This window comes from Dermacentor variabilis, chromosome 8 (genome assembly GCF_050947875.1).
Source record: "Dermacentor variabilis isolate Ectoservices chromosome 8, ASM5094787v1, whole genome shotgun sequence".
In the NCBI taxonomy this organism is placed as follows: domain Eukaryota; kingdom Metazoa; phylum Arthropoda; class Arachnida; order Ixodida; family Ixodidae; genus Dermacentor; species Dermacentor variabilis.
Genome location: NC_134575.1, coordinates 62520695 through 62588056, shown reverse-complemented (window position 1 = coordinate 62588056; position 67362 = coordinate 62520695). Strand labels below are relative to the sequence as shown.

The window sequence follows — 67362 nt, the reverse complement described above, 5'->3', positions numbered from 1 at the left end:
TAGAGCTAGGTAAACGATAGAATATGTTTTATTAGAACGTAAATATGTCTGCCAAGTGGTCAGTTTAAGCTCCTCTGGCCTCATTGAAGCCCTTTGATTCAGCTATAGCTGGGGTATGGTAAACATGCGAGCAGTAAAACTTAGTAATGAGTGACTGGAAATTTTGTGGGCAGAAAACTAGAGAAATCAAAAAGAAGAAAGGCGTACAAAAACAAAGTTCCCCAACAGCGGTAAAGAAAATGTGATGCTGGGAATTCTGAGGTTTCTTTTTTTAATATAGGTAGGACTCTAGGAAAAATTATGAGAGCTTGGTGGTGCAACCCACCGCCCCATGTCAAAGGGTACGCTCTTAGCATCCACCCATCCATCCAGTCATTCTCTCGTTCGCCCTGGACGCGCTCAAAATGAAAATCAATCTAGAAAACGCGGCAAGTTTGTCCATAATCCTATTTTGTCGAAACCCCCTGGGACTAAGCGACAGTCCTTTACACAGTCATTTGCTACAAAGAAACCTGTTTCTAGAAAACAATGCATTCAGTTCAAATTGGTCAACGTGGACCAGTGTCGTATATTACGTAAATAGCGTAAACCGCGCACCGACGATAATGATCAATCGGAGGAGAAGCGTTCATCAATAGCGCCATTCTGTTGGACTTTATCATGTCTCCTATGCTCGGTATGACGATTTCCTTGACATTTATCAACTTGCATTTCTTTTGCTTGGCATTCTCGTTAGAAGTGTTTTTCTTTTGCTAGTTGCGGATTTTTTCTCCTTTTGTCCTATCGGCTTCAGAAGACCGAGCAGGTGCTCTCGACTCTTCACATGCTTCCTGTTTACAAGTGAACATCATTTATTGAAGCAATGTTTAGTGTTTAGCAAGGTGGAGCAAGTTCTCCGACTTCTGGCTCGACCGTCCGCTTCCATACGATACGGGAAAATCGGTAACAACCGTGAAAAGCAGGATGTTCATTGTCGAGCTGGCAGGGAGGTGGCCTTTTCTTTACACCGATGCGTTACTTGATCTGGGCACCCAATGGGGCATGACCATGCTGATATTCAACACGAGAATTCGCGCTCCATTTGAAGTCACGTAATTCTATACTAAGGGAAACTTTTCTTGACAATAGAACACCAAGCTACACGAGCGAAACGACTCCTTGGTCTCAACCATAACTTTACTGTTCGCTCTACTCAATATCATCATCATCAACAACAACAACATCATCATCATCATCATCAGCCTGGTTGCGCCCACTCCAGGGCAAAAGGCATCTCCCACACTTCTCCAACTATCCCGGTTATGTACTAATCGTGCCCATGTTGTCCCTGCAAACTTCTTAATCTAATCCGCCCACCTAACTTTCCGCCGCTCCCGGCTACACTTCCCTTCCCTTGGAGTCCAGTCTGTAACCCTTAATGGCCATCGGTTATCTTCCCTCGTCATTACATGTCCTGCCCATGCCCAAATCGTTTTCCTGATTTCAACTAAGATGTCATGAACTCGCGTTTGTTCCCTCACCGAATCTGCTCTTTTCTTATCCCTTGACGTTACACCTATTATTCTTCTTTCCATAGCTCGTTGCGTCGTCCTCAATTGAAGTAGAACCATTTTCGTAAGCCTCCGGGTTTCTGCGCCATACGTGTGTACTGGTAAGACACAGCTGTTATGTACTTTTCTTTTGATGCATAATAGCAACCTGCTCTTCATGATGCCAGAATGCCTGCCAAACGCACTCCAGCCCATTCTTATTCTTCTCATTATTTCATACTCATGATCCATATCCGCGCTCACTACCTGTCCTAAGTAGATGTATTCCCTTACCACTTCCAGTGCCTCGCTACCTATCGTAAACTGCAGTTATCTTCCGAGACTGGTAAACATTACTTTAGTTTTCTGCAGATTAATTTTTAGACCCACCCTTCTGCTTTGTCTCTCCAGAACGGCGAGCCTGCATTGCAGTTTGTCCCCTGAGTTACTAAGCAAGGCAATATCATCAGCGAATCGCAAGTTACTAAGGTATTCTCCATTAACTCTTATCCCCAATTCTTCCCAATCCAGGTCTCTGAATACCTACTGTAAACAAGCTGTGAATAGCATTTGAGAGATCGTATCTCCCTGCCTGACGCCTTTATTTATAGGAATTTCGTTGCTTTCTTTATGGAGGAATACAGTGGCTGTGGAGCCGCTACAGATATATTTCAGTATTTTTACGTACGGCTCGTCTACACCCTGATTTTGTAATGCCTCCATAACTGCTGAGGTTTCAACTGAATCAAACGCTTTCTCGTAATCAATGAAAGCTATATATAAGGGTTGGTTCTATTCCTCACATTTCTCTATCACCTGATTGATAGTGTGAATATGGTCTATTGTTGAGTAACCTTTACGGAATCCTGCCTGGTACTTAGACGGAACTTAGCACTTAGTACTTAGCACCTTAGACGGAAGTCTAAGGTGCTCCTGATTCTATTTGCAATTACCATAGTAAATACTTTGTAGGCAACGGACAGTAAGCTGATCGGTCTATAATTTTTCAGGTCTTTGGCGTACCCTTTCCTATAGATTAGGATTATGTTAGCGTTCTTCATGATTCCGGTATGCTCGAAGTCATGAGGCATTGCGTATACTGAGTGGCCAGTTTTTCTAGAACAATCTTCTCACCATCCTTCAACAAATCTGCTCTTACCTGATCCTCCGCAGCTGCCTTTTCATAGCTCCCAAGGCTTTCTTTGCTTGTTCCGGCGTTACTTGTGGGATTTCAAATTCCTCTAGAGTATTCTCTCTTTCATTATCGCCGTGGGTGCCACTAGTACTATAAAAATCTCTATAAAACTCCTCAGCCACTTGAACCATCTCATCCATATTAGTAATGATATTCCCGGCTTTGTCTCTTAAGGCATACGTCTGATTCTTGCCAATTCCTAGTTTCTTCTTCACTGCTTTTAGGCTTCCTCCGTTCGTGAGAGCATGTTCAATTCTATCCATATTATAATTCTTTATGTCAGCTGTGTTACGCTTGTTGTTCAACTTAGTAAGTTCTACTGTTTTATTCTAGCTGTAGTGTTGGAATTTTTCATACATTGGCGTTTTTTCATGAGATGTTTCGTCTCCTGCGATAGCTTACTGGCATCCTGTCTAACGGAGTTACTACCGACTTCTATTGCACACTCCTCAATGATGCCCACAAGATTGTCGTTCATATCTTCAATACTAAGACCCTCTTCCTGAATTAAAGTCGAATACCTGTTCTGTAGCTTGATCCGGAATTCCTCTATTTTCCCTCTTACCGCTAACTCATTGATCGGCGTCTTATGTACCAATTTCTTCCGTTTCCTCCTCTATTCTAGGCTAATTCGAGTTCTTACCATCCTATGGTCACTGCAGCGCACCTTGCCGAGCACGTCCACATCTTGTATGATGCCAGGGTCAACGCAGAGTATAAAGTCTATTTCATTCCTAGTCTCGCCATTAGGGCTCCTCCACATCCACTTTCGGCTATCCCGCTTGCGCAAGAAGGTATTAATTATCCGCATATTATTCTGTTCTGCAAACTCTACTAATAACTCTCCCCTGCTATTCCTAGAGTCTGTGCAATATTCTCCCCCTGTCTTGTCTCCAGCCTGTTTCTTGCCTACCCTGGCTTTGAAGTCGCCCAAAAGTATAGGATGTTTTGTTTTGACTTTACCCATCACTGATTCCACGTCTTCATACAAGCTTTCGTTTTCCTGGTCATCATGTCTGGATGTAGGGGCGAAGACCTGTACGACCTTCAATTTGTACCTCTTATTAAGTTTCACGACAAGGCCTGCCACCCTCTCGTTAATGCTATAGAATTCATGTATGTTACCAGCTATATCCTTATTAATTAGGAATCTGACTCCAAGTTCTCGTTTCTCCGCTAAGCTCCGGTAGCACAGGACTTGCCGGTTTTTTAGCTCTGTATAAGCTTCAGTCGTCCTCCTAACTTCACTGAGTCCTATTATAAGCCATTCACTGCCCTCTGATTCCTCCAATAGCACTGCAAGACTCTCCTCACTAGATAGCGTTCCAGCGTTGAACGTTGCCAGGTTCAGATTCGAATGGCGGCCTGTCTGGAATCAGGGATTCTTAGCACCCTCTGCTGCGTCGCAGGTTTGACCGCCACCGTAGTCAGCTGCTTCGCAGCTGCTGGGGACTGGGGGCCGTGGTAATATATATAGATACCAGATAGATACCAACAGATAGATAGTCAATATACATATCAGTAAACTTAATAATTTAGAATACTTGTTTTGTTTGTTTTTATTTTTTACTTTCTTGTCCTCCAAACATTTTTCGTGCTCTTGTCCCGCACAGTTTAAAATAGCGTATATCTTGCGTTCTCGTACGTCTAATGCTGAGGGTTCTCCATTTCGTCAGCCGAGGAGCAATTACGCAACTGTCTGCAAGCAGTGGTTGTCTCATCGCTAGCATTGACTTCCTTGCTATCCGTGTGCCGGAGAAGGCAAAGCCACCCAGGATTGTTCGCAGTCGCTGCTTACTGCTCCGTAAGCTCACCGTTCTCAGTGCTCGGAATGTCGTCAGGGGAACTAGAAAGGCTTGAGGTAAAGAATACGATGAAACATACCCATTTCTAGCGCTGCAACACGTTAAGAACTGCTTTGCAATGTTAGGCGCATGACTACTACTCGCACAACGAGGCACTGTCAGTTCGAAAGACCCCAGAGATATCTTTCGCTACTCATACATAGAAATTAGGAATGTCAGTTTCCGCAATATTTAAATGAGTCGCATTTCAAAAAAAGAACATAAATAAAGAAATCCCCGTTCGTTTTTGCACGAAGTATGACGATCTCACCATATGTACCTCCAGCGAACGCGAGGACTGCACATCTAGATTAAAACTTCTTTCGTGGCGAGTTGGTGCACACTTTATTTGACAAATATAACAGGGCTAACACGTGCAACCACGAAGGGACGAGCACGAAACACAAGGGCTGACTGTCAACTAAATTTTATTGACGGACGACGGACACCTTATATACGGCAAACGGCAGAGGGAAAGTGGAAAAAAGCGATACACTCAGGAAACCACCCACCGATGAACGTAAGTGCTGGCAATGAACAGAAACAGAAACGGGAAAAGAAAAACGGAAAAACACAAGAGATACTAAAAGACAACAAATTCAGTGTTCCGTCGCTTCAAAAAATTCTAGTTCTGCAGCAAATAGCGATACTGAGGGGATGCTTACCCACTTGCTGCCATATTTATTTACGTGGAACGCTTCCAAAGTTACGTGCGCCTTCTTATCAGTATTCTTACCGAAAATCTTTGTCTCTGCCAACCGAGCCTCGCATCTTCTGCATTTAATCACGGGCGCGAACGAATGTGCGTACTCGTCCTATAAATCACTTAAATTTCGGACATGGTCTCCAAAGCACTCATTGATGCAGCAGCCAAAGGTTTGGACGACATAAATCATTCCATAGTTCAAGGGAATAGCATAGACAACTCATGTAGAATACTTTACGAACGGCTTGTCGTGTTTTTTCTGACAACCTCTCTTCTTTAGAGCTGCCAATGCGCGCGAACAACTGTGCCAGCTTGTTAGGTGCATTAAAATCAACGGACACCCCGTGCCTGTGGCTCACTTCCTTGCGGTTCTGCGAAGTGTTGTGCCGGTACGGCACAACCAAAGGATGGTCGGTCTTCCGACGGTCATCTTGTGTTCTTTGTGTTCCTAGTTTTAGCTTTTGAAGGAGAGTCTCAGAAACAGCAATCAAGACCGACAAAGAGAACCCAGACGCCAAAAAACGGCTGGCCTGATTCTCAAAACTTTTCCTCATTAGGTGCAGGCACGATTTTTGAAGAGAAGATTCCAAACAGTGCGACGCTATAGCTCTTTTCGAAGTTTTAGAATGCGCTGAGTCATATGGCAACAAATCATTTTTTTGCTCGAGGGAAGTAGACCAAGCAAATTTGCCCGTCAAACAAGGTTAGTTTCAGGTCTAAAAGCTGTAGAACAGCTGCGTCAGGTAGTTCATGGGTAAAATTGAGCCCAAGTCCGTAGTTGTCAAATGCGTTTAAAACTTCACCTTCTCTAGAGAGGTAGTGAAGGCCGTCTGCATTAATTAAAATCACTAAACATTTATTACCGCACCTAAAACCTTTAAGACAAACCCCTTAAAAATGACCTTTCTAAAAGGTCATCCATTTTTGAAATACGTCACAAAGTATTGTGGCCATACACGACCCAATGCAGACACCGTTGCGCTGCGAAGAGGCAGGTTGTCAAAAACAATAAAAGTAGATCTGAGGTAAAAACGGCAATAAAGAGATAAACTTATCTAATTACAAGCTTGTTGAATTCTGGAAAGACACATCGCCGTTTGCTTCTTTCCATTCTTTAACAGGCATCAAAACTGATCTTGAGGCAAAGAATAAGACAAGTTCAGTACAACTACAGAGAAACCAAAGCCAATGTTATCTGTGCTCTCAAATAGGAGGAGGAGGAGGAAAAACACTTATTGAGAAAAAAAGAAAGGAAAAGCAGGTGTCTTTCTGCTTGTGTGGGGATACGCCCTTAGTCTAGCACTCCATGGGCTCTTACCGTCTCGCGGGCCCACCCCACCAATTTCTGCTGGTTACGAGGGTCCTAACTAGTCAGCGCGGCCTCCTACTTCTCGGGTGTGGGTTTGGGTATTTGCGTGGCTGCCTTCATTTTGGGGCACACCCATTGGGTGTGATATAGGGAAGCGTAGTCGTTACAAAGGGGACATTTCTGAGTATATTGTAGGGTGTATTGCGTGTAGTCTGCTTAAATGAGGCTGTGAGTTCGTTTGTAAGTGTCACTATGCTACAGCGTCTTCGCGTGAGAGGGTCTTGTGTCCAGCACAATGCGTTTGTGGGCTAGTTGGTGCGAATCCATAATTACTTTGTTTGGCGCAAAACAACGAACACAAAAAAGACGTCAGGACAGGGCGCTACTTTCAACCGACATCATTTTACTGCGTCACTCCTTTATAGAGAGGAGAATCTAAAAGAAGATGCGTAGTGAGCGCCAATTGCAGGAACCACCAACATCCTATCACCAGAGCACACTCATGCGACAGAATAAAGGAAAAATATTCAGCGCTGTACAAGGTTAACGAAGGCACTGTAGTGCGCCGCAACCCCAAGGACTGCACGAAGAAGGCTTCGGATAAATGTCGGACGGTGGTATGACGGCTCTTTTTCAAAATTGTCGTCGTATCACGAAACATAGCTTTGCACTTGCATATTTTACAATGTTGAGCTCAATGGGAACCTGTACCTGTCGTTATGGATCGCTCATGTTCTCTAAGGCTCTCGTTAACACAGGGCAGTCAGGCCGCTGTTCTGGTTAGAAAAATGTTTAGGCGGTAACCTCGCAAGAGGGGAAAGCCTCTCCTCCATGCTTCATGAGAGATGGCTTAACTTTTTATTCCGAAGCATACTTTGCCTCATTCCTAGAACACTTCTTCCAGACATAAGCATTAAAAAGCGATTCCTGACCGACAGTGAAATAGAACTGCCTGCCTTCGAGTGCAGCAGTTCATACTTCTAATCACTAGGCCACGATCGCCCGCAAACTTCTGTTATGACAAAGCCGAATTGGTCTTTGAGACGTTTCGCCCAAGCGTCACGTGCCAGTCCGTTGTGTTATTCCACGTGGCAGGTAAGGCTTCGAAATCCTGTGTTAGACCCTGCTGAGCAGCGCCGCTCACGAGAGCAAAGGAAACAATATCGCCAGGCAGTGTGTTTGCGTGTGAGTGTTGACTACGAGAGTACGGACGATGAGATTTTGTTTACCATGTTTTTGTATGCCGCAAACATGTCGTTTAGTGCTACAGCAGCTTCCAAATACACCAAGCACTGATATACACCCGTGGAATTTTGCATATTTCCGGGCAGGTACTAAAATAAGATAATAGTAAAGAAGAAACAAGCGAACATCACTGCTGTTGTTGGCAGAGTCAAGTGAGTCGCACTTGTTTGCTTTCGCATACTGCTTAATGTGAAAGCATTATAGGCTCCCTTGCGCGAAAACCCTACGGCTTCATGGGTGGCGTGACCGAGGCATGGTACCAAAAATGGCAGACGGCGCAAAGAGTATAACACGTCAGAAAGGCTCAAATTCACGTCACATTTCTTACGAAATTTTCGGTAAATAAAGAAAATAATGGCTTCAAAAATAAAATGTCTTACATTTCGGTCTCGCTGGGAATGGAGCCCGGGTCTTTCAGGTGGGACACGAGCACGTTTCCCTAGCACCACGACGGCTCCGCGGTTCCGGATGACTAATTGCACGCGTCACTTCACAGCCATCAAGCTGACTGAAATTGTGGTATATTGCATGAGTAATTGGGCACGTGACGGTGTAGCCAATGTGTAGCATCTAGCTCCGCGTGCTGATATTGTAAAATAACTGCGCTCCCTCCCACGCATTGCATGCTAGCTCTTGATTTCAGCGGTACTGTGTCTACTACGATCTAGACGCCACATCGGGAGTGTATAAAGTGAGCTGGTCTACGACTAACGTATAAGCAAACAGACACACCAAATCAACAAAAAGAACTTTAACGCATGTCGAAATCACCAATCGAAAAGATTCCACCAAAGTGACTATAATGCTTTCGCATTCCAACAAGTAGGCAGTCAAACATGTATGTGCCGAATTTTTTTCTAGCGTTTCAGTATGCCATATATTTATGCCTGTGACACAGTCAGCCGAGGTGACTTTCGCGTGTGGCTGCGGTCCATCATTAAGGGAGACTCTGGGACTCTTAACCTCCGCTGGGTGCTCTAGCAACAAAACTAGCGGAATCAAGATGCCACAAAGAAGGTCCGCTTTCTTTTTTTTTAGAAAGGACCGCCAAATAATGTGTTGTAGCCGGTGGCAGAGTCACGGAGACGATCCAAGAGCATGTACCGCACTGATTTATTTCAGTGACAGCGAACTATATATATAGGCTGTTTGCCTATGACGTAAGATAAAAAGAACGAAACATGTTTGACACGTGTGGCACAGCACTTCATATCACTTCTCCCTTTCTTTTAAAACTGCAGTCTTTGCACGGGTCTTCGTTGTCGGGTAGACCTCCGTAAGACCGGCGGACTTGGGGGACAGAGTCTGTTCGGCTGTGAGGGACGTTGGAGGTGTTGTCGAAGGAACAGGCGCAGCGCCAGTTGCTTCTGGAGTGGCCAGGCTGCACCGGCCTTCTGGCGTGGACGTGGGCCGATTCTTGTTTTCCTGGCTGGGTTGAAGCGAGTCGGGAGCCTCCGCTTTTGGGGTCACGGGTGACAAAGGCACACGACGGAAAATTTGGTCGAAGTGACGTCTGGCTAGGCCATCTGGAGTGTCGACCGTTACAAGGCGTGAACCCTCTGTGCTCTTGACGATGCCTGGATGCCAACGCTTCCCTTGGCCAAAGTTGCGCACCCACACCTGGTCGCCGGACTGGAATCTGGGAGGAGGCTGCGAGTAACTTCGGGGCAGAGACGGGACGCAAGTATACAAGCGCGAACGAATTTGGTAGTTCAGCAGCATCTCTGAAGGAAACTTGCGGCACGGTAGTGGGGTACGTCGATAGCCTAGGAGCACTCACGCTAGTTTTGTTTCGAGCGTGTGGCACAGCACTTCGTATCATCATGCACCAATGCTAAAGCGCTCAACTGGTCGCAACTTACTACTACAGAAATGTTGCCAACTAAATGCGCGCTTTCAAGCAAGCACGAGAAAACACAATGTGCGTCGCACGCGCAAATCAGCCCACGCTTAATGCGTCTCTCAAAGCCTGTCAAAGCACAGCTTCAGCAATATTCTCGTTCTCATAAGAACAACACTGCCAGAATAATAAACGGTAAGCTTTAACATTCCTACTTACTTAATTCTGCAGTCAGCGGTTATTCATGGCTGCCTGTATTTCTTTTATACCATCTACCCGGGAAACTAGAACTTAACACGCGGCTACAAGCAACCGAATGATTTGGCCTTGTTTTGGCATATGAACCGTCACCGTCAAACCATCGCGAAACAAAGGTGACGCAAGGAACGGTATTGCCAATATCTGGGACATCGCGCGCATTTCACGATGCTGGCGACCTGATACATAGTGAGGCCGCTCTTTGCCTGGAGAAGGAGTAGCGTTCGCATCTGTCGGCAAACTTGAAGTTGAGAGCCCTAATGAGTTACACCGTCCGTAGCATTCACATTTATCTCTCTTTCTTCCCTACGTCTGTGCTGTCATTTCCAGCTTTCCCCCTTTCATTATGAATACCCGCTTCCAACGTGCGCCGTGACTGGCTGAGTTCTTCAAACAGCGCCAGTTTCTTTTGATTATGTGAGAGAGAGAAAGAGAAAGAAGAAACTTTATTATAAAGTGAAAGGATTTATGTGGTTGGAGCCCTCAGTCCAGGGCGCCAATGGCTGTCGCTACCACTCGTGCTCGTCGTATCCGGGCCAGCCAGACCTGAGGCTCGGAGCGACGGAGGATCGTCTCCCACTGCGCATATATTGGTTGGGGGGATGGTAGAAGAGGGATATCCTTAGGTGGTTTTCAGCACTCAGTCGTGACGTGGAATGTCGTCGGTGGTGCATCGCAGCCAGGGCAGGTCGTGGGATATAAGCTTTGGGAGAGCTTGTTGAGAAGCAGGCTCGGATATTAGTTGGTTTGAAACCGTCTCAGGGATACGGCTTCATTCCGGGAGAAGGATTTGAGTGGAGGGTGATATCGCAAGCGCCCTAGTCTGTAAAAGTCTAGAGTATCACAGCATGTGTTGGGAAAATTCAGGGAGGCTTGATATGGGTAGCTCAGCTCACTACCAGCTTCCTGGCAGGTTGGCTCTCGGGCAGCCGCATGAGCGTGGTCATTGCCTGACAGTTAGGCATGAACAGGTGTCCAAATCAGCCTGATGCCTGTTATTGAGGGATCTGTAATGGCGGGGAGCTGACGTGTGCTGGTAAGAGCGCGATTGGCTTCCTGTGGTATATGACCCCTGAGGTAGGCTCGGCATGCGTCTTGGGAGTCTGTAATGATGATGGGGTCGTGTTTTGGTGATGTTTTCATCTGATTGACGATGTGGTTGATGGCGTTTGCTATGGTCAACGTCTCCCCTGTGACCGTAGCCTCGGTTTGAACGCTACACGAGGTGACAATATTATGCTCATCGTCCGCCACCACCGACACTTGTCGTTCTTTGTTTGTGATCGCAAGAGCATAGTGGGCAGTGTCGTTATAAAAGACGGTGCCTTGCGGCTTGGCGTTGAGGAGTTTCCGGAGGTGTCTAACACGTGCATCCCGGTGACCATTATGATGCTCAGGATGCATATTGCGCGGTTTGGGCGCTATTGTGAGTAAGGTTCGGATGTTTGATGGTGCCGGGACCTCGCGTAGAGGGTAAATGGTGTGGGTAGCCCAGCCGTGAGAACAAATGCCTGCCTGTGGGGCTCAGTTTCAATCGCTCGAGTTGCGCCATTCTGTGTGCTTCGATGTGTTGCTCGATGGTATTGTGTACCCCGAGAGCAAGTAGTCGTTCCGTAGAAGCATATACAGGAACTACGAGTGCTTGTTTAACGGCTCTTCTAATAATTATGTTTACGCGGTTCATCTGGGAGAGCGTCAGGTTGTGGTATGGGAGGTGATAGGTTAGCCGGCTGATAACGCATCGTCATCATCATTTATTTTTCCTTAAGGACCCCTGTCGGGGTATTACATAAGGGGGGGTTACAGAAGATAAGGATAGAAACAAAGATATGGTTACAATGTCTTACAAGACTCAGCCTGTGAACTGGCATTAAAACAAACAAACAAACAACAACAAAAAAAGCCAAGGGGCACACTGAATAGAATGCAAAAGCAAATCAGCAGAACAGTCACAATGTGAGACGGCAACCGCAAAAGAATGAAGGCACAGTACGGTCATTATAAGGTTAGGGTTTAAGGTGATCAGTAAGCAGCTGCTTGAAGATAATGGGGTTGCGCTCATTGACAACTCTATCTGGTAAATTGATCCAGTCTATAAAGGTGCTAGGCGAAAACAATTGATTAAAGGAAAATGTTGAACCATGCAAGCGCTGCATGCTGCAGGTGTTAAAAAGGCGACGAGATGTACGGGTTGGTGAGATTAGAAGCCTTCCATGCAGTTCGGGGAAGTTATAATAAAGTCGCTGGAAAAGGCACAGTTTCGCAATTTTCCGACTCAATACCAATGGTTAGAGTCCTAGAGATAATTTAATCGCACTGACACTTTCTTCACGGCTGTACCTGGAAGTGATGAATCTAGCGGCACGATTTTGTATTGATTTTGTATCCTGTACCTCTCTTGCAATTTTTAAAAATCACCTTCAGCATCATTTACTGCGATAACTTAACTACGATCTAGCGGTGTACCTCTGACATTTATCTCACATGTCATTTGTTGTATTTCATCCATGCTTTTTTCCGACTTTCTGTTATAACGTGCTTTTTCGTGTTTGATTGTAAATGACATGTGTAATGATGTATTTGATCTTTAGATGTTGTTTATCATACGCTAATTTGCTGACTATTGATATCACCATCAATGTTGTTATTATTAACCGAGGGTCCCACTACAGTTCTTTCACTTTGGGACTCTCGTCTGTATATTTCTCATGTAATTACTTCTTTTTTTTGGAACGAATAAATCTGAATCTGAATCTGACTCTAACATATTAAGTAAGCTTGGTGCGGGCTCCAAATAGCTGAGGCATATTCAAGTTTACTTCGAATAAAAGTTTCATAAGCTAGTTTTCTTGTGGATAAGGGGCACAGCGCAAGGGTATGTCTGACGTAACCAAGTGATTTATTAGTGTCGGTAGCCAATTTCGTTATATGGTCGGAACAGGTGAACTTGCTATTAATAGTAACACCGAGATAACGATACGACACAACGGTGGATAGGGCTGTCGAGTTTAAAAAGTACGCGTGATTCTTGTTAGAATGTTTACGGAATACCTGCATAACTTTACATTAGGAGATGGTAAGTTTCATTAAAGAGTTGATACACCAGGTTTCTAATGAATGTAAGTCTTTTTGGAGCGTTGCATGGTCGGCTGGGTATTTAATGCGACGGTAGATTACGCAGTCATCTGCAAAAAGTCGGATATTGGATGATATGCCGTTGGGAAGGTCGTTTATGAAGATGGAAAAGAGAAGGGGACCGAGGACGGACCCCTGTGGTACTCCGGAGATGCCGCTAGCAGTGGCTGAGCAATGATTTCCGATAACCATGTATTGGAATCGATTAGTAAGAAAGCAACGGATCGATGACAGTGCGAGAGGGTCGAGACCGACGCATGAAATTTTGGCCAAAAGCCGCTGATGGGGAACACAGTCAAATGCTTTGGTGAAGTCTAGATATATGACGTCAGGTTGAAGTGATGAGTCTAAATTCAGGTGAAGTTCAGTAATAAATTCAAAAAGCTGCGTATCGCATGACAAACCAGGCCGGAAACCGTGCTGATTGTGAAAATATCAGGAATGATCAGCGAGATGACATGCTATTTGCGAATATATCATATTGTCAAGTGGTGGGGACGTTGAAGAACACAGTAGCAAATACTGTGAAAGACAAACTAACTTTTATTGGGCGAACCTGTGCCCACAAAATCAGGCTGCACTTATAGCACAACGATAGCGGCGAACACGGTCGGCGATCGTCGAAAATCTGATCAGCGGGTCAAGTGCGTCGGCTTTTATACAGCAGTCATCGAATGTTCCAGACTAATCATTGCGACCCGCATGCCTTCCACAAAGTTCTACAACATTCGAGTCACGCGATGAAATCAGATAACACAAGGTTCGGCGACAACAGACAGCGGATCGAAGCGTCGATAACTTTCCAGAAACTTCGGATACATGCAGACGCGTCCCGCGCTGTGCGATAACATTTGTTAGGCGGCGAAACGTGGTCGCCCGTTAAATATTAGTACACGTTTCTATACCACCCTCTTAAAAAGCATCGACCCGATGCTGCAAACAAACGAAAGTAATAAAAGAAAAGCACTCCTAGCAAAGAAAACAACAAAATAAGGAAGTTCGTCAGCGTCCGTAAAAGGGTTTAAGACGCACCACGTGGACCACTTCAGATCGTGCGCGGCGTCGCTGTGAATGCGAAATGCCGTCTGGCACGACCTCATAGTCCAGTGCGCCAATACGTCGGATGACCTTGTAGGGCCCGAAATATCGTCGCAGAAGTTTTTCACTGAATCCTCGTCGGCGTATCGGGGTCCACACCCAAACACGGTCGCCGGGCTGGTACTCGACGAAGCGTTGTCGGAGGTTGTAGTGTCGGCTGTCGGTCCTCTGCTGGTTCTTGATCCGCAGGCGGGCAAGCTGTGGGGCTTCTTCGGCGCGCTGGATGTAGGTAGCGACGTGAAGGTTCTCCTCGTCAGTGACATGTGGCAGCATGGCGTCGAGCGTCGTCGTCGGGTTCCTGCCGTAAACCAGTTTAAACGGCGTGATCTGCGTTGTTTCTTGCACCGCCGTGTTGTAAGCGAATGTTACGTACGGCAGGATGACATCCCAGGTCTTGTGTTCGACGTCGACGTACATCGCTAGCATGTCGGCGAGGGTCTTGGGTCGCTGACAGTCTCGGCAGGTTCTGACATAACGGGCGACGTCGGCGGTCATGCGCGGCCAATAATACTTTTCTTGTATCCTCGATAGTGTCCGGAAAATCCGAGGTTTCCAGTGGTCGGATCGTCATGTAGGGCATGCAATACTTCTGGACGAAGTCCTGACGGGACAACAAGAAGGTAATTGGCGCGGGCTGGTGAGAGGTTCTTCGTCGCGAGTAGGTTGTTTTGAAGCGAGAAGGAAGATAATGCGCGCTCAAATGCCCTGGGGACAACGTCGGTGTGCCCTTCCAAATATTCGACGAGACCTTTTAGCTCCGGGTCTGCCCGTTGCTGTTCAGCGACGTCTTCCGCGCTTATAATTCCGAGGAAGGCGTCGTCATTCTCGTCATCTTGCGGCGGTGGGTCAATGGGTGCCCGTAATATGCAATCGGCATCGGAGTGTTTTCGTCCGGACTTGTAGGTTACAGTGATGTCGTATTCTTGTAGTCTGAGGCTCCACCGCGCCAGTCGTCCTGAAGGATCCTTTATATTCGCTAGCCAACACAACGCGTGATGGTCACTGGCGACTTTGAATGGCCTGCCGTAAAGATAAGGGCGAAATTTAGCTGTAGCCCAAACGATGGCGAGGCATTCCTTTTCGGTCGTAGAATAATTGCCTTCCGCTTTGACAGCGACCGGCTAGCGTAAGCTATCACCTGTTCGACTCCGTTTCTTCTCTGGACTAGAACGGAACCGAGGCCTAGGCTACTGGCGTCAGCATGGATTTCTCTATCGGCGTACTCGTCGAAGTGCGCAAGTACCGGCGGCGACTGCATGCGTCGTTTGAGTTCTTCAAATGCGTCGTCCTGCGGCGTTTCCAACTTGAAGTCAACATCACATTTAGTTAGACGTGTCAAAGGCTCGGCGATGCGTGAAAAATTGACAAAGCACCTGTAGTAGGCACACATGCGAAGGAATCTACGCACTGCTTTCTTGTTGATGGGTTGCGGGAACTGTGCGATGGCAGCTGTCTTTTGCGGGTCTGGACGGACACGAAATTTGCTGATTACGTGGCCTAGGAACAGAAGCTCATCGTAAGCGAAGCGGCATTTTTCGGGCTTCAGAGTAAGCCCTGACGACTTGATGGCCTCTAGTACTGTCGCAAGCCGCCTGAGGTGATCGTCAAAATTTCCAGCGAAGACGATGACGTCACCCAAATAAACGAGACAGGTCTGCCACTTCAATCCTGCTAACACCGTGTCCATGACGCGCTGGAACGTTGCAGGCGCCGAGCACAGTCCGAAGGGTATAACCTTGAACTCGTAGAGGCCGTCTGCGGTGATGAAGGCCGTCTTTTCGCGATCTCTTTCGTCGACTTCTATTTGCCAATAGCCAGACTTGAGGTCCATCGACGAGAAGTATTTAGCGTTGCAGAGCCGATCCAATTCGTCGTCTATTCGTGGGAGGGCGTATACGTCCTTCTTTGTGATCTTGTTCAGACGACGATAATCGACGCAAAAACGTAGGGTTCCGCCCTTCTTCTTTACCAGCACAACACGGGATGCCCACGGCCTTTTCGACGGCTGAATGATGTCGCTGCGCAGCATTTCGTCGACTTGTTCTCTTATAGCTGCACATTCTCGCGGCGAAACTCGGTAAGGGCTCTGGCGGAGTGGTCGAGCGCACTTCTCGGTGATTATGCGTTGCTTGGCGACTAGTGTTTGTCGAATCGTCGATGTCGTCGAAAAGCAGCCTTTGTATCGTCTGAGCAGACTTCTGAGCTGCTGTTGCTTTTTCACGGGGAGACGTGGATTAATGTCGTAGTCTGGTTCGGGAACCATCGTCGTCCAAGTAGATGCGGCGGAATCCGAGAGGACAAACGCATTACTGTTTTCCAGAATTTCCTCGATGTACGCGATTGTTGTGCCCTTGTTGATGTGCTTGAACTCTTGGCTGAAGTTTGTCAGCAACACTTCCGTTTTCCCTCCATGCAGTCGAGCGATCCCTCTTGCGACGCAAATTTCACGGTCTAGCATTAGGCCTTGCTCGCCTTCGATGACGCCTTCTACGTCAGCGGGTGTTTCGGTGCCGACTGAAATAACAATGCTGGAGCGAGGCGGGATGCTCACTTGATCTTCGAGCCCACTCAAGGCCTAGTGACTACGAGGGCTCTCCGGCGGCATCGCTTTATCTTCCGACAGCGTTATTGACTTCGACTTCAGGTTGATGATTGCGCCGTGTTGATCCAGGAAATCCATACTAAGAATGACGTCTCGTGAACACTGTTGTAGGATAACGACGATGGCAGGGTAAGTCCGGTCATGAATGGTTATTCTTGCCGTGCGGATTCCAGTCGGCGTGATGAGGTGTCCTCCAGCGGTCCGAATTTGAGGGCCTTCCCATGCGGTCTTAACTTTCTTCCAATGGGCGGCGATGTGCCCGCTCATGACGGAGTAATCAGCCCCTGTGTCGACTAAGGCAGTGACTGCGTGGCCGTCGAGAAGTACGTCGAGGTCGGTGGTTCTTTGTCTGGCGTTGCAGTTGGGTCCTAGCATCGGATCACGGCTGCGTCGTGTTGAACTGAAGCTGGAACGTCGCGTCGTCAAGTCGTCTTTCGTCGGTGTAGTCTTGGCTTCCTGACTTCGTCGGGACGGCGGCGTGTCGTCATTAGGTCGTCGAGATGGTTTCTTCGTCATCTTCGTCGGCGGCGGAGGATCTTCGTCAGTTCGGCGAACAGCAACCACACCTCCATCGGTTGCTGCTTTTAGTTTTCCGGATATGGGCTTACGGACTGGCCCCGGGCTGGGCCAGTGTATGGTCGGCGCTGCGGCGACGGGTAGCGGCCTGTTGACGGAGAACGGGACGGTCGTCGAGGGCTCCATTGAGTAGCGGCGAGGTAGTCTGCGATGTCACGTGGACGTTCTCCAAGCTGCGGACGCGGCGCGTTGACGGCGAACCCTCTCAGTCCCAAGTCGCGGTATGGGCATCGGCGATACACATGGCCGGCTTCTCCGCAGTGATAGCAGAGTGGGCGGTGGTCGAGGGCTCGCCAAATGTCCGTCTTCCTCGCGTACGTGCGCTGGGCGACGGGTGGGCGTGTTGGCGGCGGCGGCGGCGCACGACGGAATTGCGGCGTTAGAGGGCCCTGGCGTGGTCGCGGAGGGGTGCCTTGACGGCGTGCGATGGCAGCGTAGGTCATCGCTCCTGGCTGGGGCTGGGGTAACTGAGGTTGCACCTCAGGAACTCTAAGCGATCGCATAACCTCATCTTTCACGATGTCGGCGATCGCGGCCACTTGAGGCTGCGACGAAGGCAGGACCTTGCGCAGTTCTTCGAGCACAATGGCGCTGATGGTCTCTTGAAGGTCGTCGGAACCCAGTCCTTGGATGGCGTACTGCGGTGTGAGCCCCTGGCGGTTATATTGCCGGGTGCGCATCTCCAGAGTTTTCTCGATCGTCGATGCCTCTGTAGAAAACTCAGCTACGGTCTTCGGCGGGTTACGAATAAGTCAGGCGAAAAGCTCTTGCTTGACGCCCCGCATCAGGAAGCGGACTTTTTTCTCCTCCGACATTTCCGGGTCGGCGTGCCGGAAAAGACGGGCCATCTCCTTCGTGAAGATCGCGATCGTCTCGTTTGACAGCTGCACTCAGGTTTCTAGTAGAGCTTGTGCTCGCTCTTTTCGGACGACGTTTGTAAATGTTTGCAGGAAGCCGCTTCGGAAGAGGTCCCACGTCGTCAAGGTGGCTTCTCGATTCTCGAACCACGTCCTCGCGGCGTCCTCCAATGCGAAATAGACATGTCGTAGCTTGTCCTCGCTCGCCCAGCTGTTAAACGTAGCGACCCTCTCATGCGTTTCCAGCCAGCTTTCCGGGTCCTCAAACGTGGAACCGCGGAACGTCGGTGGTTCCCTGGGCTGCTGTAGCACCTTGGGGGACGCTGCGGCTGCCATTGGGGTTGCCTTAGTCACAATCTTCTTGGTCTTCTGCGGTAGAAGTCCGTGCTCCGGGGGCAGCTGTTGAAGACGGCGGCTTGCTCGATGCTCAGGGACTACGTTGGTGTTCTTTGCTGTCCGGGCTTCGATCACGGCTTGTCGGGGGCGTCCGGTACATGAACGAAAAGCACCTCCACCAGATGTAACGTGGTGATGACGTTGAAGAACACAGTAGCAAATACTGTGAAAGGCAAAACTAACTTTTATTGGGCGAACCTGTGCCCACAAAAACAGGCCACACTTATAGCACAACGATAGCGGCGAACACGGTCGGCGATCGTCGAAAATCTAATCAGCGGGTCAAGTGCGTCGGCTTTTATACAGCAGTCATCGAACGTTCCAGACTAATCGTTGCGACCCACATGCCTTCCAGAAAGTTCTACAACGTTCGAGTCACGCGATGAAATCAGATAACACGAGGTTCGGCGACAACAAACAGCGGATAGAAGCGTCGTTAACTTTCCAGAAACTTTGGATACATGCAGACGCGTCCCGCGCTGTGCGATTACATTTCTTAGGCGGCGAAACTTGATCGCCCGTTAAATATAAGTACACGTGTCAATATGTTCTAGGAGTTTCCAGGGAATACTCATTAGGGAATTGGGACGATAGTTGGAAGGATCAGAGTGGCTGCCTGACTTATACACCGGTACCACTTTATTAATCTTCCTGTCATTTGGAAGTGAACTATCAGTAATGGAATGGGTAAAAATTATTTGTATATTAGACTGGAAATTGCTTTCGTACCTTTAGTATCTTAGCCGTGATGTTATCTGACCCGGGGGCACCAGAAATCTTTAGGTTATCAATAAGTTTCATAATGCCTTTAGAATTAATTGTAATGGGAAACATGAGGGAAAAATTGTGGCTGGGCAAAGAAAAGTCCTTCAGTGCAGGCTTACGAGTGAAAACAGAAGAAAAATATGAGTTTATTGCGTCTGACCGCTGATCAAGCGGCACGTTTGAACCGTTAGGATAAGTCAAGGAAATGTTATTGGAGCTATTGTTTCGTTTCAGAATATTCCAAAATTTTTTGGGGTTGACACGTATGATGTTAGACAAATCTTGGTGGAAGAACTTATTTTTGGATTGTCTCAAAGTGCTAGTGTATTTGCGCAGGCATTTGAAGTACTTGTCCCACTTTGAACAAGATTTAGAGCGTTTGGCATCACGAAACAGACGTTTTTTCCTTGTCGACAGCCTCCGAAGTGTGTTACAAAACCAGGGTTTCCTTAAATCACCGCGAATGCGAACAAGAGGTACATATCTCTCAACAAGCCATAATAATTTATTCTTAAATAACAACCAGTTTTCATCTACTGTACGAGAAGGAGCAGTCTTACGAAAAAAATTTGAAAAAGTGTTCAGTTCAATGTTAATTTTGCAAAAATCTGCTTTGTTGTAGTCCCTAATGTATTTGGTCGAGGGCTGTCTGAAAGGAACTGGGATGCAGAGATTAAATAGCAGTAATTTGTGGTCGCTTAGACCAGCAACGGATGATAGCGATTTTATTATTTTGGGGTTAGAAACAAGGACAAGATCTGGAATGTTCTCCCCACGGGTTGCAATATAAACCATCTGAGTAAAGTTGAATGTAAGGATTGTGTCAAGAAAATCTTTGGATTGCCGGTTGTGTGCCTCTAGATTCGCCCAGTTAAGGTCCGGAAAATTAAAATCGCTACAGAGAATAAATTCGCAGACAGGAAGCGTGAGTAACGATTTGCAAGTACAGAATTTATATCATGGTTGAAAGAAACATCACAGTCACGAGCGCGATAACAAGCAATAATCACAGTCATACTTGACCGAAGTGATATATTTACACACAAAATTTCATGTTGACAGTTCAATTTGGGGACATATGAAGGAACACTTTCTTTCACAAAAATCAAAATGCCGCCCCCCCTGTGCCCCAACCTGTGAAGCCTGTGGACAGCGTATGTTTGGCTATCATTTAGTAGCTCGTGGTCAGCAATATTTTGATGCAGCCAAGATTCCGTAAGTATAGCAAGGTCAGTATTGTTGTCTTTCAAGATAGATTCTAGGGCGTCTTCCCTAGGCAGGTAATTACGCATGTTTGCGAGCAAGACCGACGTATTCTGATAAACAGGGACAGTAATCGAGGCGAGGCCGGTCTGGGGGGGGGGGGGAGAAGTGGGACGCGCATGCCTGGAGAGACGCAGTGGCCGCTATGCCCTCAGTTCAACTATACAATCAGATTCAACATTGTACGTGAATCGCTTGCCATCAAGCAACAGCTTGTCAAAGCGAAGTTTAAATAATGTGCCGCTCTGTTGTCCATGAAGATAAAGCTTCCTTCGCGCCTGCCGAACTCTGGCTGAGTAGTCCTCGCGAATCGAAAAATTCGTGCTCTTGAGCTTAGAAGCCACTGCAAGAATTCTTGATTTATCTTTAAATCTTGCATATTTTGCAATAATAGGCCTAGTTTTGTCTTGCTGGTAACGACCAAGTCGGTGTGCACGCTCCAAGTCGTCTGTACTAACGGATAAACCGAGTTGCTCGGAGCTGAATGATACTATATTTGTCTGAGACTTCAGCCAAGTCTCACCCTTTGTGTCTTGAATTCCACAAAAAAGTAAGTTTGAACGACGAAGGCGATTTTCTGCATCATCGCATTTTTTGGTAAGAACTTTTATTTCAGTGGAAAGTTTTGCAAGGCTGCCATTCATGTCCGCCTTTAAACCTATTTCGTTTGACTGAGTCGACTGGACAATCTTCTCCAGGGCATCAACGCGAGCCGAAAGGCTGGTCACGAGGGTCTCGATGCTATTCTGCGATGCTCGGATTAGAGAAAGTTCGGACAGAACAGAGCTTTGTGATGTTTCTATGCGAGATATCGCCTTTGTAATAGTTTCAATGGACGGCGGTGAAACGTCATTTGGTCCTGGGTTTAATTCTACATCGCCCGACAGCCACAGGAGCAGAGTAATTGTGTTAGCATGGATATATAGAGATAACATTTCACACAACAGCCCACAACAAGTTCCAATAACAAAAGGCGGGCACGACACCGCAAGAAAACAGCGATTTCCAGAGCGGACACAAGCCGCGTTCGGAAGGTAACTGACCTGCGTCAAGCAGGGGATTTTTGTGACCACTGTCGTTGCGGTGGCATGCCCCAACTGGCCCCAGTCCGGCGGTGCAATATGTAGTCGATGCGGCTGTCCCTCGTGCATAGTTGCTCGATGTTGCCAGATGAAAAACCGGACTGTGCCAAGGAACGGCCTGTGTGAGGTGACTTGCGAAGAATCATTCAGGGCCATGGGTAGCATCTGGGCGGGTGCGCTTTGGTGATAAACCAGAAACGTGTTGCTGCCGTGGAAGCTCAGCTGAAGCGACAATACCAACCACAGCACGAGAACCTGCGTCAAGAAGGGGATTTTTGCGACCACTGACGTTGCGGTGGCGTGCCCGCGCCTTGACCAACCGCAGCATATCGGCTTCCTTGAGTCCTGAGCGCCGGTTACCAATACGCCGCATCATACCGATGATTTGCTCGCACTGTCGACCAAGGAGATCTACCGTGAAGTGAGCTTTGGCATTGGATTGTAGGTGATAACCAAGGTTTCGGAGCCTTTGTGCAGTGGGAATTTGTATGCCTTGTATTTTCACTTCAATCACTGGAGTTGGCGTTTCATAGCTGCTTCGGGGTCGGATTAGTAATAGTTCTGATTTATGTGGTGCACATTCGAGATGTCCCGTCGCGAGGTACGCCTGCACTATATCCACCGTTCAATCGTCACTTACAGCGCATACATAGACGGAGGACAAAAAAAACGACGTAGATAAGCGCTGACGAAACAACTCCTGTTGCCACCTCTGTTTCAGGGTGCTGTCAATAAGTACATTCAGCTGACGCCGTTTCTTGGCCTTGACTTGACGGCTCAGGGGCCCTCGATCCACTTGAATTCTTAAAGATTGACGGTAAATCCTTGCCTGCCTCATCCATTCGGAGCGCATGATTTTACACACTCTTTTTCCATGCCCAGTAGACGGAAGAACTCAACCGAAGGCCGTAAGAACCTCGGAGGGTAGCTGGCCAGTCCGGCTATGAATGCAGTAAGTCAGGATGCGCGCCTGCCAAAGGGCAAAGGTTGTCAAGGTGACAAAGACAGAAGGGTGAAGACATACAGTGTTAGCGATGCCCGACGAACTAGAAATATACTGAAGCAAGGATTGAGTACGGGCTAGTTTGTATTCCATGGTTCAATCGTCACTTACAGCGCATACATAGACGGAGAACGAAAAAGAACGACGTAGACAAGCGCTGACGAAACAACTCCTGTTGCCACCTCTGTTCCTCAAACCTTGCTCAAACCTTGCTTTACTATATCCACCGCCATCTGTACGCGGTCCTGAATGACTCCATCCAAGCCGGTGCACGTCCAGATAGTCAAATCGTCAGCATATATCGCGTGGTATATCCTCTCAACCTTCTCCAGTAACTGGGGTAGCCTGGCCATAGCTATGCTCAATAGCGTCGGCGAGAGCACCGACCCCTGAGATGTCCCATCTCCGGTAACTTTAATGTCTTATGACCAATATGGGCCAATTCCCACTGTGTCTACACGGTCCTTGAGAAAGGCCCGCACGTAAATGTACACACGGAAGCCACAGTGGGAGTGGGCCAGGTTCTCAAGGATAAGACCATGGGAAACGTTATCGAAAGCTCCCTTGACATCACGTGCCAAAAGAGCTCTCGTCTGAGCCCTGATAGGGAGGTCAACGAGATCCTCCTTTATCTGAGGAACATCGTGAGCGGACAAATGGGGGCGAAATCCAAACTGTGTGGGAGAATAAACTTTGCATATCCAAGAAAGGTTGAAGCCGTTTTAGGATTACATACTCAAGCAGCTTTCCGATGCACGATGTCAGGGAATTGGCCGTAAATTTTGGATCGACAGGGGTTTTCCGGGCTTGAGCATGAAAGTGATCTCGGCACGTCGCCATTTCAGAATGAGAGTGCCAGCGTGCCAGTGCTGATTGTACATAGCACAGAGCGTTTCCAGGTCCTGATCCGGGAAGTTTCGCAGTAGAGTATAACGTATCCCGTCATCTCCGGCTACGGTGTTCCTATGAATGTCTGCGAGTGCGGCTTTGATTCCTTGGACAGTTAAGTCAGTGCCGAGCGAGTCGCTTTCTTCTCTATATGGATAGTCCGCATAGCTTGACTTAGAGTCACGGGAGTGATACGTTTGTTCAAGGTCCTTCCGGAGCTGGTCTCCGTCTTCTCCGTACTGGCGGAGGAATATTTGAAGCTGCCCATTTTTATGGGATTTCGTGTTTATCGGATCTATTAGCCACTGAAGGATTGCCCAGGTTCTCGCGGTGCCCAGCGTACCACTTAGCTTACCACAAAATATTTGCCAGTGAGCACTGGTTAGCTGGTCTGCCTATTCCTGGGCTGCTCTCATAATTTGGGATACTCCGTAGCACAATTTTCGATTGAACTTTTGCCAATTGCATCGCTTCGTGAGACCTTGGTGCGCGTCCTACAGATGTAGAAGATGCGGGTCAACCTCGGGGGTCTCTGTCGTTATGGCTATACGGCCAGTCGTTTCGTTTAGATCGTTGCGTAAATCACTGAGTCAAGGGGCATAATTTTTGGGGCTTTCATCTCCTGTGGCTCTGTCCTTACGGATATTGCGGAGTTTGGTTCAATTTGTCATGCAAATTTTCTTTTCAGGGCGCTTGTAACTTGTGTGATTGATGCGGATGATGAGAATGTGGTGATCGCTACCCAGCGTCTCCCCAGTGTTCAGCCACTCACCCTGGACCCCCCACGTGAAAGTGAGATTCGGGCAACTGTCTCTCTCGACACTATTTCCCTGTCGACTAGGCTGGGTATGATCGGTTATGAGGGTGAATAGGTGATTATGTGTGAGGTCCCAAAGTCTGGTGCCCTGTGGTGTGTTACTACGATAACCCCAGGCCACGTGTGCGGCATTGAAGTCACCGCACACTACGGACACACCACGCACCCGAGCAAACGAGGGTTGGACCCTCCCGCGCGTAGCCGTGCGCGGCTTAGCCGTGTCCGGGGAAAAGGGGATCCTGGGGGTTGAGCCAATGTCGGGTGTTTGGACCTTTGCGGCCCCCCGGCGGCGGCAACACATCTCTTTGGCCTCGGCTTCACGTATCAAGATCACAATAACTACGCGAACAAAGGGACCGGTAACCTGAACGGTTGCCGTTCTTGCAATTGTACATTTCCGATAACAAATGTCACCTACAGTTGCTTAGTACACATATATATATTAACATTCTCACTTCTGCCACTATGGCTTTTATCATACATTGGAATTGTAGAGGACTTATTCACAATTTGGGTGACATTAAATACATAACAAATAAGCTTTCACCAGTAACATTTTGCCTACAAGAAACAAACTTAGGCCCTAAACACATTCAATTCCTTAAAGGCTTCACTGTTGTCCGAAGGGACCGCGAATGTTCCAGCCGTTTGTCAGGAGGAGTGGCTATAGTCGTACAGGGCGGCACTCCGACCCGAAATGTCCAATTAAATACATCTTTAAAGGCAGCAGCTGTCACCATTCTATAGTACAAAACCATCACAATTTGCTCACTATATATTCCACCCCACACACATTTTACTATCAAAGACTTAAAACTAACACATCAGTTACCGGAGCCATTTTTCTTGGTAGGAGATTTTAATGCTCATGGTACTCTTTGGGGCAGTGTCAAAACTGACCAAAGAGGACAACTCGTTGAAGATTTTATTCCTTCAAATGATATCTGTCTTTTAAACTCAGGTGCTCCAACTTATTTCTCACCGACTTCCCGCACATTTAGCTGTTGAGGTTTAGCTTTTTGTTCGGCCTCTCTTTTTACTGATATTAAATGGGAAGCTCTCGACACCTCATATAGTAGCGATCACTTACCCGCACTCATCAAACTCTTACCATCACCACAAACCTTAGTAACTAGACCACGCCGATGGAAAATACAGCTCGCTGACTGGCAGGTTTTTTGGAAAATGCGAAAGTGGAAAATATCTTTTCGCCAGGGCTTAGTATTGACGAACTTAATAAAGAAATCACTGAAGTTATAATCACAGCGGCCGAAAAGGCGATACCGCAGTCATCCGATATTGTGCGCAAAAAGCTAAATCCTTGGTGGACAAACGAATGTACTGAAGCCAAAAAAGAACAAAATAAGGCCTCGGGAAACCTACGGAGGTACCCCTGCTATAACAATCTTCTCAATTTCAAACAGGCCAAAGTCAAAGCACGAGCTATTCGAAGAAAGGCAGAGAAATTATCATGGCAATAATACATATCTTCCATCAACAGTACAGTCACATCAAACCGAATGTGGGACCAGGTGAGGAAATTTAGAGGAGAGTACTCATCATACACAATACCACTGCGCGCATGCCCAGACACACAAACAACAATACAAGAACAGGCAGATATACTTGGCGAACATTTCCTTGATGTATCCAGTTCAGTGCATTATACAAAGGAATTTTTACAGTACAAACAGTCTGCTGAAAAACAGAAGCTGCCCACTACAGGCGGGTCAAATGAACCATACAATTCCCCCCTCACACAAGAAGAAATAAACAGAGTCCCTTCTGCAGGGAAAACACAGCGCCAGGACACTACCGTATTCGCTACGCCATGCTGGCTCATCTATCTCAGGCATCTGTAGATGCTCTCCTTAAATTTTTCAACATAATTTGGGAATCTAGTATAATGCCCGAAGAGTGGAAAAAAGCAATAGTAGTTCCATTTCTAAAAGCCGGTAAATCTCCAACATCCGCAAGCAGCTACAGACCCATAGCCCTCACAAGCTGTTTAGCAAAATCATATGAAAGCATCATATATGTAAGTATCTCATTTATTTTAGAATCAAGAAACCTCATAGACCCCCACCAGTGTGGATATAAAAAGGGTTGTTCAACTACTGACCATCTTGTCCGTCTTGAACATGAAATTCTACGTGCATTTTTACACAAACAACACTGTCTTGCAGTTTTCTTCGATTTAGAAAAAGCCTATGATACCACTTGGAGATACGTTTTTTAAGAGACCTGGCTGACCTCGGCATCCGTGGTAAAATGCTGAATTGCCTAGCTGATTTTATGTGTAATAGAACATTTCAGGTACGTCTGGGCTCAGTACAATCTCATACATGTAAACAAGAAAATGGTGTTCCACAAGGCTGTGTTCTCAGCACGACACTCCTTATAGTAAACATGAACTCACTTAAGATCAAACCGTCATCTCTTATGCAGTCTTTATACGTAGACGATCTCCAAGTATCTTGCCGCACCTAAAATTTGCCAACCTGTGAAAGGCAGCTTCAACTCACAGTAAATAAACTTACACAATGGGCTAACAAAAATGGTTTCCGCTTCTTCATACAGAAAACAGTTACTGTTTTGTTCTCTCAGAAACGAGGGCTACACAGCGACGGAGCCCTAAAAGTGAATGACGTCATACTGCTGGGGAAACAAGACCATAAGTTTTTAGGAGTAACCTTTGACACCAAACTAAACTTTCTAGCCCACATTAAAACACTAAAGGTTAAGGGAAACAAAGCATTGAATATCCTCTAAGTTTTATCTTGTAAGCACTGGGGTTCCGACCGAACGTGTCTTTTACGTATTTACCGGTCTCCTGTGCGTAGCCTTTTAGACTACGGTTCCGTGGTTCACGGCTCAGCCAGACAGTCCTACATCCAACGACTTGATCCAGTACATAACGTTGGACTGCGACTGGCAAGTGGTGCCTACAGAACTTCACGTATTCAAAGTTTATATGTCGAGTGTAATGAACCCTCCTTACAGCAGCGCAGAGCATTACTCACCTTTTCCTGCGTACTCAGAATTCTGTCATCACCGCAACGCATATGCTTCAACATCCTCACACAATGCGACTCACGCTTACACTACACAAATAAACCGAACGTGATTAGGCCACTTGTCCTGCGGTATGAGCAATGCTGTCGGGACTATGACATTCTCCACGAAGTCCTCCAGGTTGCCATAAAACCACAGCGTTTGCCCGCGTGGAACGATTTTGAACCGTCTTTCAACTGGACTTTCACACATTTAAAGAAGAAAGACTCCCCACGCGAACACATCACACAAGAATTCCGTGCACTTCAGGACAAATATCAAAATAACATGCAATATTACACTGATGGCTCTAAAACGAAAGAACACGTGGGTGTGAGCATCGTAACGGAAAATTGGGAAAAAAGTATTCGATTGCCACAACACGCCTCTGTTTTCACGGCCGAAGTTTTTGCTATATGGGATGTTGTCAAAAAGATTATAGCTGATAAACACAAAAATTCAGTCATATACACAGATTCCTTAAGCACACTAAAGGCTCTACATCCTAAATCTGAGTGTGAATCCCTGATTGGAGACATTTTAAACATGGTGGCTTTTAATGAGTGCGGGAGGCCAATTCGGTTCTGCAAACGCAACACTCCCATATAAAGATAGCATCCGTGCAATTAGAAAGGCCTTAACGGTCAAATGGCAACGCGAATGGGACTGTTGTGCCGACAACAAGCTACATCTCACGAAACCGATAGTTGGCGAGTGGAAGTCATGCTATCATCAGGAGCGGTTCATCGAAGTAGTTTTATGCAGACTACGCATTGTGCACACACACCTCACACACAATTACTTACTCACGAAAGAAGACACACCAACATGCGAGAAAGGTCAACAGCCACTAACAGTTATGCACATATTACTCACATGTACGGAGACTGAAACACACAGACGAACACGTTTGCACAAATTATATCAACTACAAATATCTTTACACCATGCTCTAATTTTAGGTGAGGATCCACTAGTACCATTATGTGACGTCCGTAAATTTCTAGATGACACTGGCTTTTTACATAAAATATAGATTAACAAAGCCTTTTCCTTCATAAACTGGATTTTAAAACACCTCGTGTTTGGCGCAGCATAGCCTCAGCCGCTTTTGCGCCATTAAACCCCATTTAAATAACTAACTAACTAACCCTACGGACACTGGGCCCAACTTGATGAGTTCAAAGAGTAGATATTGAAAATTGTCCCACCGAGCCCATGGTGCACTGTATACATTTCAGATGTAAAGGCTATTTTGTCTCGTGTCCGCTGGGACAACCTCAATGATTTGATGAGGGATGTCTGACGTGAGAGTATTATGGGTAAAGGTGAGTTTCTTGGACACAAGCACGCACACTTTCGCCTCGTCCGAGCCGCTAATAGCCTCGTAGCCACTGATAGGTACAAGTGTGGTGCCCGGCTCTTGGAGAAGTATGATGTCCGGCGGTTCTGACGCTGCGGCAACGTATTGTTGCAGCGAGCCCCGTTTAGATTGGTATCCGCTGCAATACCATTGCCACATCGTCAGTCCCGCCGTTCTATTTTCCATTTGCATTGCAGGGACAATCATTCTGTAGGTGGGCTGGGCGAACGTACCGGTGAGCGCACTCGTTTGTCGCTAGTGACGGTGCTGAAGCTGGTGTAGCGCGTGCGACTGGTGAGAATGAGGTGGATGATGATTTAGGGAGAAGTGGTTGTGCCGTGAGCTTAATGTCCGCTACTAAAGATATTTACTAGGGTAATCGCAAATAGAACGAGGAACACCTTAGACTTCTGTCAACCAAATGGCCAGGCTGGATTCCGTAAAGGCTACTCAACAATAGACCATATTCACACTATCAATCAGGTGATCGAAAAATGTGCGGAATATATTCAACCCTTACACATAGCTTTCCTTGATTACGAGAAAGCGTTTCATTCAGTCGTAACCTCAGCAGTCATAGAGGCATTACAGAATCAGGGTGTAGACGAGCCGTATGTAAAAATACTGAAATATATCTATAGCGGCTCCACAGCCACCGCAGTCCTCCATAAAGCAAGCAACAAAATCCCAATAAAGAAAGGCGTCAGGCAGGGAGATACGATATCTCCAATGCTATTCACAGCGTGTTTACAGGAGGTATTCAGAGACCTGGATTGGGAAGAATTGGGCATAAGAGTTAATAGAGAATAGCTTAGTAAGTTGCGATTCGCTGGTGATATTGCCTTGCTTAGTAACACAGGAGACCAGTTGCAATGCATGCTTACTGACCTAGAGAGGCAAAGCAGAAGGGTGGGTCTAAAAATTAATCTGCAGAAAAATAAAGTAGTGTCTAACAGTCTGGGAAGAGAACAGCAATTTAAAATTGGTAGCGAGGCACTGGAAGGGGTAAAGGAGTACATCTACTTAGGGCAGGTAGTGACGGCGAATGAAGATCATGAGACGGAAATAATCAGAAGAATAAGAATGGGCTGGGGTGCGTTTGGCAGGCATTCTCAGATCATGAACAACAGGTTGCCATTATCCCCCAAGAGAAAAGTGTACAACAGCTGTGTCTTACAAATACTCACGTACGGGGCAGAAACCTGGAAGCTTACAAAAAGGGCTCTACTTAAATTGAGGACGAGGCAACGAGCTATGAAAAGAAGAATGATTGGTGTAACGTTAAGAGATAAGAAAAGAGCAGATTGGGTGAGGGAACAAACGCGAATTATTGACATCTTAGTTGAAATAAAAAAAGAAATGGGCATGGGCAGGAGATGTTATGAGGAGGGAAGATAACCGATGGTCATTAAGGGTTACGGACTGGATACCAAGGGACGGGAAGCATAGCAGAGGGCGGCAGAAAGTTAGGTGGGCGGATGAGATTAAGTTTGCAGGGACAACTTGGCCACAATTAGTACATTACCGGGTTAGCTGGAGAAGTATGGGAGAGACATTTGCCCTGCAGTGGGCCTAACCAGGCTGGTGCTGCTGCTGATGCTGATGCTGATGCTGCTGCTAATGATGATTATGATGCTGTTTAAGCATTTAGATATTTAACAGGGATGAGGAGGAAAATGCAGCAGAGCAGTTGCACGATGTTCCGACTTAGAGGAAGTTGAAATATAAAACTGTACACTGTCATACTTTTCGCTCACACTTTGAACAACTTGGTACCACAAATTAAGTACAGTCAATTGTAAGCGCAAGACCACAACTCGAAAAAATGGCGAACTAGAGTTTTGGACAAGAAGCCCGAAATAAAGCCCTTTTTGGTATTTTTTATCTCTCGCTCCGCAAGTACCTTTCGAAATCTTTTTCTATGCATACCTTGCTTTCCTTTTTTTTCTCATCTTTATAGGGCAAAGTACAAAAAGATGCGTGAGGGACAATAAATTGCTTGTAGTACTTATAAGCACTTTATTATCAATGATAATTTCGATGAAAGATTGCTTGTCGTACTTGGCAAATACTCTGGCGGCGTGTGGGCGAACAAGATCCGCTAGAACATGTGCCTACACGGCACGCCCTAGTCCCAAATCTTGCCGCTCCCCCGCCGGGATTGGTAACCTATGGAATGGAGACAATAAGTAAATGATTAAAGTGGATCAAATATCTTTGCATGTTCAATAAATCTAGAAGTAGCTCAAGTCGGCTTCTTTTTTTTATTCTATGAAATTCTTTTTCTCTAAATCTACTCTTTACTTGAAAGACCGTAAGTTTGGGCATGTTGGTATTCCAAAACTTTTAGGTTTTAGCGCACGAAAAGGGACGAGAAAAAGAAGTGCGACGCGGACACAGCGCTGTTAACAAATAAGCCTGTCATTTTATTTCTCTGCATAAATTCGCAAAATGGGTCATTCTGTTAACACACGGTTCATATGCCAAGTTTATTATTGCGCCAACTTTATAAATATTATCACCTTTACTTTTAGGTTTTCGCCTTGGACATTCAAAGCAAAGTGCCCTCGTATTTTTTTCTGATTGGATTAGAGCACAACTTGCTGGTCTTATGATAGCTGCAGCTTTCTTTATCGACTATACCAAAGTCTTAGATAATATTATTCACTGTATTATATTTTTTTCTAAACTCGAAAGCTATGGCATTTCAGGTCCGGCATTAATCCTGATGAAAAGTTATTCATCTGACCGGTACCAGAGCGTGTTTATTCAAGGTGTATTGTCGTCTCGTAAACTTATTAACAAAGGAGTGCCCCAAAGTTCAATTCTTGGACCACTACTTTTTGTCAATTAATAATGATTTTGACTCTTATTTGAATACAGACCAATGTCTCTTGTACGCTGACGACACAGCCATCATGACTTCTGGTAGCACGTCTTCTGAATTAATTGCAAATCTAGACTGGTTGTTACAATCCTTAGAGAACTGGAGCCACAATGACTGTAATAAAATGATTTGTGGTATTCCACGGCCTTAAAAAAATTTCCTTCGGACATAGCAGTATGTATCAATAATGTTGCCATGCTGCAAACAAATCGTGCTACATTTCTAGGTGTGGTCATTGACTCTAAATTTAAATTTAATCATCATGTTGCCTCTGTACATAACAAATTTTGTTTTGAAATAAGAACAATTATCAGAACGTGCTCATTTTTTAAATCTAGATAAATTGCTTTTAATATATTAGACATTTATACACTGCCATACTAATTGCTCAATCACGTTAGGAGGTAGTACATAAAGAACTCATCTTTTTACACTTATTTCTATGCAAAAGCAGGCACTTGGAATCATCACTTCCTCTTCTATTGCCCAACCAACCGTACTTTGGTTCTAGTCCCTGAAAATCCTGCCCGTTGAAAGACTACACAAGTTTCCCACCGTAGTTTTCCTTCTTAAAGTCCTTATTAGATATGGATATTCAAATTTCTTTCCTGAAAATATAATTACCAACAATAATATGACGCGTTTTCCTTTGACAAACAATTTAATATTATTTGACAAACAATTATGGCAAGCAATGGCTTATTTCCTAGCCATATCCACTTGGAATAACACGCATCCACTGAAATCAGCCATGCCATTGTACAATTTAGTTCGAAAAAAGGCTAAAACTGCACATGTTTGAATCCTTCGATCCTTAGCCATTCTCTATCAGAAGTTATTATTGCGTGCTTATCTTTTGTTGCTTGTTGTTTGTTTTTTTAGCACCTAAGATTGTTGTGCATGCCCTTTTTTAATATACTCTGGTCATGTAGTTGTAGGAGGCCTTATTTGCGGTTTCGACTATTGGGCCTCCTGCTGTAAGTAAAGATACTATGCGCCATGTACTGTAAATACGAAATGACAATTTTGGAAACTTTGGAAGCAATCCCAGTGGTATGAGGTGTGTCGATAGAAGTCTGGCTGAGTCGGCAGTCAAGCGTTGCAAGTTTTCTGAGCAGCATTGTTGCCATAAGAAAGCAACGTTCCTATCTATGCCCATCTGTCGACGGGCCACTCTTTAGTAAATAATTTTTAATAATACATTTTGCAACGGCCAAACTGCACGTTTTTGTATATGAAGAACTTCCTCACGTTTACATGACTCTAAAATATGCAGGCTGCTAATCTAACAAGTAGTTCTCCGACTTTCGTTTTGACGGAAGAACAGCCTAGGTTTTTTATACCCTCATATCGGTGGACGTACCAAAAAAAAGGTTCAACTGTTGTGAGCTGACCTCGATTGAAAAACTTAAAATGCTTGCAGAAAAAAAAGGTGTAACTGAAGAATTAGGCTTATTCGCAATACGCGTAGATAAAAGCTCACGCTAATAGCAGTATCAAATTTCCACTTTCATTGAATATCTATTTAACGAAAAACGTGGCCGATCACCCTCTTCTCCATCGTTATGTGAAGGAAAAAAGGCAGCACACACATGTACTTAATATGATATTTGGATTCCAACTAACGCTCTATACAAACCACTTCCTATTATTAAACGAGAGTAATCTTGATACGGGGTGCCTCAAGCTATCGCGTGCCCAGTTAAAAAAAGAAGGCAGAATATGCTATGCGAAGAAGACAAAAAGCAGGTACACACTTGTTCGCAAACTGCCCTGCCCTTCAGCACTTGGTAATATTGGCGTAAAATATACAGTATTTCGTTTGATTTGATGACACCATGTATAACGTTGGCACGTGCATATAATACTAATTTTGCGCACTGGTGTATCTTTTTACAATTGCACTTGTTTCGCGGGAGAGCATGTGCATTCCGTATTGCAGTGCAGTAAATTACAACGGACTTCGTATAACAGTAACAAGCATTCTTACGACTGCGCATGGCTTCCTTGTGAGAATGGTAACATTGTTCCTACCACACTCGGCCGAGCAGGAAACAGTTAGCTGTAAGAAAAACAACCGACAAAAATGTTACTCAGAAAAGACGTATGCCTATCGTACGTTTCTAACACACTATGTAATGTTTGCTGGTTTTGTTAAGCAAACTGAAGGGACAAACATATGCGGCTCTTTGCACTTACGGGTCGGTTTTGCCACCACAAAACTTTGTGCTTGCAGCCCCTGTTGTCGAAATAGAGCCCTATGAAATAGAATGCACATTGTGAGACATAATAAACTAAAAAAATGTAAAAAATTATAGGCATTTCTTTGAAAATGCTGCCAATTCAAAAAGTTGCACAATCGACAAAAAAACGGCATTAAATGCTACCATTCTACGCTGGTAAAGTGCCCTTATCCTGTTACATGTAGCTCACAATACCGCGATAACAAATTTTACTCACTGCTGTTTGTTATCGGCATTATTATTGTTATCTACTCCATTTTTTGTTATCAACATAAATAATTTCTTCCCTTTTTTTGCCTAGGTGTCACAAAAATTATGCCCAAGAGAAATATAGATAAAGCTATACAGGTATTAGGTAACAAAGTAATTCCATGATAATCAACAAAATTACATTCGACGAGAACTGTTGTTTCAGTTTCATAGCAAGCTGTCCACGCAGTTATAACATGACACCCGAGAGTGTTGATCCACAATATTTTGTGGCATAAAAGGCCCTTTGCCGCATTCTGTGACATCATGTTTTCGTTAGAATGAGAACTTTCATGCACGCGAAAAGCGTTCTTAGAGATTCTGAACCTTGTACGATGACCATGCACGATATCTAGACATGAAAAGTGTAAAGATTGTCTGTGGATAATGTTTAGCTGTGTTGGGGAAGAATATTCTACCTACGGTTCTTTTACCATGAGATCTCCTATTCTGTATACAAGCCGCTTATAATGTTCTGTGTAATGTGAATATGATGTCGCAAAGGATGAACCGGGCAACATCATGCGCCAGGGCACTCGGCAGTGGCGAAGTTACCTCATAAGGAGTGAGATGTTTGATTACCACGATCGCTCAGCGGTTTCCGTCTGAAATGCTCTGGAGGGTCCCATATATATAAATTTTTGCACAATCACAGCAGTGACTGGGCCACGCATAAGATTAGTGGAGCTCGTGAAGGACAGGGAAGATCCTTGTAGAGTTGGCAAGAGAGGCAAATACTCACATATTGTCACATGCTGCGTGCCAGTGGTAACGCTGTGGTAGGTGTACATTTGTTTTTAGCAAAGTTTGGTTGACATATTGTGGGTGATCACGGCAAGCTGTAGAAAGTTCCGAGCAAAGCTGCCTATGAACTATGACTTGCGACGCTGAGGTAGTCACGAACCTATAGGTACCTGTCGCGTAGGCCGAAGTGGCGCACTTGGCGAGTCCATTTATTGGCAGGCGAAGGCGATGACGGGTGAGACAAGCAATAGTGAAATAAGGGTAGGGGCGTGACGTGGAAGTGAAAAGTTAGTGAAAGGGAGCAACACAGAACAGAGCTAGCGCGAATATAAGTATATCCCAATCGAGAATTTGCTTAAATATGGATCTGTCTGCTGCTGAAAGTGACTCTACGATGGCAATGTGAGATCTTTCGTGCATTATTATGCCTGCAAAATTAGGCCAGTCTGACAGGTGTGGGCGGGATAGAGAATGCGCTTCCGAATGTTTACGGCCAGAGCTGTAAAGAACTCGCATAAAATAAATTTTAGGTGTGATAGCCAGCAAGCGAGGCGACCTCAAAGACAAATTCTTGAAGGGCGACAGCCAGGACATGATATCATCATCATCATCATCATCATCAGCCTGGTTACGCCCACTTCAGGGCAAAGGCCTCTCCCATACTTCTCCAACAACCCCGGTCATGATATGATAACATGATATGGTGACCACTTATTACGATGGATGGACGACCGTAGAGCCAGGGCAAAAAAATTACATGAGGCCCAAATGATTGCCAAGTAAGCATATTATTTAGTGGAAAATTTACTTCCAATATTGTGCAGTGATTAGAAAGAGTAAAGATGCATTTGTCCAAGCCGTTTGTTCGTTTAACTGTAACAGTGCCAAGGCCGATGCCTCTGCCATGTACGGGAATTTCTGTGGGGGCGCTTGGGCGAATGTGCGGCAGAACTAGGGGCGGCAGAGGAGGAAGGCGTGAGAGTAGAAGACGACACATTACCGGGAACACAGCATCGCAAGTTAGGGACTAGTCCAGGAGGTAATGACCACCATAAAAATGGCTTCCCGATAGATATACCAATGGCGAAGTAGTAAATAAATGAGCCAGACTATGAGCAGTACCCGGGGACGCTGCAAATCTGTGTACTTTTTTCGGAGAATTCAGGGGTAGGTCAAAGCTTTGTCGGATCTGGAAGTGCACATTCTTCTGACACAATGTGCCTGTAGTAGAATAGTTGACGTCTAGCGACGCTTCACTTCATGTTGAGCAACAGGGTAGCATCGAAAAGCAAGTGAGAATGCATCCAATTCGTAGCATGTGGCAGAGAAAGTAGAGTCAAAGGATTGCGCTGTTGTTAAAATAACCGTGGTAAGTCAGTCATGAGAAGCCACTGATGGTGTTGTTCATATTCTTTTCCTTTTTGAACGTGGGAGGCGCCGCACCACACAAAAGCCAAGTGCCATTATGCTAAACTAATAAAAGCCGTTAAGGCTAACAAACGCCGTTTTCGGACTGCCTGATTCAGTGAGCGGGTCCAATTTTTTCCCTGCCCTACAGGAGAGGCACAGGGACCATTCGATGGTTGCATTGACTTTATCCCGCTGCTATTAATCCTTAACTCCCACTTGCTCGTCGATGGTGCGGCGCTCAATCATGGACACAGGGTACGGGGGCTGACGCAATAGTGTATGGCTACTGCATTCGATGGAATAAATGACTGCGGAACCTCAACATACCAGTTCTACGTCAAACACAAGAACGCTGCTCAGATCGACAATTTTGTTGCGCTCAGTCATAGTGAGATTGGCATAGATAGATCAAGAAATCTAGCAGTCACATGAGGGCTCTGGCGTGGTGAAGATAATTGTATTAGCCTGAACATGAAAAGAAGCTGCGCTGTCAGGTACACCATAGACATCCCAACGGTAAGACAGGCGGAACCGAAGTAAGGACACAGCACTCTGTGGACTCCATTCATCCAGATTTTAATTCCTTAGCATTCTTAGGGCACTTCACACACTTTCTGGGGATCTGTCGGCCTATATATGTTTGCATCTGCGTATCTATGCATATAGTTATGTTAGTATCCGAGAATTTTGCCGCCTAACTGGGTTACTCGGTCCAGTGTTCGAAAAAACAGCGCCTTTCTCAGCGTTCGTACGCACCAAAGTACAATGTATTTCGGAGGCCACGCGTAATCTTTGAGGCTGCGGCGCTAGATAAGGCCCAGTGGTTTTAGAGAAGCGCTAAATAAGAGTTCCGCTGCCGCACACGCCTCATACATAAATCGTTGTGACAGTGGAAGTACGTTGTGCCACTGTATCGATTCAATGCTAACGCGCAATAGCTAATGCTATTCATTAAATGCTCAGTCATCGTGAAATGGGTTCTGGTGTAAGTTTTTCTGTCTTTTTCTGGCGCCGTAGTTAAGAAAGAATCGACATCGTAAGTTGACTCAGATTGACTTCGTCGGCAGAATAAAAGTACTCATGATGGCGCAAGCTTTGCCGGCAAGAATGCGGCTTGAATGCGCAATGAGCCCAGAAAAATAGAAAATCAAAGGAAAGAAATAGTGGGTATTTCACAAGAGAGTAGACCTTCACACAGTTAGGACAATGACAATAAAGGAGCAAAACTCTCATCAGTGACAGAGTACAAATACCTCGCCGCATGATTCTCAACTTTCAGGGACCGTCAAATTGATTACATAACGCCTAAGTCGAGCTCTATCGTACTTAATAATCGAAATGCTATCTATCCCAGCTCGCTGGCTACACCACAAAGACGAACAACATTTTGTGCTGGACCGTGCCATAAAGCATAAGTTCTTACTTTGTTTATTTCATGTTTTTCACGGCTGTCCGTTGTCGAAGATTTGTGCGATGGATGGGTTGGCCATCTTTTGTTTCTGTTGTCCGTTGATCTATTCTTATTTACTAAACCAGTTATAGCATGCGAAACATTTCGCTCGGCTAACCTCCCACACACCAATGAATTTTTCTCGCTAGCGGGCGCGTATTTTAACTACTGTATCATATCACGGTTTCCTTGTGACAAATTTTTGCAATGCGAAAATCAGGTACAAGGTGAATGGGCGATGCAGGGTGAATAAAGTACAGGGAGAGCACGTGTTTATATAAACTATTGGCCTAGGTGAGCAGTTTGGTGTAACGCAGCACCAACCTTGTTATCAGGTTAGCTCACACGATCCAAATACAAAATACCATGTATTTTTAGTCCACATTTGTACCAAGAAACTGTGCGACACTCCGCATGACATTGTCTAAGATACCTATGATTGTATACCACGTGGTTGCTGACAATGCCACAATCCATGTTTCTCTCACTTACGCACGTGCAGCAAATATGACATACCCAATAGTCGGAATGTCGTAAGCTCGCTTCGAAAGGCAGGAGTAGAAACCATTCCTTCAGCGTCACATGACCGTCATTTCAGTCGTCCCGGTGTCTTCTTCACAAACACGCTCACGTGAGACACACAGCTGTTCGTACTACAGAAACATGTTCCGCCACCTCGCAAATTTTCAGTAATCGCAAAAGATGCTGCGTAGCGGGCTAACCACTGAAATGCTTCGCATGACATCGATTCCCATAGTGCCCGAGACTTGCATGTTTTTCTTATAATGCTCTCACAGTGCTCCACTTCATACTGGTAAGTAATCCGAGAAAATGTTTTTGCGCACTCACGAATAAGGGGAAGGGGCGTAATATTTCATGGTAAGGTTCGCTGAATAAAATGCACCAGCCGTGCACTTGTGTATTCTAGCTTCAATAAAAAGAGCATTTGTAAATGCTTGCTAACCTTGGACAATTGTGGTATCAAGAGAACTGTAAAGACTTACCGAAGTCTGGTCGGTAAGGCCGACGCTTTTCTAGAAGCGAAAAACAACAAAATTTTATGGAAGTCGATAAGCTGAAGCGAGAGCGCCGGCAAGGCAGCGCCTGGCGACATATGCTAATTGGCTGTAGATTGTTTCACTGAGGTGCGACGGTACATTGTAGTGTAGATCTCATTTATTAAATGTCACACGTGGGGACATTACTCACGGAAAAAGCCTTTTACCCTAAACGATACGTATTAGATAAAACAACAATATTGAAATAGAAAACGTTTCGAAAAGCCAGTACCAAAATAGCACAACGCTAACCGTCCAAGGAGGTTAACCACAGAGAAAACTAATAAAGACGAAATAAAGCAACACGAACACTCTGTACATCAAGACGCTGTGGTTTCACCATCTACTAGTAAGTGCCATCATCCGACAGCGTTGTGTCCACAGCAATACGAAAGCGTTTCATACCCATCTTCATTTGCAAGTGTTTTGTTTCAGCCTACCCCAACCTATCGCTTGAAGGTATCCAACCTCCGAAACCTAGTAATTCTACGCTGCCCCGACTGCCTCCTTTTCCCTTGGCACCCATGTTGATAACCTCACGAACCTCTGATAATCCGCTTGACGTATTATCTTACCTGCGCAACAATATTTCCTCCCAGTATCAAACTACTTGTCAGCTCCAACCGTGTTCTTATATTTATTAACATCTTCGCCATACTTTCCGCGTTTAAGCCTATTATTTATCGCTCCATCGCTCACTGCCGCTTATCAGCTACTTTTCAAATTTTGGAAGCTGGTTAATATGCAGCTGCAGCAGCAATATCGCTGCATCTACGAAATCATATATGTAGCTTTATTCACAGGTAATGTCATCCCTTCAACGTTGACTGAACAATTATTGCTCCATGCAAAAAGCACTAACAAACTTGTAAGCTATATTTACTCTAACTTTAATTCATACCATTGTGTCAGATAGATTACCACGTTCGAACGTCAGCATTCGTATACGTATTTTTCACGTATAGAAAGGCGACAAGCCTACCTTTATGAACTTCATCGCATAACAAAACCCTTAGGCAACTGGTTGCGGAGTCTCCGTTTACTTTACTTGCTGGGGTGCCACGCCTTTGTGGATAAAAGCAACGCCGTAGGAAAACACACATATTGAACAAAAATATCCGTGCTTTCTTGAAAGCAACGATGCCAACATTTTAGGAACATAAGAGGGTACCCCCCTCCCCCCCTAAGTAGGTTGATACTGGTAAAGTATTCTTTGATTATTCCAGCTATATTCTCTCGACAGGATAAAACTATCTTTTACTGCAAAAGGTCGTACAAAATATGTACCTGAACGTGTGTACATAAACTTGAATTTTTTTATAAAGTTTACTCTGTTATTTATATAAGCGAGAAACAGCTAAAAATTTGCGAGATAGACCAGGATGATGGAGAATGTCATAATAAAGGTTCACGAAACAATAGCTGACAATACGAAAGCCAGCTGCACCACCACCATTATTGGTGGTGGTGCAGGTGGTATAGGCTGATTCGCTCGTTCCATTACATACGATGAAGTCATGTGCCAATAAAAATGACTAACGCTATGGCGGGCTCACTCTAGAATTTCGGTATCTGTGTTTTGTTTTCGCATGCTTTCTGGCTTTATGCCCTCTTCCACCTTTAAAAATATGTTTTACAAAACAAGGTAATACTGTTTTTGTATTACTGTCACGTTAGAGACGAAACCATTCTAACCTATTGTTTTTACACAGCTGAGCTCGACTCTGTCATCATTTCTACATTCACCCAAATGTAGCATGCACATATTGCGAAAGGTCTAGTTCCTTTGACTTACGAGTGGTCGTTCTTGGCGTTGTTTCTATGCAGAAACAGAAAGCAAAAATTTGTTATGTACAAAAAGTACTTTCAAACGTCAAGAGTGCACAGCGAAGAAAAAACTGTACGAATGCAGCAGAGAAGTCTAAATTTCATGTTTACATTGTGGCAGTTATTCAGAAATACGAAATATGGTACAAAGAGGTCAAATATAAAGGTGACTTTTCGAGGAAGCGAGATTTTTTAGCGCATCATGTTGTTCAATTCAAAGCACAGAGTGAAGCAAAGCAAACATCTTATTGTTCCAGATTAGGCGACAATTCTATAATACTTTCATTGTTATGGCGTCATGGTGCTCTCATGCAGTCAACCTTTATTAGAATGATCTGTTCGTGTCTTTGTTCATGCTGCCCATGAATTTAGGAGAGGCGCTTACCTGTAGTAGTTGTGGTCGAGCTGGTAGTTGGAGCTATTATTATAAGCAAGATACACCGGGAGGATTAAGAATGTCAGAATAAACCTTGGCGAAAAAATAGCTGACAAGACGAAGGCCGCTGAACCACCACCATTATTCCCGTGGCTGATTTGCTCGTTCCATTACATGTGATGAAGTCATGTGCCGATAAAAGCGACTGACGCTTTGGCTGGCTCGTCCGGAGTTTCAGTACCTCTGTTTTGCTTTCGTGTGCTTTCACGCTTTCTACCCTCTTCCCCCTTTAACAATATGTTTTCACAAAATAAACTAGTACAGTTTTTTATATTGTCACGTTATACACGAAACCATTGTAACGTAGTATTTTTTACACAGCTGAGCTCGACTCTCTCATGAATTCTACATTTACTCACATGCTACATGCACATATTGCGAAAGGCATAGTTCCTATAACTTTGGACTGGAAATTCTTGGCGTTCTTTCTATGCAGAAATAGAAAGCAAAAATGTGTTGTGTACAAAAAAGTACTTTAAGACATGAAAAGTGCAGCCAACACAGAATAAAACTGTAGGGATGCAGCCGAGAAGCCTAACTTTCATGTTTACATTGTGGCAGTTATTCAAATATACGAAATCTGGTTCAAAGACGTAACATATAAAAGTGATTCTGAGGAAGCGAGTTTTTTAGCGCTATATGTTGTGCAGTTGAACGTACAGAGCCCAGCAAAGTAAACATTATATTGTTCGAGGTTAGGTGACAATTCTATATTAGTTTCCTTGTCGTGGCGGCATGGTGCTCTCATGCAGTCGACTTTTAATAGAATGATGTGTTCGTGGCGTTGTTCATGCTGCCCATAAGTTTAGGAGAGGCGCTTACCTGTAGTAGTTGTGGTCGGGCTGGTAGTTGGAGCTATTATTATAAGCAAGATTAACCAGGAGGACTAAGCAGGTCAGAATAAAGCTTGACGAAAAAATTCCCGACAAGACCGAGGCTAGCTGAACCACCACCATTATTCCCGAGGCCAATTCGCTCATTCCATTACATACGATGAAGCCATGTGCCGATAAATATGACTGACGCTTTGGCTGGCTCATCCGGAGTTTCGGTAACTGTGTTTTGCTTTCTTGTGCTTTCACGCTTTATACCCTCTTCCCCCTTTAACAATATGTTTTCACAAAATAAAGTAGTACAGTTTTCTTATATTGTCACGTTATACACGAAACCATTGTAACGTAGTATTTTTTACACAGCTGAGCTCGACTCTCTCATGAATTCTACATTTACTCACATGCTACATGCACATATTGCGAAAGGCATAGTTCCTGTAATTTCTGACTGGACATTCTTGGCGTTCTTTCTATGCAGAAATAGAAAGCAAAAATGTGTTGTGTACAAAAAAGTACTTTAAGACATGAAAATTGCAGTCAGCACAGAATAAAACTGTAGGAATGCAGCCGATAAGCCTAACTTTCATGTTTACATTGTGGCAGTTATTCAAAACTACGAAATCTGGTTCAAAGAGGTCAAACATAAAGGTGACTTTTCGAGGAAGCGAGTTTCTTAGCGCATTATGTTCTTTAGTTGAACGTACAGCGTGCGGCAAAGCAAACATTATATTTCTCGAGATTAGGCGACAATTCTATATTACTTTCATTGTCGTGGAGGCATGGTGCCTTCATGCAGTCAACGTTTATTAGAATGATCTGTTCGTCGCGTACTTCATGCGGCCCATAAGTTTTGGAGAGACGCTTACCTGTAGTAGTTGTGGTCGGGCTGGTAGTTGGAGCTATTAATATAAGTAAGATACACCAGGAGTATTAAGAATGTCAGAATAAAGCTTGACGAAAAAATTGCTGACAAGAAGAATGCTAGCTGAACCACCACCATTATTCCCGAGGCCGAGGCGGATTCGCTAGTTCCATTATATGCGATGAAGCTATGTGCCGACAAAAACGACTGACGCTTTGGCTGGCTCGTCCGGAGTTTCGGTACCTGTGTTTTGCTTTCGTATACTTTCTGGTGTTATAACCGCTTTCTCCTTTAAAAATATGTTTTCACAAAATAAAATTAGAATGTTTTTATATTGTCACGTTATACACGAAAACATTGTAGCGTATTATTTTTTTACGCAGCTGAACTCGACTCTCTCATGAATTCTACATTTACTTACATGCCACATGCATATATTGCGAAAGGCATAGTTCCCATAACTTCTAACTGTACATTTTTGGCATTCTTTCTATGCAGAAATCGAAAGCAAAAATCTATTGTGTACAAAAAGTACTTGAAGGCATGAAAAGTCCTGTCAGCCGAGAATAAAACTATATGAATGCAGCCGATGAGCCTAACTTTTATGCTTACATTGTGCTGGCTATACAAAAATACGAAAGCTGGCTTAAGAAGGTGAAATATAAAAGTTACTTTTCGAGGATTTGAATTTTTACGCGCAATAGGTTGTGCAGTTGAACGTAAAGAGTGTAGCAAAGCAAGCATATTATTGTTCAAGATTAGGTGACAATTCTATATTACTTTCATTGTCGTGGAGGCATGGTGCCCTCATGCAGTCAACGTTTATTAGAATGATCTGTTCGTCGCGTACTTCATGCGGCCCATAAGTTTTGGAGAGACGCTTACCTATAGTCGTTGGGGTCGGGCTGGTAGTTGGAGCTATTAATGTAAGTGAGATACACCAGGAGTATTAAGAATGTCAGAATAAAGCTTGACGAAAAAATTGCTGACAAGAAGAATGCTAGCTGAACCACCACCATTATTCCCGAGGCCAATTCGATCGTTCCATTACATGCAATGAAGCCATGTGCCGATAAAAATGACTTGCGCTATGACGGGCTCATCCAGACGTTTGGGTGCCTGTGTTTTGCTTTCGTGTGCTTTGTGGTGTTATACCCTCTTCCACCTTTAGAAATATGTTTCCATAAAACAAGTTAATATTGTTTTCATTTGAATATTGTCCCGCTATACACAAAACCATTGTAACGTATTGTTTCTTATACAGCTTTGTTCGACTCTGTCATCAACTCTACATTCACCCAAATGTGCCATGCACATATTGCGAAATGTCTAGTTCCCTTAACTTACGGCTAGACGTTCTTGGCGTTGTTTTTGTGCAGAAATAGAAAGCAAACGTCTGTTAAGTACACAAAGTAGTTTAAAACCACAAAAGTGCAGTCAGCACAGAAGAAAACTGTGTGAATGCAGCCGTGAAGCCTAACTTTTATGCGTGCATTGTGGCGGTTATACGGAAATACGAAAGCTGGCTTAAAGAGCTCAAACAGTAAAGTTACTTTTCGAGGAAGCTAGTTTCTTAGCTTATTATGTTGTTAAGTTGAATGCACAGATTGGAGCAAAGCAAAAATTTCACGGATCCAGCTCAGGCGACAATTGTATATTACTTTAGAAGGATCGAGATATCGGCGAGCTCGTACTGGCTGAACACCTTGAAGGGGCCGCGCAATATAACGAAGACAGAAGGCAGGAACACACAAGAGAGGAATGCACAGGACACACAGGAACGATGTCCTGTGTGTCCCTGGCTTCTGTCTTCGTCATGTTACGCTGCCCCTTCAAGATATATTACTTTCATTGTCATGCAGCATGGTGCTCTCATGCAGTCAACATTGATTCGAAGGATCTGTTCGTGGCGTTGTTCATGCTGCCCATAAATTTAGGAAAGGCGCTTACCTGTAGTAGCTGTGGTGGGGCTGGTAGTTGAAGCTATTCAAGGATTAAAAGTACTGGTCTTCAATAAATGTATCATTAACACCAGTTTAGATGTTTCTTTTTTTTTTGGTTCGCAGCATTCAATCGTCTTGGCTTGGATAACCGACCGTCACGAGATACACGTTCCCCGCACAATCGCCAGAGTTTTATTCAAAGCAAAAGTGTCTGCGTGGTATTCATCTTTGCGTGGAGCAACGAACATCTAAGCGGCGGAGACACGCAATGGATACGCCGTGACTATCATACTAGGAACTTTGCGACCTTCTGTTGCTGAGAAATTTTCAGAATCGAATTGTTTTCTACTGTATAGCCTATTTAGTGTTGCTGCAAAACAGCCTTACAATAAACTACATCAGGAGTAAGAGCGTGTGAGCATCCCGCTTTTCGAACGTTCGCTTGCGCTCTCGGGAATTGAGCAGCGCCATGTTTTCGTCAGCGTTTATCTGCACGGCAAGGTGGAGCCTAAATTGAACACTGCCTACTCTGTGAGGTAGCAGCCAGAGTGAACGTTCGTCAAGCGACATACTTGCGCGATCTCGCCGCAGAAAGAGACAATACTCATGCGGTAGCCGTAATTGTGTAGGATTCTTGCCTTCGTTAACTAAATATACCTGCATTTCTGAGGCACATTATGAAAGCGTAACTACAGCATGTTCTGCACAGCGTAATGGCATGAAGGAAATACACCTAAATAGGGACATATTTGTTCCTGGCCTTTTTCTCCTACCTTTCTGGCACGTTCGCTTTTATACATGACTACGATATCAAATACCTACCTATCGAATGTCAGAGCAATGACTTCAATAAATAAGTTTTGATGTGTCTGCCTAGTGGTGATGTGCAACAGGATCTACTAACACTGAAGTACCGTGGTGACAGAATTTTTCTTATTGGAACCAGTAGAGCTTTGTCTTGCTACATATACTGGTTGTTCTTTATTGGTGTTCCGATAATGCCACCTCCAGTAATCCTAGCATAAGAATCTTAATTTGAGTGCTTCTAAGAGAACGAATCCAGAAGAGGCAGACATTTGTCCTTCTTTTGTAATGGGCTATAAAGTGTATATTTGCTTTAACACAAAGAAGACGGGCACTCACCTGTAGCGGTTCTTGGATCACCGCAGCCCGGTGGTACTTAAAAAAGGAGGGGAAATATTAGTACATTGCGCATTGTTGAAAAAGAGTTCTTGTTAGGTTACTGCATAAACAAAACCATTGTTTATGATGGAAAACTATTAGATGGAATTGACACTCTTACAGAAAGGGCTGTGCTCTGCTGATTACAGGTGAGTAAAAGAATGTTTTGAGCAGCTTTGATTATAATGCACTTAAAATGTTGCCAAAAAAGGAATTCTGTAATATGTATTCGAGTCCTCATACCATGAGAGCAAGAAATTCCGAAATTGTATGCTGTTTTGACTGGGTAGACACAACCTTTAATCCTTCTTTGAGGTACTGAAAAATATTCCATCTTTTAAATGTTACCTTCATGTTTGAACTATATGGGCCACTGCTTTGCACACCTCCTAATGGGGCCATAAAACGTATCATTTGACCTCGAATTGGGAATTAGAGCTTAAATCGCAAGCGCACCGTAAAAAGCTGGCAAAATTAGAGCGCACTTGTGCTGTAGAATCTGTAATATATCGAGCCTTGAAGTTGAGCCGTACAGCAGTTTGGCACCCTGAGCTGCGCTGAGGAAAGGATTCCACCCCTGAAACTGCTCGCTCAGAGGAATAGAAAGCTATCTCAAAAGCCATGCATTTGTGTACTACTTGCTAAGTTAACAACTGCAGGAAATGACCTCACGTCATGGCCCCCACGCATCATTTTCTTTTGCATGTGCATCTCGGCAGTCGGTTTCTGCTCTTTGTACAATGAGGGATGGAAGTGCGCGCAAAATTAAATGGCGAATATTTATCTTCACCACTGGGTGCTCGAGCAGGTGGAGTAATACATCTGATATGGTGTTGGCTGGTTTTTCGAACAGAGGACAGACCGCTGACCCCGCAATTCCTGACGTCACATATTGCTGGCACTCACTTTCAGTGCAGGGAGCTCAGATGTAACTATATCAATTAATAGTCAGTCACAATTTGCACTCAGAACCTAGTTCTCTTGTGTCAATGACCGTATTCAGCGCTTTGCTATTAGCTACAATAACAAACGGAGAATAGTGTCATGATCCTTGCAACGCCCCCCAATCATATCGTAATTACGAATAAACTTTCAATGGGAATTTTGCTGCAAATGCAAAAAAACGCGTTAGTATTACGTCGTACCCCATAGTGGTCCCGGATGCATGATATAAACCACGTTCACCCCACTGCAAAGTGCTGCTGAAGAGCTCGCTAGACACACATGCTGCCTCTTCGAAGAGCGAAGTGCTACTACTGACTGTGGTCCTGAGCAGACTCCAGTGAGTTGCATGATATGTACGTATGCTTATATATATGTTTAGCTCTGCTACTTGACGATCCACTTTGACAATCATAATGCTTACGAATAAAGTTGTAAAACATTTTCGCATTGCAACTTCGTTTGTCCGACCAGTCACCAATAATGCCGACTCTACAGCAGGTTTAAAATAGGGGCCCCAAATAAACTTCAGTTTAATGGATGGTTTTATAACAGGGGCCCCAAAGGAACTTCTGTTTACTAGAGATTTTTAATAGGGCCCCAAAGAAACTTTTGTTTAATAGATAATTGTTTAATAGGGACCCCAAAGAAACTTCTGGTTAAAAGAGAGTTTTAAAATAGGGGCCCCACACAAACTTCTGTTTAGTAGAATGTTTTATAACAGTGGCCCCAAATACACTTCTATTCAATAGATAGTTTTGTAACACGCGACCCAAAGAAACATCTGCTTAATAGAGAGCTTTATAACAGGGGTGCCAAAGAAACATCTGTTCAATACAGAGCTTTCTAACGGGGGCCCCAAAGAAACTTCTGTTTGATAGATAGTTTTATAACCGGAACCCCTATGAAACTTCTGTTTACTCGAAAGTTTTGTAATAGGCGCGACAAATGAACTTCTGTTTAATAGAGGGTTTTAATAGGGGGCCCAAAGAAGCTTATTCTTAATCTGTGAGTTCTATAACAGGCGCCCCAATAGAACGACTGTTTAAAATAGAGTGGTGTAATGAGGGCCCCAAACTTTTGTTTAATAGAGAGTTTTACAATAGGGGCCCAAAGTAAACTTCTGGTTAAAAGAGGCTTTTAAAATAGGGGCACCAAATAAACATCTGTTTAATAGAGAGCTTTATAACAGGAACTACCAAGAAACATCTGTTTAATAGAGCTTTATAATAGGGGTCTTAATAAACTTGTTTAATAGATGGCTCAGGGGCTGCAAAGAAACCTGTGCTTAATAGACACTTTTATAATAGGGGCCCCAAATAAACTTCTGATTTATTAGAGAGTCTTAGAATAGGGGCCCCAAAAGTATTCTGGCCCAAAGAAAAATCATCAGCGCCACTGTGTTTGCGCCGGCTCAAAGATGGATTAGCATTAGCGCCAGTAATGCTATCTCAAGTAAATAGCGCTCTGACCCAAATTCGATGCAAACCTATTGCATCAACAAACATGGGAAGATTCATCGAGGCATCGGTTCTCCCTTTGTACCACATTCAGCCCCGTCCTCGTTAACCTGTAGCTCTCAAACACAACGAACGATGTCGCAGGCTTCCGCTTTCACTCATTTCCTCTAAAAAATTATGCAGAAACTCCACTGGATTTGTCTAAATATTCGTAAGCTTTGCGCCACTTGCTCGTCTCCCCGCAGCCTGGTGTCATTATCAGTTTTATAAAACTCAATCTGTCTAGTATAAATCCTTATCTTCCGTTATCGGTCGTTATCAGCCTCATCGGAATAGAGCGTGCCTTTATCAACGTTTGTCGGTTATCAACTTTATCAGGCTCGATTTGAGTCTTATTGATCATAATCGGTCAGTATCAACCTTTAAATTGAGGTATCCACTTTATGGCATATGAATCGAATTTTATCAGCTTTTATCGAACTTGACCCGACTCTTATCAACTCTTACAGGTGTTTGTTAAGCTTATCAGAATTGATCCGACCAAGCTAGGCGCTTATCGCTCTTTAGGATATTGTCCATCCTCGTCAAACCATTATCAACCCTGATGAGACTCATATAACACCTCATCATTTCTTGTCATCTTTGTCAACTCATTGACTGCGGCTCTGTATGCTGCGCGATGCGAAGCGCATGAGCCTTCAGAGACGGGTGGAATTTTGGTCGGCGAAGGAATGGCTCAAGAGAAGGCGCATCCCGGGATCACTGAAACGCTTCGCGAATATTGTGTGTTTCGTAAAAAATTTAGAAAACCCTGAACTTTCCTTATACCGCAAGGCACTAAGGTGGCTCTACATGTGGTCTTAGAAATGGCTTTTACTTCACTAAAATTTCCAAAAAAAGTCGTCATAGAAGATGTATTTTGATATTTGTTTTGTACCGCCTGCACCACACAATATCGTTCAGATATATTTAGCCTCTGCAAGCTGAGGTGCTTAGCCCAATGGTTAAGACACTAGTGATACGAGTGTAGAGTCGTAGGTTCGAAACTCACCAACCCCAATGGCTTTCCTTTCGCATTCTTCCTTTAGACTCTGTTGTGCTTTTCTTTGCAGAGCACCTTGTGTTACGCGTTACGGACGGACAGACCGACGGACCACTTTCGTGGGTGAGTCGCCTAAGAAGACTTACGCATTGAAAGAAGGGTTAGTCGAGAAATCTATATTTCCTAAATTGTTAGTGAACTTTGAAAGCCGCAAAATATAACGCAAATCCATCTCGTTGCAAGAAAGAGTCCCGTCTCGTTGCTAGGTCGGCCTATTGAATTCTGGGGCTTAACATGCCCCAGTTTATTATAAACTCTGTACATCAGTACTCAGACTTCTTACTATTCATGAAATATGTATCCAAAGAGGTATAAAGTTCGTAAACAGGAATAAGGTGCCTCAGAAGGGCCAGTCTTTCAGAGGCACCTTATCCCTGTTTACGAACTTTATACCACAGTGTGCTATTCCATCTGTCAGCCCCTTGCTTGTTTTTGGTATCCAAAGAGGATTTGTTTTGCTCTGCTTTAGGTTACATGTTTTTAAAGCTTCCATTCTCGCTTCTCGAACCACTGCAAGCACATGACGCTAATAGCGAGCACTAAACCTTATTTTAAAGCTCGTTATCTCGCGTGACGCAAAGGCCGTGCACGCAGTGCTCTTTGAAGCTGCAGAAATGAAGACCTCTATTGGAAAACACGTTCATAGCCAATATAATCGGCTCCTGAAGAAAATTTATAATCACATCGAAACTTGCATCACGCAGTCACACAGTTCGCACTGAACAAGCGCTTTTTTCATGAAGCTGTTAACGGAGTTGTTTCATAAATTACCTTGGCTTTGATTGATTTCATATGTCAGGTTACTGCGAGTTTTAAATTTGTGTCTTTAGGCTCACCTTCGGTTGCCCATGCGTGATCGTATCAGTGGTTTAAGAAAATAATGCTCAATACTGTTCTGCGCTGTGCATTTATCATTCGGAGCTATTGCCTCCTGCATCCCGCTGCCTCATTTCCTCCTACAATTATAGCTAAGCACCTCTATTCAGCGCAAATCATCTATATTTCAAGTATAGTGGTATCAGTTATTGCCCATGCATTTTCTTAAGGTAATGTATGGCTTGGTGTGACTAAAAACAATTACGAGGAACAATAAACAATCCTTGAAATATTGCTTTATGATCAGTGTTTTATTCCTCAGCGTGAAGCTTATTCTTATTCATGCAATATAATTACGGTTACTCACATCGACATCGCCAACAAGCGTCCCCTTTTGCCTCTGTAACTCATGAGCATTGCACTTTCTTGTTATTTCTACTAGTATCCTGTCTCACCTAAATTTTGGTTTTCTTTTATTGTGTTACAATGTTGACTTTCCAGCGCCATCTTCTGCGGGTAGAAAAGCCGGCGATAATGGTAGTACATGTGTAACGACTCTTCGTTTGTAGACAATAAGATAAGTATTTATTATTACACATGATTGCATTGATATTTCTTAGTGTAAAGCTACCTACCTTGAGGCTCTACGGACACCTGAATAAGGCAATATAAATTTTAAGTATCACTTACCCCCAGAAAAATCACTCTGCGGGGCCCCTAATTCAAAAAAGCATAGTAGAGTTAGTGCCACAGCGCGGGAGACAAAACGTCTCGTAAAAATGAGCAGGAATGAATATTTCCTCACTTTCTCCACAGCATGTTCAGGGAAAACTTAAGTAGTGGTGTCGTTATTCCGCCATCTTGTGAGGAAACATATACATAGGTGTTACATTTCCTTAGATAGACCGTGACCTTACAGTAAATAAAATTGAATTCGTGCATATTCTGCCTAAACTCAAGCAGGTCAACCTGATTGATTTGCGAAATGTGTACAACTAAGGAATGAATTGAGTAATCCATCAATAATTATATGCACGTCGATCGAGATTATGATGTTCACAGGCAGCCTGCACAAAATAAAACATCTATGACAGCATCTTTTATCACTTCGTCAAATTTCCAACCAAGATCTTGTGCCCTATTTGACAAGTAATTTACAATTGAGGGTGTTCTGCAAAAAAACGTTTTCGCAGAAGTGCCTTCAATTTCGTGACACGTTGCAAGGCACGGTCCACTACAAAAAAAACAAGAAACAAAAAAAAACATGTGCTATCTTGAGAATCCGGACGAAGCTCACAAACTCCAAAATGCCAGTGAACACAACCCTCCAAGAAATCAACAATAAATTCTCGCTAACAAAAACGCAACTCATAGAACACCTCTAGAATACTCTGATCTGAATACAGGACAGGCATTCCATAGGGAGGCTCAACAGCCTATATATATATATGTATATATATATATATATCACCTACAAAGTCAAGGGCCCCATAACCGTGGCAGAGGTCTATTATGCAGCGGCACACTCATTTGAAAAGAACACTGCCCCAGGTAGGGACTAAACCACAAACACGATTGGGAACTTAAATTACGATGCATTAGCTCGTCTAACGTACTTTTCTAACAACGTATTTGGAACCCTAGTACAGTGACACAGGAATGGCAGGAAGCTAACATATTCTTCATAGAAAACGAGTATTACCCCCAAAACATCCAGAATCTAGGACCTATATGAATCAAGTCTTGTATAGGAAAGTTTTCTAGAATATAGTCCAAATGTGGTTTAGTAGGCATATCAGCTATTGGGGACTCTATCCACATTCCATGTCGGGGTTTCAACGACATATTTCAGCGCAAGATGTCTTCTTGCTGTTAAAGGAGAAAGCACTGAACGCACTAAGTGGAGGCGAGGATAGTATAATTGTAGCACATGACCTCAAAAGAGCTTTGAGCATCACCTCTCATCATAGTATCCTAAAGGAACTTGAGAAAAATAGAAATGAAGAACGTACATACAATAAATAACTTCTTTCTTACCGAAAAACACGGCATGGGTATGTATAGGGTCAACGAGATCCGTACACAACACGCTAACTAACAAAGCAACCCTACGAGGTGCCATCCTGCCCCCATTCATCTTCAATACAAGAATGGCGAAAATGTCTCGACCTCTCCCGGAGGGCCAAGGGCTGTGGCTGGCCATATACGCACATGACCTCACGCTATTTGCACACAGAGGATCATAAAAGGAAAAGCAGCGCACACTGTAGAAAGCGATTGATAAAGCGTAACATCTTTCTCCAGAGGCAGGCATCAAATGCGCATTGCAAAAATCGGAACATCTATGCGTGAAAGGCCCATACTGGAGCAGAACTGAGCGCCAGGGCTTTAGCCCAATTTTGTACAGGTTGCCGATTACAGAGGTACCAGAACTCTGGATAGCAAGCATGTGGATACAAGAAAACGCCAGGGTATCACACATGCTAGACACATTAAAACAAACAACAACGAATGGGGCACGAATGATTCACAAAGTACCAAAACTAAGATGTTTAAGGGAAGCGGAGACGGTCATACTTGTGCAACAATTCGTTACAAGTTGGGTGACATATTTTCCTCCCTTCTCAAAAACTAAATAAGACCGAAAGGACCAAAGGGAAATACATCATCGGGGCTGCGTATAAGGCTGCACTGGAGGCATCAAGAAGCAAGAGCACCGATAGACTGGAAGCTCTTGGCGTTTACAACACATATGAAGAACACGCCATGGCAGTAGTTGCAGCACAGAGAGGACGTCTGAATGCAATAGCACAAGGAAAGGCGCCCCCGCAAAGGTTGGAATACCCCCTGAGAGCACACCACGCGTGGAAATAAAAAGTTTTGCTAAACAGACACACTGCAGGTCTCAGTAATCCCATAGAAGATGAGCAGAGAACGCCAAGTAAGCAGAAGAAAAGCGCTATCAAAGGTTTTACAAAAGAAATACGAATAAAATCCAGATATATGCCACGCGGACACGTGCTAGGTGAAAACAGACCAATTCACAATGGCAGCTCCTAATCAATCCACACCGAGAACAGGCCTGTATTAAGACCCATTCGGCCTGTACGGCGGAGGCCGCAACCATAGTAATGGTCCTTCAAGCTGCAGGGACGAAACAGCAATCTGCATTTGTCAAGGCGGACTCCCACCCAGCATTCCGTTCACACGTGACTGGTACAGTCTTGCACAAAATCGACCGAATGCTAGGCACCACCTTATAATGTCACCACGTGATAATGTCGTGCCCGGAGCGCTCGTCGAAAACGAGAGGGCGTAAAACACTACTGGAGCAATAAGCATTCCAGCAACAACCGAACATTCCGGGGAACCCGCCTTCCACCCACATGGTATCCTCGAAAACGAAAGCAGAGAGAAAAAATTCCGCTGCGCGCACTACGGCAGTCCAGGGTCTGGCGCCGCATACAAACACATATCACACACCTTCAAAAACATAGTAAGATACACCCTGGACTGTAAGGACGTAGTTGTCCTTGCTGCAGGCAGTGGCCAACCCTTTCCCACGTAACGTGGACGTACAAACTTCAGCCTCGAATTTACAATTCTCCCCATTACGACACAAATGCCAAGCAACATGCAGTGGGAGGTTTGGCTTGCTAGCAAAGATTAAGCCTAGCGAGCCGCAGAGACCAGTAGAGCCCGGGGCGGCTTGCACGAACATTTAATAACGAGAATAATAACGAATTTAAGAACGCGTTTTAAATGTTCCATAGACAACACCTAGCCTACACAAGTAGAGATTCTTATATTCGTTATTATTTTCGTTATTATATCTTCGTGCAAGCTGCCCCTGGACTCAGTAAACCACCCACTGACAGAGATTCCTAGGAGAAAAACTGCTACTACGAGAAATACTACTAAAGTTTATACTACTACTGCCTACATTTGAGGTGCCCTGTCATAATCTGATTATCATGATTGCTATGACATCTTACTACTTTTTACAGCTCGAAAAATTAAATGCATCACGTGTTGAGATCACCACTTGAGCGACATGCCCGTGTCAGAGAATAAGTATAGGCACATAATTTCGAAAAAATTTGTCCCATTTGGCTTGTGATCATCGATGATATTGCGGATAACTTGGATCTCTAAAGTCTTAGTTTATTCTTTAATGAATATTTTTTCTGCAGAAGCTTGTAAGTAAATTACGCACTGCATACTCATTGAAATAGAAAACGTAAAAGTTATCCCCTGCAGCCCATGAATTCCTATGTATTGTGGCGTACTCTGTGCGTTAATAACACGGTTTTAATACATTCCCAAAATTATAGCCTAATTCCATCGGTAGACATTTGTTGGCACTTACCGTCAGACATTCCCACTTGAACAGCAAAGCCTGCAGAAAAGAAATCGTCAGATCGTCAGATCAAGCTACCAAGGACAATAAATGAAATGTAAATGAACATGACGATAAATATATTTGTATTTACTGTTACTTTCGCCTCCCCAGTTTCTTAAACCTTGGCAGGCGTTTGCTTTGGTAAACATGAATCAAGCAAGGCGTTGGTAGTACTTGCGGTGGCTAAACCATGCAACGCACTGTGAAAATAAGACTTTTGAACGGTACAAAGATGACCCGCCATCATCTGAGTTTTACGTACATGGTAAGATTAGTCATGGAAACCAATGCCCCAGTTTTAGGTTCCCAATATTAATTTCGTATAGCTTAGAAACCATAACATATTTGGCTTTCTGCATTAATGGGTATCGTGACATAAAGGAGCCTGACCCACCAATGTACCTTTCAAACAATAGTAATAAACCGTCCAGTACGTCTAAATAACTAAGTCTTCGGCCGCAATTACAATTTGTAGCGTCATTTATCCGAATGTACTGGTTGCGCCATCAAATTTCTTTTAGCATTCAGGTGTGCAATCTGCAGGAATATTTCAAATAAGTGTACTAATTTTTCGGGGACATCAATACGCCGCATAAAGTTATGCTGTTCGTAGGGTGAGCTGAATCCTAAAATTAAATATCTGCTAACATAGCACAAGTCACCAAACATCCAGCCGTTGTGGGGGCCTCGCCCGTAGTCTTGGGCCAAAGGATCGACAACTGAGTAGCGCAAACAATCACAAAAGCATTTATTGCACCTTTCATACACTAATGCCTGCTAGCCGGAATTCTATACACAGAACATGCCGATAGCCGCGCGACTAATCTTGGTAGTCTGACTCACCGCGACTGTATAGCCAGCCTCATGCTGGACACAAACGCCTGGTCGTTCGGGTATACGGTCATGCGAACGATCATGCCTCACGAGGCTGTCTTCCAGAAGCATGAATCAGCCCATACGCGGAATGTCCGCGCCGCTTGGCGATCACCCGAGCCAAAGACGAAGAGCCTTCTCCCTGTTGTGCCCAAGTAACCCCACCGTTGGGTTGTGTTAGCAGTTCAACACTCTTGCCATCTCTTGTACTACTCTGGAACCAGACCGACCACTACCGAGATGCCACGCGGCGAAGCCGGAATACAGGAGACGGGAGCCATGCGGGGAAAGCAACACCAGGGAACGCGTTAAAGTCCCGCATCCCCACACCCTCTCCTAAGCAATAATGGATCCGTTGCGCCAATTCTGAAAAATATATTTATTGATATGCCGTTATATAAATGCGTGTAAGAATTGAGAAAACTGATCGCTCCGATTTTGACAATTATCAATGTTTACACTAAGGAGCAATAATGTCCAAATGCCCTCAGTGAGCAACAATAGTTTGATAGCTGGAATGATATTGCACAACAAAAAACGACACGGACGTGACAGGACGACCCACCAAGCAATTAGTCATTAGTCACACACCAATCAGTCATTTCAGTAATGTATTACCAACTTGCCGGGAATTCCGCTCTCATTAAGTTTGATAGCTCCTTTTGAAGTAGCATGACAAAGACTGAAAGGAAGCCAACTATACGGGAGCTCACTAACCAGCTCTCTTTGTCAGTCATCGTCCTGTCGGTCTGTTTCCCAATCCGAATACCAGTTACAAATAGGCTTAAGAGTAGTGTTCTGGTTCTTTATATGCTGTTTACTATCAGATTTCTTCTGCATGGATGCATTAGTCAAGAAAATAACGTCTGTAGGCCCTTGCTTTCTCCCAAATTTTTAAATCGGTTTATTGTCAGCGGAACTCACTTAAAGCACCATTTGTGCAGGCGAGCGTTATTTCTGGGTGAAAAATTGTGTTTTGTTCCTACAAAACGGCAGGTGTCTAAGAAGCGTAGCATGCTTAGTTTTTCTAGATTAAGCTTTAGAGAAAATTGATGTAGCTAAACTATTTGCTCTAACTTATACGCAAGTGTCCAGAACGCATTCCATGTGCGTGAAGAGCTCACACTCAATGCGCTAGGAACCCCAGCCAAACATCAATTGCAGCGTCCACTCTAGGTCAAGGGCGCCTGGCCTTTGATGGAAAGCAACTTCCTAAGAGGCGTACTGATCTGTTGATTTATTGTAGAGTTCTACAACCGCTAGCTTGCGAAGGCATGACCCGAGCTATATGGCCTCTATGTCAGATACAAAATGACATCGTCTGATTATGTCGTTAATGGAGAGAGCGTTACACAGAGATACAAACATTTATGGCATGCTGGAAATGTTAATCTGGCTGATAGCCTGACATACGGTTGGTGTAAAAGCGTCATTTCCCATTTTAAAATTCAGTTTAGACGAAAGAAACACGTCCAAAAAGCAGTAGTGCAGCAATCCACGACAGATATTATTCCATTGTCGAAAGATGTTTTGTAGCAATAATTGCGCACTTCATAAAGCCTGAACCAGGTGAACACTGGCTTCGTAATCGAAACACTGCTTTCGCACTTATAGCCCCCCAAAAAGGGGCGCGAATTGCCACAGCAACGTAAGAAATAGATTTCAGTGGCTGCCATAGCAGGTATTCCACCGCAGATGGCACGGGCACTTCTGTGGAATTATGGAACGTCCTTAAAGGAACGAAATCTAAATTGAAATAGAATGTGGGATTTTACGTGCGAAAACCATGCCATGACTATGAAGCACGCCATAACGGGAGACTCCGGGTTTAGTTTGACCACCTGGGGACGCTATTATTCTGAGTGAACAGTAACACCGATTGCTTAAGGGACATCGAAGTTTTTCATTTCCCAAAGTGTTAGGCAGATTGCCATCAAAAGTAATTCATCGCTAACCAATGTAAATGCTTTCATGACGCTGGTATTCGCGACGAATATTGCCTGTATTGCGTCGTGTGTATGCGCCTTATTCTTGCTTCTATTAAGTACCTTTCTACACTATGAACTTGCGCATTTCGTTACAGTGAGAACTTTCTAATAGACACTTTGCTCTTACTCATGGCACATATCATATGTATTTACGTATCAGCTAATGGAAGAGCTAATTATATTATAATATTTTTATTCTGTAATAAATACGAAGAAAGATGGGGCAGCTGTCGTAAGAAAACGGCAATAGTAAATTATCTGTATAAATACAATTAAATAATACAGGAGCTCAAGTTATCAAATCTACGTCGAACCTACCCCTGTAGTCCAGCCAGCTCATTTAATGGACGTGGCGCAGCTGCAATAAGAGACGGTGGGTGCGGGCATGCACAATTAGGGAAAACATACTATGGAGTGTCAGAACGGCCCTTTTTTACTATTACTAAGCTTCACCGAATACATTCCGAATGTTTCTACGCGTAAGGGTGCGGTACGTAAAGAAGCCGACAGCTCAAAACCAAATTATGTAATGTTTTTCCGACTTCTGCAAAAGTGCTCTTTGTGAAATTTCGGGGTGCTTTGGTACTCTAAGCTTCAAGGCAAGAAAAAAGCCGTATGAGCTTCGTTCCCTGTGGTTTTCACGAAGTTTTCGTTTGAGCACTTTATCACGAATACCACGCTTCTGCTTCATGTTCACGATGACCCCGGTGGTGAGGTGTAAGGACGGCTTTTTCTTTCCTTTATATCCCATCACCCGATTACGCCGAAACGCCATCCCTGAAAAGCGTTAACTGTCTGAATTCTTATCAAACCTGCTTTTTACCACTGGCTTTTGTCAATCTTTTTCACTTCGGTGGTTTTTTATAAGTAAGATACAGAGTCAGCTCCTCTTTCAAATTTCTCAGCTGATTGGTTTCTTCGTGCAGTGCAGGTTTAGAGACATGCAGAGTGTAGCGTCGGACTACAGTGCCAGCTAACGGCACCACCATGTTCTTCACGCGCAATATTCCTCTGTGATGAATGCTGCACCTAAGCAATAAAAATTCGAGCTGCCAATTTCTACGACGGGAAGGCAAATCAAGAAGGGCACTGCTCAATCTTTTTATTTTTGATAAAAGTCGCCTAAGGTATTTTGCGATATTTGTTTTACAGAGAACCCGGTAACGCCAATATAATTGTCTGGCGTTTTATACCAGCGTTAACAATTTTCTAAAAAGTGTATGACTCACGAAATGTCCTAAAAATTTGTGGTATATGAAGCAATACGCAGGAAAAATTTTGCGCGTGTGTGTGAATGGGAGGGGGGTTAAATGTAAATTGTTCGACAGTCAGTTTTGGGTAATTTAGAGGCGTTATATGAAATGATTAGAAATATTCCCCGCTTTCGAGTGACTGGTCAGGGTGCCTGAGAATTCATATGAACAAGCTGTGGCATTCAATGAGAAGCGAAACACACACACACACACACCCATATATATATGTATGTGTATATATATATATATATATATATATATATATATATATGCACTTGTAGGTTGAGGACGCACGTACGAAAAATACCGATGCTTGTCTGTCCAACAATTCACACATGAAATGGCTGTGCTTTCTCGTGGTTTGAATTTCTGGTCGGCTACAGGCAGTTGTAACGACTTTCTGCTAGAAGGCTTAGAGGACTTGGCGCGAAATATGAGGCTAAGGGAAATTTTTTGTGACCGACCTACGTCCAATAACCTGCCTTACTCCAGCAATGACCCCGGCTACTCAACTGGACAAATTTCTCAATTTCTACATTTCTGCTGTACAACGTCACATTCTGCAGGCCTATGGTAGACACGTTTCGTTCAAGCGAAACCTTTCCCTCCATGAACTAAAATTAACTGAAGGACTAGAAAGAATTGCATATTTTTATAAAGCGCGTAAATATAGGAGAAGCTATAGTAATAACCAACATGGCTGACACGTTCGACAAGCGGCTTGACGAAAATCTAAATGACAATTTAAAAAGCATGGTCTCTAACACCATCATAGATTTGATAAGCGATGGCAATATCAGCGACAAAGCAACGCATTCGTTAGTCGCTCTACGTCCAGTCCCAGGAACGTTTTATTTACTATCCAAGATACACAAGACTAATAACCCCAGTCGCCCTAGTGTGCCACGCGTTGGAACTGCCACCAAGCCACTTTCAAGATAATTCCATAGCCTGATTAAGGGGATTTCTTTTACTTTTCCTTCTTGTCTAAAGGACACGTCCCACTTCTTAGCTGGTATGATTAACCTTGATATCCCCTATGGCTCGTTGCTGGTTACACTGGATGTTGCCTCACTGTATGCTAACATACCCCACGACGACGGCATCCGATAAGTCATTAAGGCTTTACAATGGCTCACCTTTCGACAATTCTGTGGAGAGCTGTACTTTAGCCACCTTGCTAAATCTAATCAAACATCTTATTAATTTTGAATTTGACGTCGTACACTTCTACAAGTGAGTCGGACGTCTGTGGGGACCAAAATAGGTCGCAATTACGCTAATATATTTATGGAACAACTAGAAAATGAAGTCATTTTAACATGTCAACTAAATGCGTGCTACTATAAACGCCATATTGATGACATCTCTCTGTCTGGGACCACGTGTAGGCAGAACTTCTCGCCTTCGTTGTGGATTTTAATAGGTTTCATCCATCCATTTCGTTTTCTCAATTCTACTCACACTTGCCTAACTGTCTTCTAGACGTCACAGTATCCCTGTGCGGTAACAAACTAACTATTAAACTTTATAAGAAACTCACTGACGTTCACAGGTACAGTTATTTCCAAAGTAACATTGTCATACACTGCAAAACCAGCATACACCTTAGTCAAGCACTTATAGTTTCGAGAGATTGTGACCAAACACACAGATTTTATTAACTGCGACACACTTCACGTTGCCCTGATAATCCAGAAGTATCCGCTCCTAATTGTGAATGACGCTGTTAAGAGAGTCGATGCAGTAGGCAGCAGTGCGCTTCTTATAATGCATGAGCGGTTTAAGCAACAAAGGCATACTAATTTAGTTTTAACATGTTCTGCATCAATATCATAGTTAATATCATCCTTAAAGAGCATAATAATATACTCGTGCAGAGGAATTGCGCGAGAAACTTTTCTCTGCAGCCGCCACATGCAGTTTATTGGCGATCAAAAAACTTACGCGACATGCTAACGTCTTCTAAGACAACAAGGCATATTCACATAGGATGTCATCTTTGCAACAAGTCACGGTGCAAGGTTTGTTCTCGCATGGCGACTTCGCTAAGTGTTATGAGCACCGCGTCAAGTTTAGGCTTAAGATAAAAGATAATTTCGACTGTGACACGACCAGTGTTATCTATATGATAAAATGCTTGGCGTGCAAACTACAGTACCTTAGACAAACGAAAACACCCTTTACATTGCATTTTAATAATCAAAATCACACGCTGGGAGCCTTGCAAATTCTCCAGTATCCAACAATGTCACTATCCCGGTCCACATTTTTTGACAACCTAACCACCACTATACTTGAATCTGCTTTCAACTCTCACCACGAAAGGGAAGTTCGCGAATCATTTCTAACCCACAAGTTTGGAGCCGTGGCTTCTGGCATTGACGAGAACCCGGGTACATCAACCTTTTTTTTCCCGCAAAATAGAGAATCACATACTCGTTGTCCTCAGAATAAACAGGCTGCTCTCCTTGACATTGTTTACGCCACGTAGCCAGAATAGTTCTTCCCACATCCGACACATGCGCGCGCTTCGCCCCAAACGATTTCCTAGTTGCTGATGTAAGATTTTAGAGTATTTAAGCTAGGGAGCTAGAGAATTAGCCTACACCTGAGGAGCGAACGGAAGAAACTGGTACATAAGAAGCCGATCAATGAGTTAGCGGTAAGAGGGAAAATAGAGGAATTCCAGATCAAGTTACAGAACAGGTATTCAGCTTTGACTCAGGAAGAGGACCTTAGTGTTGAAGCAATGAACGACAATCTTGTGGGCATCATTAAGGAGTGTGCAATGGAAGTCGGTGGTAACTCCGTTAGGCAGGATACCAGAAAACTATCGCAGGAGACGAAAGATCTGATCAAGAAACGCCAATGTATGAAAGCATCTAACCCTACAGCTAGAATAGAACTGGCAGAACTTTCGAAGTTAATCAACAAGCGTAAGACAGCTGACATAAGGAAGTATAATATGGATAGAATTGAACATGCTCTCAGGAGCGGAGGAAGCCTAAAAACAGTGAAGAAGAAACTAGGAATTGGCAAGAATCAGATGTATGCGTTAAGAGACAAAGCCGGCAATATCATTACTAATATGGATGAGATAGTTCAAGTGGCTGAGGAGTTCTATAGAGATTTATACAGTACCAGTGGCACGCACGACGATAATGGAAGACAAAATAGTCTAGAGGAATTCGAAATCCCGAAGGTAACAGCGGAAGAAGTAAAGAAAGCCTTAGGAGATATGCAAAGGGGGAAGGCAGCTGGGGAGGATCAGGTAACAGCAGATTTGTTGAAGGATGGTGGACAGATTGTTCTAGAGAAACTGGCCACCCTGTATACGCAATGCCTGATGACCTCGAGCGTACCGGAATCTTGGAAGAACGCTAACATAATCCTAATCAATAAGAAAGGGGACGCCAAAGACTTGAAAAATTATAGACCGATCAGCTTACTGTCCGTTGCCTACAAAGTATTTACTAAGGTAATTGCAAATAGAATCAGGAACACCTTAGACTTCTGTCAACCAAAGGACCAGGCAGGATTCCGTAAAGGCTACTCAACAATAGACCATATTCACACTATCAATCAAGTGATAGAGAAATGTGCAGAATATAAGCAACCGTTGTATATAGCTTTCATTGATTACGAGAAAGCGTTTGATTCAGTCGAAACCTCAGCAGTCATGGAGGCATTACGGAATCAGGGTGTAGATGAGCCATATGTAAAAATACTGGAAGATATCTATAGCGGCTCCACAGCCACCGTAGTCCTCCATAAAGCAAGCAACAAAATCCCAATAAAGAAAGGCGTCAGGCAGGGAGATACGATATCTCCAATGCTATTCACAGCGTGTTTACAGGAGGTATTCAGAGACCTGGATTGGGAAGAATTGGGGATAAAAGTTAATGGAGAATACCTTAGTAACTTGCGATTCGCTGATGATATTGCCTTGCTTAGTAACTCAGGGGACCAATTGCAATGCATGCTCACTGACCTGGAGAGGCAAAGCAGAAGAATGGGTCTAAAGATTAATATACAGAAAACTAAAGTAATGCTTAACAGTCTCGGGAGAGAACAGCAATTTACAATAGGCAGCGAGGCACTGGAAGTCGTAAGGGAATACATCTACTTAGGGCAGGTAGTGACGGCGGATCCGGATCATGAGACGGAAATAATCAGAAGAATAAGAATGGGCTGGAGTGCGTTTGGCAGGCATTCCCAAATCATGAACAGCAGGTTGCCGGTATCCCTCAAGAGAAAAGTATATAATAGCTGTGTCTTACCAGTACTCACCTACGGGGCAGAAACCTGGAGGCTTACGAAAAGGGTTCTACTCAAATTGAGGACGACACAACGAGCTATGGAAAGAAGAATGATAGGTGTAACGTTAAGGGATAAGAAAAGAGCAGATTGGGTGAGGGAACAAACGCGAGTTAATGACATCTTAGTTGAAATCAAGAAAAAGAAATGGGCATGGGCAGGACATGTAATGAGGAGGGAAGATAACCGATGATCATTAAGGGTTACGGACTGGATCCCAAGGGAAGGGAAGCGTAGCAGGGGGTGGCAGAAAGTCAGGTGGGCGGATGAGATTAAGAAGTTTGCAGGGACGGCATGGCCACAATTAGTACATGACCGGGGTTGTTGGAGAAGTATGGGAGAGGCCTTTGCCCTGCAGTGGGCATAACCAGGCTGATGATGATGATGATGATGATGAAGCTAGGGAGAGTGAGGTTCATGAATTGTTTCCACATTATTGACAAAATTTGCGTACACAAGCTCATTTGTAAACCCTGCCTTGGTTACATTTGTTGCTCTACGAACCTGCTCTTACCACTTCTGCCCCATGGTGCATTTTTTACCACATTTGACATGTGTACTAATGATTCGTAACAGGTGCACTCACCTAACAGCAAAATTTCTCTTCTGTAATAGTTGCTTCTCTCTTTTTATTTTTTATATGGTGTCATCTCTTTTGTAAACCCGGATTTCGTTGTACATAGCCTTGCTCTACGAACCAATTACAACCAACCCGTCACACATTTCTTTTTTCTTGTTTGACATGTACTGTTGATTCCTCACAAGTACAACCTCCTTACAGCAACATTGTGTCTTGTGGCAGTGGATAAGCGCATAGGCGGGCTCCCTAGGCCGTATATATATAATCTATATACGTAGTTCAGCACGATGCCTTTCAGTTTCAGTATTCCCTGACGAAGGCGGTACCCCAGCCGAAACGTTGGAAATAAAGCATCGTTGTCTTCGTACGTGTGTCCTCAACCTACCGTGCCTGTTCACCTACCGGATCCTGGCTGACTCTCACTTTACAAACAACCGTACATACATACATACATACATACATACATACGTACGTACGTACGTACATACATACATACATACATACATACATACATACAAACATACAAACATACATACATACATACATACATACATACATACATACATACATACATACATACATACATACATACATACATACATACATACATACATACATACATACATGCATACATACATGCATACATGCACACATGCACACATGCACACATGCACACATGCACACATGCACACATGCATACATGCATACATGCATACATACATACATGCATACATGCATACATACATACATACGTACGTACGTACGTACATACATACATACATATCACTTGATGTAGCACTACCAATCGTGCAACAGCGACGCCCAATAATTCGTTCCCTAACTTGGATGTTTATATGTGCTACGTCTAGCCCGGGAAGTGTTAGTCAGTGCCACTTAGTGCCATAGCGGGCGGATGTGAAACGCGATTTTTTGCATGAGGCTGTAAAACAACACGTGAACTTACGAGACGAGGCACGTGGCTAATAAACCTTTGCTTGTTACCTAATCGCATCAAGATTGCCACATTCGCTATAAATTAATGAGAAGAACGGAAACTGAGGGCTCAATATTTGTGGATCACGACAACATTATAACAGGCAAAATAGAGAGCATTTTTCTTCGCAGAAAGTAAGAGAGGTTGAACTGTCATTTGCTCTAATCCGCTACTCTACAGTGTGCAAAAAGGATGTGGGGAAACGGGCTGATGAATTATGAGTATGATATGAGGAGGAGGCGCGTTATTCAAGTTCACAACGTTCCGGTGACGCCAAGGCAAAGAACCGAAGCAAAAATGATAGGGGTACTTAGATGTAGTCCAAATTTAATGGTAAAAGGTAATCCAAGAAAGAGAAGCGAAAGTGGACCAAAAGCTAACTTTTCGACGGTGCCAATGAAACCCGCTGGTATACGTATAGATAGAAAAGATACCATTATTATAATGCAGAAAGGTCGTTTCTAAACATCTAAATTCCATTACACGTCTGTGGAAGACAGAAAGGCTTAAATAGAGTAATTCTACTTTCTTTAGTTATACGAATTTTTCTATAATTTCGCATTGCTAATTTCTCTCAAATGAAGACACCAATATTTGCATTGCCTCTTTTCAATATTACTGCTTCGGTTACCATTCACAAAATACGCACTGCTAGAGAGAAATCTTCAACATCATCCCGCGTGGAAAATAAATCCGTGAAAGAACACACCTGTTAGGAATGCCAGAGAAAGAAACTGTGATCGATTCATGCTCGGTTCCTTCTCTCCTGTGAACTTCCCACAATGGTCTACGAATGGCTCGGGGTTTCCTCAGGCTTTGCGATAAATAGTATAGAATCGTTCTTAGGTCCTCAGCATAGACGCTCCAGTAGCAAGAGTGCACGTGCAGGACTATTCCAGTCATACATCATTGGAGCCGTGTGCTCGAAAATAAGCTCTCTTCAAATCGTTTGTAACCAATCAACATACATTTTTGGTTGTCGTCATAGATTCCAGTAACACATGAAGTCATAGAAAACTATAAGTTCACACGCCCATGACATTCAACAACTAACAGAGTTCGTCGCACCGGGATGTCTTCTCATGTTTCAGAGACCTTAAGGTTGTCAGTCACAGAGGCTGCAGAAAATATGTCGCTCCGGTGGGTTAACTTTCGCACAGCAAGCATGATCTGTCATATCACATGTGCGTGAACACAGCCTCAAAAGTGGCCTGAAAATAAAAGATCGCCGCCTTCGAATGACATTTTCTCTGTACTTCAATGTGGCTATTTCTTAGCGCATGAATCTCTCAGCCAGAGCCTGAAATCTTACTGAATACAAATATGTTTCATGATTGAAGAAGTAACTCCAGGCACCGCGTTTCACTCTTGTAAGGTCAGTTGCGGTGACAATGAAAAGACGGACAAAATCCATGGTGTCGTTCACGCTCAGTGGGCACTGTCAAGACAAGTACATTGGTCTGTGCTAATAGAAATTGTTATTGATAAAACCAGAGTAATGAAACCCACACTAAAAACCACCGCTACAGAGTTGCCGGTCTGAACATTTTATTCTGAGCAGTTTTGTTCAGAATAACGTGATGATGTGGACGTGTGTTAATCGGACAAAACGAAGGTGTTTGCTGTTGAACGAAAAAAAATTACTAGCGACTTATTCCTGCCTGTTTGCTTGCTAATTCACTATACAGTGGGTGTGGAATATCCAAAAAATAATTAATGTACGGAGTCTCTACCCATTTTGCAACATTCTACATGTAGAAGCGTAGTACGTACATAACTCGGCGGCATTCATGTCTGCAAAGTACTAAACGGCTGCAGGACAACGGAAATAGCTTATATTTCAAAAATGAGCCTTCAAGCCACAGATTTGAGGTTACATGCACAAGTGCCTCCATGTAGTGAGGACTGCCTGAAAGGTCTCCAGTGAAGTCGCGGTACCTCGGGAACTTTTGCATTGCCCAACGCACCATGACATGCGCTGGGCGATTACGTTGGGTGATTACGAAGGGAAAAAAATTGGCCGAAGATTACGCTACTTGGTAATGCGAACTTTGAGCGCAGCTACTTAATGCGATATTTGAGCGCAGCTACAGCCTTATTTCAACAACTGACAACCTCATGCAGAACACGAAGTGCCGAATGGAGGCGGTTCTGCGTTTCGGATTGGGCAGCACACACCGCGATCCGCCGCTGTCGAGTCGGCGCTCGGGAGATGCGCCATACTATAGTGGGTCACGGCCTCAGAGAGTAGGGGTGGGGGGGAGATTAGCAATTATTATTTAATATCTCTTCTGAGGTGGGATGAGGAGACGGGTGGCGCACAGGGATATTGAGCAGAGGTCACACACTCAATCCCTCAGATATAGGTCTCAATGTGGCTGAACAAGGTTGGGGTGGGAAGTAGAAGTAAGGGGACGAAACGCTACAAACTGTCTTTCGAGTCACAGCAACAGCACTGCGCCAGGTAAGGGGAGGTATAGGGCAAGAGTGGAGGCGGGAGAACGACAGCCAAGCGCATGCACTGCCAGAGGAATGTCACTTAGGAACGCGCCGCGCAAACGGGGAAACGAGAGACATGGCAGTGAGGCGTACATCCACGTGACGCGGCTACGGAGGAATCGAGAGCCGTGCTTCACGCGCCAGTCGGTAAGATGTGCCCGCCGCTGGCACGGCGGCAGTGCCG

General features: G+C 44.2%; 1 protein-coding gene across 6 annotated transcripts; it reads right to left on the bottom strand.

Annotated features, from left to right (window-relative positions):
- Positions 1-30824: 30824 nt before the first annotated feature.
- On the bottom strand, positions 30825-65606 carry LOC142590274 (uncharacterized). 6 transcript variants are annotated; one of them, XM_075702248.1, is made up of 14 exons: positions 65389-65602; positions 54639-54668; positions 50960-50986; positions 45911-45946; positions 44775-44807; positions 43710-43742; positions 42829-42861; positions 41952-41984; positions 41079-41111; positions 40662-40685; positions 38813-38842; positions 33912-33970; positions 33703-33774; positions 30825-30994 (listed from the first exon to the last, which is right to left on the bottom strand). In XM_075702248.1, exons 1-14 carry the CDS (start codon positions 65426-65428, stop codon positions 30851-30853), a joined length of 627 nt encoding a protein of 208 aa, XP_075558363.1. In that variant the 5' UTR covers positions 65429-65602; the 3' UTR covers positions 30825-30850. The 6 variants fall into 6 exon arrangements, with proteins under 6 accessions (XP_075558363.1, XP_075558366.1, XP_075558365.1 ...); XM_075702251.1 differs by lacking the exon at positions 41079-41111 and having other exon boundaries at positions 65389-65605; XM_075702250.1 differs by lacking the exon at positions 41952-41984 and having other exon boundaries at positions 65389-65604.
- Between the last annotated feature and the right edge of the window lie 1756 nt (positions 65607-67362).

Coding starts and splice junctions, on each gene's coding strand:
- LOC142590274 (XM_075702248.1), bottom strand. CDS start 65,428: ATGAATCGATCACAGTTTCTTTCTCTGGCATTCCTAACAG. Junction 40,686..41,078: donor CTCGACCACAACTACTACAG/GTAAGCGCCTCT, acceptor GTTTCTGCATAG/AAACAACGCCAAGAACGACC. Junction 38,843..40,661: donor AACGCCAAGAACGACCACTC/GTAAGTCAAAGG, acceptor TTTCGCTTCTAG/AAAAGCGTCGGCCTTACCGA.